This window comes from Podarcis gaigeae, assembly GCF_964106915.1.
Source record: "Podarcis gaigeae genome assembly, chromosome: 7".
In the NCBI taxonomy this organism is placed as follows: Eukaryota; Metazoa; Chordata; class Lepidosauria; order Squamata; family Lacertidae; genus Podarcis; species Podarcis gaigeae.
The window spans coordinates 3,521,652-3,592,291 of record NC_139683.1 but is presented as its reverse complement, the minus strand read 5'-3'; the positions used below and the strand labels follow the sequence as shown (position 1 = coordinate 3,592,291).

The 70,640-nt window shown below is 46.3% G+C and overlaps 4 protein-coding genes across 4 annotated transcripts in view; 1 reads left to right on the top strand and 3 right to left on the bottom strand.

Annotated features, from left to right (window-relative positions):
• Positions 1 to 9,532, bottom strand: part of LOC310849300 (lymphocyte antigen 6E-like) — an 11,484-nt gene extending 1,952 nt beyond the window's left edge. The window contains exons 1-2 of the mRNA XM_083749505.1: positions 9,361 to 9,532; positions 5,304 to 5,423 (exon numbers count right to left, since the gene is read on the bottom strand). Coding sequence (XP_083605631.1) covers positions 5,304 to 5,423; positions 9,361 to 9,418 — 178 coding nt within the window. The 5' untranslated portion in view covers positions 9,419 to 9,532. The remainder of the gene's footprint in view (positions 1 to 5,303; positions 5,424 to 9,360) is intronic.
• Positions 9,533 to 17,367: 7,835 nt separating this feature from the next.
• On the bottom strand, positions 17,368 to 22,190 carry LOC310849298 (lymphocyte antigen 6E-like). Its single transcript, XM_083749503.1, has 3 exons — positions 21,592 to 22,190; positions 20,375 to 20,494; positions 17,368 to 17,872 (listed from the first exon to the last, which is right to left on the bottom strand). The coding sequence occupies exons 1-3, from the start codon at positions 21,641 to 21,643 to the stop codon at positions 17,679 to 17,681; spliced, it is 366 nt and encodes a 121-aa protein (XP_083605629.1). The 5' UTR covers positions 21,644 to 22,190; the 3' UTR covers positions 17,368 to 17,678.
• Positions 22,191 to 27,501: 5,311 nt separating this feature from the next.
• On the bottom strand, positions 27,502 to 60,732 carry TOP1MT (DNA topoisomerase I mitochondrial). Its single transcript, XM_083749142.1, is given in 19 exon segments — positions 27,502 to 27,691; positions 28,282 to 28,431; positions 30,068 to 30,162; positions 31,008 to 31,135; positions 33,009 to 33,123; positions 34,729 to 34,797; positions 36,606 to 36,791; positions 38,340 to 38,483; positions 38,677 to 38,821; positions 40,562 to 40,749; positions 42,140 to 42,262; positions 44,181 to 44,302; positions 46,787 to 46,902; positions 56,023 to 56,387; positions 56,391 to 56,405; positions 56,407 to 56,565; positions 58,670 to 58,745; positions 59,609 to 59,671; positions 60,610 to 60,732. Coding segments are annotated over 18 exon segments (2,346 nt in total). The 5' UTR covers positions 59,656 to 59,671; positions 60,610 to 60,732; the 3' UTR covers positions 27,502 to 27,588.
• Positions 60,733 to 65,058: 4,326 nt separating this feature from the next.
• Positions 65,059 to 70,640, top strand: part of RHPN1 (rhophilin Rho GTPase binding protein 1) — a 62,775-nt gene continuing 57,193 nt past the window's right edge. The window contains exon 1 of the mRNA XM_083749165.1: positions 65,059 to 65,868. Coding sequence (XP_083605291.1) covers positions 65,770 to 65,868 — 99 coding nt within the window. The 5' untranslated portion in view covers positions 65,059 to 65,769. The remainder of the gene's footprint in view (positions 65,869 to 70,640) is intronic.

The window sequence follows — 70,640 nt, the reverse complement described above, 5'->3', positions numbered from 1 at the left end:
AGGGGAAGAGAAGGGGAAAGTGTTATTCTACTGGCCCCACCTGGGTTGCAAGGAGAAAACAGTTTACAGGTTAATGTGAGGAATAAAAAATGTGCTGCTTTTTTTCCAGGGGCCAAAAAGGAAAGGTTGCTTGCTTGCCTTTTCAAAAGGTCGAACGGTTGCTCCAGTTAGACAATCGCAATCTTGCTTAAAACTTTAGAAGCTTGTGGTTAGAACACCCAAAAAACTGGGCAGCTTACAACTTATCAGTATGTGTGAGCAGATGTAGAACCAGCTCAGAATGGGGCTTTATCGCTTGAGTCAATGTGTAAAACGCATGAAAGCATGAACAATGACCGCTCCCCACGTTAAATGGGGGGTGCCCTTTGCGTGGTCATGCGCAGCCCCCTGGACCCTATGCAGCACCATTAGCACAGGCTTGGCTTCGCCTTCCTGGAGGTCAGATTATCTGAGATCACTGTCTACGCCGTTATTCACTTACTACTTCGGCACCATAAACGCCTAAAAAGTTTTACCGCTTAGCCCACAGGAAAACATCTATTACTTTGTTTCAACTATAGATTTATTATACAGTGGTGCCTCGGGTTACATATGCTTCAGGTTACATACGCTTCGGGTTACACACTCCGCTAACCCAGAAATAGTGCTTCAGGTTAAGAACTTTGCTTCAGGATGAGAACAGAAATTGTGCTCTGGCGGTGCGGCAGCAGCGGGAGGCCCCATTAGCTAAAGTGGTGCTTCAGGTTAAGAACAGTTTCAGGTTAAGTACAGACCTCCGGAATGAATTAAGTACGTAACCCCAGGTACTACTGTACTTCTATGGACTTTCAAAGATTGACAGACGTGTGTTCATTTGATTTCAAACACATTAGAGAATTTACAAGTGTACGCATTTTGTTTTTGTTGTACCGAATTATGTATATTAAGCAATAAGAATTGCAGTGCGATCTAGTAGACTGGTCATCGTGTTGCTTGTGTTGTTTTGTTTTGTTAGTTGCCCAATCCCACCTGGGGAAGTGTTGCCAAGGTGATCAGGCCAGGTGGGGGGAGGGACTACCTGCCCACACAATAGGGGGCGGATCTTACCTGGGAATCGCCAGTTGGCTCCAGAGCTTCTCCCACCCTACCCACCCTCAGTTAAGACTTCTTTTGCAGGTTAACCTTTTCTCCACAGGTACGCGGGCGCTGCTGCACCAAGGTCTCCATTGAAGGGCCGGAAAGGAATTCTCCTGCATTGGCAGGTTTGCCTTTCCCATAGCAAAACGTCACAACTTTGGCGGTACCAGGCCTTGGGTGGAATCCTTTAGCCTATCTTCCCTAAATGGGGGTGAGTGTGTAGCGGTGACCCACACCCCTCTTCTCTTTGCGCGGCGATTCCCCGTTAAAGGGGTTGTTTGAGGGGAGGCGTTGGCCATACACCTAGAGGTCGTCATTGCTCTCCCCTGCGACGACGGCGTAACGGGGGCGGGCTCTCTCTGCTTGACATATGTTCTCCAGAGCCAGCCCAATCCCCACACATTCTGGATAACCCTGATGTCCCCCAGATCCCCGGCGGGGGACTGAGAGGGATAAACGCCCAATGCCTAAGCCAAGATCTACCCAAATCTGAAACATAATAAAGTTGTGGCCAATTTTAATCCCATAGCACGTTGTCTTGAGTCGTTATTCCACACGGGGGCTGCCCAGTGTTTGGGGAACTCTGCCTGTCCACACAAAAATAATCATGAGTGGTGGTCGTGAAATTCAGAGGAATGGGATATGACAACAAAGGCATGGATTTTAGTATTTTAATTACCGTATTTTTCGCTCTATAAGACACACCAGACCATAAGACGCACCTAGTTTTTGGAGGAGGAAAACAAGAAGAAAAAAAAATCTGAATCCCAGAAGCCAGGACAGCAAGAGGCATCTGGCTTCTGGGATAGCCTCTTGCTGTCGTGGCTTACGGGATAGTCGCACAGGCTGCATTCGCTCCATAAGACACACACACATTTCCCCTTACTTTTTAGGAGGGGAAAAGTGTGTCTTATAGAGCGAAAAATACGGTAGGTGGTCGTGATAGGCTGTAAACCCTGCACGTCCCCAGCCAATGGGGAGCAGAGAAGGGAACCTTGTATTCGAGGATCGGTGATATAAGCTTGTGTTTTGCTAGATTTGGATGTGCCTGCTTTCGGGCACCTGTTCTGGCAGGAATGCTGTTGCAATCAATAAATTCTTTGCTGCTTCACCAATTCTGTTCAGACTTTATTTTGAAGGGTCCTGGGACACTGAGACTTGTGACCTGCATCTTATATCTCACAGTTAACTCAAGTGGCTTAGCGCCGGTTGCCCGAAACTGCAGGAGGGGAGAGTTGCTCTTGCACTCAGATTCCTGTTGGGATATCTGGTTGGTCCCTGTAGAAGAGGATGCCGCACTAGATGTGTAAACAGGGAGAAATCTGAGGGCTCCCTTGGACAAAAAACAAGGACACCAGCCAGGAATACCAGAGCAAAACAGCAGCCAGTAGGCTTGGTCTTTATTGAAGACTGTCGCGACAGGACTCCCACCTGCCACAAGGCGGAGCAAGATGGAAGCCCCAAACAAAAGAAGACCCCAACTTTTATTAGCTGCTAATCCCCATGTTAGGTAAAGGTAAAGGGACCCCTGACCATTAGGTCCAGTCGCGGACGACTCTGGGGTTGCGGCGCTCATCTCGCTTTATATGACTAAGCCGCTTCTGGCGAACCAGAGCAGCGCACGAAAGCGCCGTTTACCTTCTCACCGGAGCGGTACCTATTTATCTGCTTGCACTTTGGCATGCTTTCGAACTGCTAGGTTGGCAGGAGCAGGGACCGAGCAACGGGAGCTCACCCCGTCGCGGGAATTCGAACCACCGACCTTCTGATCAGGAAGCCCTAGGCTCTGTGGTTTAACCCACAGCGCCACCCGCATCCCTCAATCCCCATGTTACACCCCCCAACTACATCACTAATACATCATGGTTACATCATGAAAGGGAAGGTCTGGTGGCAGTAATCTGAGCATCCTGGACCCTGCCCCATGGTTCCCCTTGCCCTCCACCAAACACCCATCAAGTGTAACAAAAGAGATAATTACATTTCCCTGTTTCCCAGCCAAGTTAATCACACCCTTTTGTCTTCATCTGGGTTTGTTATTTCTGGCATGGCTACCTGTCTGGCACTCAGGTATCAGGATGCCAGGGATTATCACCCAGGCAGAGGGGCTGCTGAGTAGCTGAGCTCACATGTCTATATGAATTTCTGAAGTTTTCCCAGTGAGCCAGTACACAGGTACATTGATAAGTGAATTCTTACATTTGGTATCATGCAGCAGAGGCCCTTTGAATAGATAGGAAGAAACTGTGATGAAGTGTTTTGTGGGGACAAATCACAAAAGTCACAAAAGTGATTGTGCTGATTTTGGTAGTGGGCTGCATGTGCATGATATCTGCTCGAGGGGCAAACCCCCCCCAAAAAAAACCTATACATAAATTCCTGCATTAGATTGGCCCTGATCCAGCAGGTTCTTCTCATGTTTTTAACGTGCTGGATAAAAACAGGCCTTCCAAAACCACTGCCCTGTTTGCCAGTAGTGGATGCAGGGAAATCAGCAATCTCCTGGGCTGGGCAATTAAAAGCTTTCCAATCGTGGTGGTTGGTGGGACAGTCTCAAATAGAAAAGGAGGGTTTTTCCACAGCCCTGTTACCATGAGCTGGATTTTGGCAAGGATTGACAGTTTCTGCAAAAAGGGCTAGATTTCACCGCAGGAGACCAGAATCTCAGTTACCGGGTGGGTCCCAAATGCCACTCCTCCTGAGAATGTTTGTTTGTTTGTTTGTTTAGGCAAAGTAAATAAATAAAATAAAAATGTGCACCTCACAACCGAGACCATTCCATTGTGGCTATCCAACCTCCCACAATTTTAACACCTCTTGCACTGGTTTGACCCCTTTCCGTTTTAACAGTACAAAATTTACAAACACCTTCCATATTTCCTCAAAATCATTTCTCCTGCGTATTCCCCATCTTACCTTAATGGCACATGTTAATTTATCATTAATAGCTATATCCCACACCTCTTTATACCATTCTTCCATTTTATATTCTGCTTGACCCTTCCACTTCCTAGCTATAATAATTCATGCAGCTGTCAATAAACTTGTGAGCAAGTCCTTCATAGCCTGCAAAGCTTCCACCCCATCGTAAATTGATAATAATGCTACCTCTGGACTTTCGGTCAGCTTTAACCCAGTGATTTCTGTTACCTCCTTAAAAACCTTTTGCGGAAAAAAATATTGTACATATTTACACCCCCACCACATGTGAAGATAATTCCCTGTTTCCTGGCAACAATCCTGGAACATTCTGCCTGAAATGCACATGACCAAATGTTGCTTTGTTGAATCCTAACAAGACAGAAGTACTGTTTTTGGGGGACAGGAGGAAGGCAGGTTTGGGGGACTCCCTGGTCCTAAAGGGGTAACTGTGCCCCTGAAGGACCAGGTGTGTGGCCTGGGAGTCATTTTAGACTCACAGCTGTCCATATAGGCGCAGGTCAATTCTGTGTCCAGGGCAGCTGTTTATCAGCTCCACCTGGTACGCAGGATGAGACCCTACCTGCCTGTGGACTGTCTCGCCAGAGTGGTGCATGCTCTGGTTATCTCCTGCTTGGACTACTGCAATGCACTCAACGTGGGGCTACCTTTGAAGATGACCCGGAAACTACAGCTAATCCAGAATGCGGCAGCTAGACTGGTGACTGGGAGCGGCCGCCGAGACCATATAATACCGGTCTTGAAAGACCTACACTGGCTCCCAGTACGTTTCTGAGCACAATTCAAAGTGTTGGTGCTGAACTTTAAAGCCCTAAACAGCCTCAGTCCAGTATACCTGAAGGAGCATCTCCACCCCCATCATTTTGCCCGGACGCTGAAGTCCAGCTCTGAGGGCCTTCTGGCGGTTCCCTCGCTGCGAGAAGCCAAGTTACAGGGAACCAGGCAGAGGGCCTTCTTGGTAGTGGCACCTGCCCTGTGGAACACCCTCCCACCAGATGTCAAAGAGGAAAACAACTACCAGACTTTTAGAAGACATCTGAAGGCAGCCCTGTTTAGGGAAGCTTTTAATGTTTAATAAACTATTGTATTTTAATATTCTGTTGAAAGCCGTCCGGAGTGGCTGGGGAAACCCAGCCAGATGGGCAGGGTATAAATAATATATTGTTCTTGTTGTTTTCGCTGCAACATTTAGAGCTTTAAAAATGGGTTAATTGTCCCGCTGAACTGGAAACCTGCTTTCAACTTACCAATCCTGAAAGAGGCGACTGTGGTCATGCAGTGCGTGTCATTCTCTGAGCACCTGGTGGCCTTGAGGCAAGACCAGTTGCTGGACGATGGTTCGCACGTGAAGCACCACAGCGGGTGAACTGGGGAAAGACAGTGCAAAGAATTATTGAATTAAACCAAAAGCATGTGATGATGCATAGGGAGAAAGATGTGGGACATAATACAGCGGTACCTCAGGTTACATACTCTTCAGGTTACAGACTCCACTAACCCAGAAATAGTGCTTCAGGTTAAGATCTTTGCTTCAGGATGAGAACAGAAATCGTGCTCTGACGGCGCAACAGCAGCAGGAGGCCCCATTAGCTAAAGTGGTGCTTCAGGTTAAGAACGGTTTCAGGTTAAGAACGGACCTCCAGAAGGAATTAAGTACTTAACCTGAGGCACCACTGTACAGTGGTACCTCTGGTTGCAAACGGATCCATTCTGGAGGTCCGGCCGTATCCCAAAGTTTTCTCAACCAGAGGACCACTTCTGTGTATGTGTGAGCGGCGAAACACTTCTGGGTTTGCTGCTTTCGCAACCCAAAGTTTACGTTACCCAAGGGTGACGTGACCCAAGGTTCCACTGTATGCAAATGGCAGGCTGGGAGAGGCTATGGAAAGCAGGTCTGAAATTTATGGCATGTTCTTTACTGGCAGAAAAAATTACGAAAATGATGTACCGGTGGTATTTGACCCTGGTAAAGTTAGCAAAAATGTATAGAACAAGCACCAATATATGCTGGGAATGTAAAGAAAAAGAAGGTACTTTTTGTCACATGTGGTGGACGTGTAAAGTACCGTATTTTTCGCTTTATAAGACGCAGCGGACCACAAGACACACCTAGTTTTTGGAGGAGGAAAACAAGAAAAAAAATATTCTGAATCTCAGAAGCCAGAACAGCAAGAGGGATTGCTGTTCAGTGAAAGCAGCGATCCCTCTTGCTGTTCTGGCTTCTGGGATAGCTGCACAGCCTGCATTCGCCCCATAAGACGCACACACATTTCCCCCTACATTTTAGGAGGGAAAAAGTGAGTCTTATAGAGCAAAAAATACGGTAACTAAAAACATTTGGGAAATGATATATAATGAAATGGGGGGGGAATGTTCAAAATAACTTTTGTTGGGGAAAAAAACAGAAGCTTTCGTATCAGGAATTATAGATCCCGAGGGATCTATAATTATAGATCCCGAGATCCCAAAGGGTCAGAGGGAACTGTTCATGTATGCCACAATGGCCGCTCGGATTCTACTAGCCCAGAGAAGAAAGGAAGAGACAGCCCCGACCAGAGAAAAATGGAAATATCAAGTTTATGGACTATGCCAAAATGGCAAAACTAAGTGGGAAGCTCAGGAATCAAGAAGACAAGAATGGAGAATATTTAAGGATTATATAAGATCATATTGTACCAATCACACCATATTAGCAGAACTTGAGCGATACTTGTAAAGACAACAAATACCGTTTGTGGAGTAGACGGGAACAATATTAAAGAATATAAAACTGTGCGGGGAAAACGATGACAATATAAACAGTACAATGAGAATGACTGGAAGACTTGTTTTGTCAGAAGTCTTTTTTATTTAAGTGTTTAAGTATTAATTGGGAAGATTTATGAACGTAAGTTTGCTTTTTCTTCTTTTTCTTTTCTATATTTTTTCTTTTCTTTTTTCTTAAGTGTTTTTTCTTTAATTTTCTTTTTGTAGTATGAGATTGTAAATTCTTTGTATGTGTGAAATTTAAATTAATAAAGAACATTTTATAAAAAAGAAGACAATAAATTTACAAAAGAATGGAAAATGTACTGGAATATAGTGCAGTGTGTTTTTTTCTGGTGGGACACAGGGGGACGAAAACCCCTAAACATTTTGTGAATCTTTGTACTTTTGCCCATTTACTGTATTTATTTTTCCTAATTTGAACTATAAAATGGTGATTTTCCCAGTCAAAATGAGAGTACCCCCTGAACATTTTTTAAAGGGGGAAAAAAGCACAGTTATAATGTACCTTATATGCAAAATCATTGTAAACAGGTCAAAACATTAGCAGGATTGTAAACACACTTGTAATGTAACAGAATGTCTAGATAATTTAGGAAGATGAAAAACTGGAGAAGTGTTGATATGCAGTTGAAAATAGAATCAATAGGACCTGTGGAAAGGACGGCGGGAAGTCAGGAGATTCAGAGTAATCTTGATAATTAGATTGGGAATTGTTTTTGTTGCATGTTTATATTTTGGAAAATCAAATAAAAAGTTATTTCAAAAAAAAGAATTAAAGAAAAAGCATTTAAGGATGAGTTACAGCCGCTCTGTGTTTCTTCACCAGCCCAATAGAATAGACTTGCATTTCCCACCCATCCTTCCTGGTGGTCCAACAATCTCTCGTCATAGACTAGCCACTAGGACCTTTCCTCCCAGACCTCAACACCAATATTGTTATAGATGCAAGTAAACCCTAAAGGTAAAGGTACCCCTGACCCTTAGGTCCTGTCATGGCCGACTCTGGGGTTGCGGCACTCATCTCACTCTATAGGCCAAGAGAGCTGGCGTTTGTCTGCAGACAGCTTCTGGGTCATGTGGCCAGCATGACTAAGCCGCTTCTGGCGAACCAGAGCAGCGCACAGAAACGCCGTTTGCCTTCCCGCCGGAGTGGTACCTATTTATCTACTTGCACTTTGACGTGCTTTAGAACTGCTAGGTTGGCAGGAGCTGGGACCGAGCAACAGGAGCCCACCCCGTCGTGGGGATTCGAACCGCCAACCTTCCGATCGGCAAGCCCTGGGCTCTGTGGTTTAACCCACAGCGCTACCCGCATCCCTAAACCCTAGAAATTAATAAATGCTAGGATTTTGATTATTTGTGTTACAAAATAATTGAGCTCTGGGATAGTGGGAGTTGTAGTCCAACAACATCTGGGGACCCACAGGTTGAGAAAGGCTGGCTTTGTGGGATGAGGCTCCCAGTTCCAGGACAAAGGGGTCATTTGTTCCTTTTCTCGGAGACTGTACCACGAGTCCTTGTGTTGCTGTTTTGCTGCACAAAATCCTATTTGAGACGGAGACTTGAAGAAGGGTTGTTGACTTGTAGGGATGGTAAAGGTAAAGGGACCCCAGACCATTAGATCCAGTCGTGACCGACTCTGGGGTTGCGGCACTCATCTCCCTTTATTGGCTGAGGGAGCCGGCGTACAGCTTCCGGGTCATGTGGCAAGCATGACTAAGCCGCTTCTGGCGAAGCAGAGCAGCGCACAGAAACCGCTGTTTACCTTCCCGCCAGAGTGATACCTATTTATCTACTTGCACTTTTGATGTGCTTTCTTTTTTTTTAATTTTTTATTTATAAAATTTTCAAATTTAACAATAAAGGAAAAACATTCCATTTGAATTATACATCCAATTCTAATTTTTCCACTTTCAGACTTCCTTCAGTCTTTCTGGAAATTTCATGTTTTCACAATTATTCACATTTCTTGCATCTGTATTGTTTTGGGTTTTTTTTAACCAAATTAATCTTAACAATTATTATAAAACAATATTTCTTTCCATTATTATCACAGAGCTTCTTGAAAACCTACAAACGTTAATTGACCTTCACATATATTCTTAATATACTCTGTAAACACTTTTGATGTGCTTTCGAACTGCTAGGTTGGCAGGAGCAGGGACCAAGCAACGGGAGCTCACCCCATCGCAGGGATTTGAACCGCCGACCTTCTGATCGGCAAGTCCTAGGCTCTGTGGTCATCCGATCCCCTGCAATATAGGTTCGCTGACAGGTGGCCTAACAGATCACACACACCCTCCCCTCTTTCTACAGTATCCAGAGACTTATCGTAGTAATCTGGGTTTACAACATCTTTGCTAGGAAAGCTAGCAATTTCCTGCCGTCCACGAGAACGCAGGCAGGTGAGCTAGAAACGATTATCCCCATCCGTGCCTGAGGCTGGTCTGTGTTTCCTGAAAAACAGCCAAATTCCACCGTTCTTGGAAACAAGAGGGACTATCAGCTTGTGCTGTCGAAGTTGAGGAGGCTTACCTTCGTTTATGCAGAGGAGGAGAAGCATGCAGAGAGGGACAAAGAAGCAGGTCTTCATCTTCAAGGGATCCCCTTTGCCTTGAACTGGATCCTCCGGGGCTGATCATAAACGTTTGAGGTGTGCCGGGGCGATGGGTTGAGCATCTGTACTCCTTCCCAGCTGGAAGGGAACGTCTGAGAACAATGGAATGTGGGAGGGTGACTCACGGGTGCCGTGCCTTCGGGAACAGCCCATCGCCAGGGGCAAGTGTTGCTTCCAGAAATCATTTGTTGCCTCGGCCCAGTAGACCTGAAGGAGCGTCTCCATCCCCATCGTTCTGCCCGGACACTGAGGTCCAGCTCCAAGGGCCTTCTGGCGGTTCTCTCACTGCAAGAAGCAAAGTTACAGGGAACCAGGCAGAGAGCCTTCTCGGTGGTGGCACCTGACCTGTGGAACGCCCTCCCACCAGATGTCAAAGAGAACAACAACTACCAGACTTTTAGAAGACATCTGAAGGCAGCCCTCTTTAGGGAAGCTTTTAATGTTCGAGCCATTACTGTATTTTAATGTCGTGTTGGAAGCTGCCCAGAGTGGCTGGGGAAACCCAGCCAGAGGGGCGGGGTATAAATAAAATAAAATTACAACAACAATAATTTCTTATTTATACCCTGCCCATCTGGCTGGGTTTCCTCAGCCACTCTGGGCGGCTTCCAACAAAAGACTAAAATACAATAACCTATTAAACATTAAAAGATTCCCTAAACAGGGCTGCCTTCAGATGTCTTCTAAAAGTCTGGTAGTTGTTTTTCTCTTTGACATCTGGTGGGAGGGCGTTCCACAGGGAGGGCGCCACCACCGAGAAGGCCCTATGCCTGGTTCCCTATAACCTGACTTCTCACAGCGAGGGATTATTATTATTATTATTATTATTCCTCAATGGACATTTAGACGCAATGTAAATATCTTATTTTATTCTAGGTCTACACATTCTTCGTGAGCACTGCTATAGAAAAAGGAAGCTTCTATAATTCTTTGGAATTGCACCTGAAAGAGAGTCTGCACCCCCATCGGTCTGCCCGGACACTGAGGTCCAGCTCCGAGGGCCTTCTGGCAGTTCCCTCACTGCAAGAAGCCAAGTTACAGGGAACCAGGCAGAGGGCCTTCTCGGTGGTGGCACCCGCCTTGTGGAATGCCCTCCCATCAGATGTCAAGGAAGTAAACTTTTAGAACACATCTGAAGGCAGCCCTGTTTAGGGAAGTTTTTAATGCCTGATGTTTTATTGTGCTTTTAATTCTGTTGGGAGCCTCCCAGAGTTGCTGGGGAAACCCAGCCAGATGGGTGGGGTATTTGTGTCCCACTTTTCCTCGGTAGAGGGCCCTCGTATTTACGGGACCACCTCTCCTGGTCTGTCCCACAGAGGACCTTAAGGTCCATGAATAACCATAGTTTAGAGGTCCCCGGCCCTAAAAAAAATCAGATTATCCTCCACCAGGGCCAGGGCCTTCTCAGTGATGGCTCCGACCTGGTGGAATGCTCTGTCCCATGAGACCTGGGCCCTGCAGGATTTAACCTCCTTCCGCAGGTCCTGTAAGACAGAGCTATTCCACCTGGCCTTTAATTTGAATTCAGCCTGATCTTTTATTCCCCTTCCTTCCCTCCCCCTCCCCTTTTTATGAAGATCACCCGCTCTGGGATCCCACAGCTAATTCTCCCCTGGTCTCCACACTGGCCCAAATAGGAATAACGTAGCCAGCTAGTGATCATCTAATGTTTATTGGATGGATTTCCCACCTAAATTGATTTTTGAATTCTGAATTTATTGTTATTCACGTTTTATATTTTATTTTATTTTATGCTGGTTTTTTTGTTGTTGCATTAATTAAGTGTTTTAAATTTGTTGTTAGCCACCTCTGAGCCCGGTTTTCTGAACTGGGAAGGGCAGGGTGTAAATAAAAATTTATTATTATTATTATTAGGCATCAAAGTGTTTGAGATGGCTTCCACAGCATTTGGTCTAATTCCACTGTAGAGTTGGAAGGGGTTCCATGTGTCATCTAGTCCAGTCCTCTGCAATGCAGGAGTCACGGCTAAAACATCCTTATTGTGTTACAAACACGGTGACTCGGGACTGTCAGTTTCCCGTGATGAAGGACTGAGGATTGCAGAGGTCGTTTTGTGGTATGATGGCAGAGGACGAAGCTTTTGAACAAATGTCTTTTTAATTAAATATAGAAGTGTCAGCTCCCACAGGCCAAACAAATGTCTTAATTCAGTATAGTTCAAGGCTGCTTACAAATCTCGTTTTTGAAATGTACAAAAAAAATATGTAATTGCTTTGATTACATTGTAATCAACCCCCTTGTAATTATAAAACGCACATGCTTTGGTTATGTTTCATGATTGACTCAGTAAATATGCTATCCTTATTCAGTGGCAAGTGTGACATCTGATTAAAAAAGCAAATTTTTATTTCGTTTTTTCTGGTTGTTGTTGGTTTTTTGTTGGTTTGTTTGTTTGTTGTTTTGTTTTGTTTTGTTTTTTGCTGTACCTGCCTGTCGTTATTAAAACTCAACAAAGATAAAAAATAATAATAGTAATAAATTGTCCAGTAGCACCTTAAAGACCAACTAAAAAAAGCTTATACAAAAGCTTATACCAGAACAAACTTAGTTGGTCAATAAGGTGCTACTAGTAGAGACATCACCTTGCCAACAAAGGTCCGTATAGTTCAAGCTATGGTTTTCCCAGTAGTGATGTATGGAAGTGAGAGCTGGACCATAAAGAAGGCTGATCGCCGAAGAATTGATGCTTTTGAATTCTGGGGCTGGAGGAGACTCTTGAGAGTCCCATGGACTGCAAGAAGATCAAACCGATCCATTCTGAAGGAAATCAGCCCTGAGTGCACCCTGGAAGGACAGATCCTGAAGCTGAAGCTCCAAGACTTTGGCCACCTCATGAGAAGAGAAGACTCCCTAGAAAAGACCCTGATGTTGGGAAAGATGGAGGGCACAAGGAGAAGGGGACGACAGAGGACAAGATGGCTGGACAGTGTTCTTGAAGCTACCAGCATGAGTTGGACCAAACTGCGGGAGGCAGTGGAAGACAGGAGTGCCTGGCGTGCTCTGCTCCATGGGGTCACGAAGAGTTGGACCAACACAGCTATCTACCTGAAAATAAAAAAATAAAGAATTTGAAGGGAAGGAACTCTGGGTAGCAAACAAGTGATAAAACATTTCATCGTAGCTGTGACTCAGAGCCTCAGTGGAACCTCCATGTTTAGGAACAGTGTATCTCTGAATGTCACTCCCTGGAGGTGGCGAACAGGCAGAGAATCCTCTTGCCTTGATTCCCTGCTTGCCGCTGTTGGGCAGCAGAAGCTGGGCAGGAGGATCTTTGGCCTGATCCTGCACAGTTCTTCTTATGACTCCTGAGATGACCCAAAACCACAGGGCTTTGCATAACTGCACCCTGTTGGAAAGGTCAGCAGGCGTATCGTGATGCTGCAGAGACCTTGCACACCTCTGAGGTGCAACTACTGGAAAAACCACTCCTGCAGCTTCCACAGGGCAGGGCAGGCACCTCAAACCAGACATTGCACTTCATTTTTTTTAATAATTTTTTTTATTAAAGGTTTTCTCAATACAACAAAAAAGCGAACAAAATAACATATAATTTTTTCAATATCCACATTTTCTTCACTTCTTTGGACTTCCTCACATCTCTCGTTCCTGCGTTCTAAGTTTTTCGAACTTTACCCAGCAATTTATCACCTTGTTTCAATTCTTATATTATAATTTCCAATATTGTGTCCCTAATTTTAGATAGTTTTACCCAAACCCTAAAAGCTTAATTTTAGCATAATATTTATCCAAAATTTGTCTTTTCTTATATTTTCATTTATCTTCATACTCCTTTTAACTATCTTAATGGTGCCATATTATTAATAATCTTACATCTTTCTTAACACTCATACAATTTACAGTATTTTTGTAAATAGTCCTTAAATTTCTTCCAGTCCTCCTCCACAGCCTCTTCTCCCAGGTCTCTGATTCTGCCAGTCATCTCTGCCAGTTCCATATAGTCTATCAGTTGCATCTGCCATTCTTCCAGTGTGGGCAAATCTTGGGTTTTCCAGTGCTTGGCGATAAGTATCCTTGCTGCTGTTGTTGCATACATAAAAAATGTCCGATCCTTCTTTAACACCCTCTGGCCGACAATGCCCAAAAGGAAGGCCTCTGGTTTCTTAGGGAAGGTATACTTAAATACCTTTTTCAACTCATTATATATCATTTCCCAGAAAGCCTTAACTCTAGGGCAGGTCCACCAGAGGTGAAAGAACGTTCCTTCAGTTTCTTTACATTTCCAACATTTATTATCAGACAAATGGTATATTTTTGCAAGCTTGACTGGGGTCATGTACCACCTATATATTATTTTCATAATATTTTCTTTCAAGGCATTACATGCCGTGAATTTCAACCCGGTGGTCCATAACCTTTCCCAGTCAGCAAACATGATATTGTACCCAATGTCCTGTGCCCATTTTATCATAGCCGATTTAACCGTTTCATCTTGTGTATTCCATTTTAGCAGCAAATTATACATTCTTGAAAGTACCTTAGTCTTAGGTTCTAACAATTCCGTTTCCAACTTTGATTTTTCCACCTGGAATCCTATCTTTTTATCCATCTTAAAAACCTCTTTGATCTGAGCATAATGTAACCAATCTCGCACTTTATCTTTTAGTTTCTCCAAACTCTGCAACCTCCAATTATCTCCATCTTTTTCTATTATTTCCCAATATTTCAGCCATTTGGCCTCCATATTGAGTCTTTTCCGGGCCTTAGCCTCCATTGGTGAAAACCACCTTGGGGTCAGACATTGCACTTCAGTCAATCACAATATCCCAGGACTAGAAGTCAAAGTTGGTGGTGTGATCATTGTGGGTGAATAAAGCAACCACTCAGGGTATTTTGAAATTTTCAAATGCCAACTCCCCTCTGGAAAGAACAAACCGGAGGCTTCAGATTTCAATCTGCTTTAACATTTTAACTTTTGCACATCGGCTGTAATTTTTATTTTATCTTTTGGTAAGAAGCTTTTTGGGACGCGGGTGGCACTGTGGGTTAAACCACAGAGCCTAGGACTTGCCGATCAGAAGGTCGGCAGTTCAAATCCCTGCGACGGGGTGAGCTCCCGTTGCTCGGTCCCTGCTCCAGCCAACCTAGCAGTTCGAAAGCACGTCAAAGTGCAAGTAGATAAATAGGTACCGCTCTGGCGGGAAGGTAAATGGCGTTTCCGTGCTCTGCTCTGGTTCGCCAGAAGTGGCTTAGTCATGCTGGCCTCATGACCCGGAAGCTGGACGCCAGCTCCCTTGGCCAATAAAGTGAGATGAGTGCCGCAACCCCAGAGTTGGCCACGACTGGACCTAATGGTCAGGGGTCCCTTTACCTTTACCTTTTAAGAAGCTTTTGAGGCTGCTGGGTTTTTCTAGCATTTTTACAATCGAGCAGCCACAGCCCCAGTGAAGAGATCGCCTCCTTTCAGACCAGGACGAAAGGAGAGATCCCATGAGGTCATTTCAGGCCATTCCATGAAACTGACAGGGTGTGGATTCAGGAGAAATTGAAGAAAGGATCCCTTTGCTCAGCTTCGTAACTTGCAGAGAGTTTTGTTCATAGGAACATAGGAAGCTGCCTTATAGTGAATCAGACTATCCATAGGTACATAAGAAGAGCGTGGATGGGGTATAAATCATCATCATCATCACCATCTCCTGGGTGATGTGGATGTAATTAGGTAGTTGAATGTGCATGCGTACTCTGCCCATTTCCCATCCACTCTGTGCAGCCCCGGGCACTGGCAACCCATGTTATGCCACTGAAGCCATGCAAGTTTGAGACCACCACTGCCCTCCTGCAGGAGTGAGTTCTGCAGGTTACCTACACACTGCGTGAAGAAGGGCTTTCTTAGGAGAAAGGAGTGGGAAGCGAGGATGCTGGCACAGATCGCAGTGCATGGATTGCACTCCTTCCTTGCATGTGTCTTTTGGCACCCAACAACCATTTATTTCCTGGCAAACACAGGCTCGAAGGAACATGTAACAGGCACGTGGCAGTTTCTCGCTCCCAGCAGTTGCATCTGGTTTCACCTCAACAGGTAACATTGCACAAGCGAAATGTGAATAGCTAAATCAAATCAACACCAAATGTCTCTTTCTTCTTTCATTTATTTCCCCCTCCTTTGGAAGAATATCTAAGCACGACATGATTCTGCTTTTCTTCTGTCCCGGTGCTCATAGGATGCTCACCAGCATCTTGCATAATACAATGATTTACTTTTACTTTGAACTTTTGTGTTAAGATCGACTTTTGCGTTACGATTCTTCTGGGATGACTGTGTTAGTTAAGAGTTATCAGCAGGGCTGAATCTGAAGAAGGAGCATCAGGATTGCACCCCAAAGTGAGCAATGATCCGCATGAAGCAGCATGTAGAACCCTAGGACTGGATCATCTGGCCCAACCCTCTGCAATGCAGGGATCTTTTCGTCCAATGACCCTGAGATTCAAACCCAGGACCCTGAAATTAAGAGTCGCGTCTTGTATAACACTATGGTTATACAACAGAGAAGGAACTTCTAGTGGGTGGACCAGTGTGGGGGTGAAAACGATTTCTGTACCAAGAGGATACCTGCTCATTTCTGGAACAATTAAGAACCCCCGCAATTATGAATTCAATGGTTTTGTGAGTTAATTAAGATTTAAGAATCTTTACAACAACCACCTAATTTATGTTCTGGAAGCTAGAGCAAGCTTTCTTCGGAAGAGTGCTTGTTGCAGCCCGAGCTCTTGAATGTGATAAAAATAAATAGTAAATGGGAATGTGATACCATTCCTGTTATACGCTATCATTCCTGCACTGCAGGGGGTTGGACTAGATGGCCCTTGGTGCCCCGTCCGACTGCAATTCTGTGATTCTATGATCAAACCAAATTCTCATGGGTAAGATTTCAGGCAAGATTTCACAGCGAATGCTTGATTTGGGGAGAATAGGGAGGTAACTACAGACCACAACTGGGTTAACCTGGAAACATTCCTAGTTAAGGTCTGCAGAAAACATAAAAACTCACGGCCTAGGACCCTCATACCTATGGGACCACCTCATCCGGTATGCCCCATGGAGGCCCTTAAGGTCCATAAACAGCAACACCCTAGAGGTCCCAGGCCCCAAGGAAGTCAGATTAGCTTCAACCAGAGCAAGGGCCTTTTCAACACTGGCCCCAGCCTGGTGGAACGCTCTGTCTCATGAGACCAGGGCCCTGCAGGATCTGATTTCTTTCCGCAGGGCCCGTAAGACAGAGTTGTTCCGCCTGGCCTTTGGCTTGGAATCAACTTTCCCCTCTTTCCTTTCTCCTTCTGTGATGGAACTCCTATTTGGGGACTTCCCTGGCTTTTTTCTGGCCCACGTAGGACCAGTCTGGATAGTTGGCCTTGGTGAAGACTTGACGTTTCCATCCCCAAAGAAGTTTTTGATTTGAGTTTCTACTGAAATGAGGCTGCATTTTAATGTTGTACTTAATCTTGTTTTTAAATTGTATTTTAATCAATGGTTTTTATACCTGGTGTTAGCTGCCCTGAGCCCGGTTTTGGGTGGGGAGGGCAGGGTATAAAATTATTATTATTATTATTATTATTATTATTATTATTATTATTATTATTATTATTATTTGTTAGCCAAGGTTACAATCTGCCTTTCGGCCGCTCATGTGCATAAAAATGCATATATTCATGAAAATGACATCCAAAAGAATCTTTATATGGGGGGAAATTGCTTGCAAAAAATGAGTGCGCGTGAGGAAATATGTGATAAAATGCCGATAAAAGTTTTGAGAAGGCTTTTTAAAAATCACAGGCGAATGCAGCAATGCGGAGAACTAAATTTAAGGATGGGAAAGCGAGGAAACAAGATCAACAGGCTCATGGATCCCTCTCCAAAAGAGGCCCCAAAGATTGTCAAGCTTACATCCACTTCCCATCGCTGGACCCCTGTGTTTTATTGATGAAAACACACTTTTCACACACAGATTATAACCGATCGAGGCTGGGAATTAAAACAAGACTAGGGAATGCTGAGGAGGCTCACTCAAATTTAGTTCTATCAAATCCACAGGACTTTAACTTCAGAGAAAATGCACTTAGGGCAGGAACGTTCCTTTGAAATGCACTTAGAATTCAATTTTCCAGCCCCCGGTGCCCCCCAGTGAATGTGATCTATAGTTTTATGCCCCCACAAATAGAAAAGGAGAACCATCTGGGTGAAAGTTCTTTGCCCGAAGCTTCAAGGTCCAACCCAGAGAATTGCGCTGGCGAGAGGAACCACAATGGCCAGCTCCACGTTGCCAAGCCACGTTCTGGCTGCTCCGTTCCGGTTGCAAAAGTCTCTCTGGCAGCAGGATGTGGAAACGCCGTGGTGGTTGGTTTCGGTGCATTCCGCTGCGCATGTCTTGGAGACATGTGCCGTGCTTGAGGAGCCTTGATCAACAAAGAAATAGCAAGAGAGAGGGAGGGGAGTTAAGGAGAAGGCTCACCCATACCTGGTATGCTGTTCTGGCTCCTCACATCCTAATCTATAATCAATAGGCAACCTTGCAGCTTGTGACCTCGTCTGAGAAAGAAGGGATGTTGGCACATGTTGTTGCTAGGAAACCCAACCCTACCCAGAAGACTTAATCCTACCGAGAAGTTCCAGAGAAATGTGATCATGCGTTCCAGCTGTCCCCATTGACAAGGATATTCCCTGTTTCCTGATACAGTGGTACCTCGGGTTAAGAACTTAATTCGTTCCGGAGGTCTGTTCTTAACCTGAAACTGTTCTTAACCTGAAGCACCACTTTAGCTAATGGGGCCTCCCGCTGCTGCTAAGCCGCCGGAGCACAATTTCTGTTCTCATCCTGAAGCAAATTTCTTAACCTGAGGTACTATTTCTGGGTTAGCGGAGTCTGTAACCTGAAGCATATGTAACCCGAGGTACCACTGTACAGTCATACCCCATGTTACGTTTGCTTCAGGTTGTGCGTTTTCAGGTTGTGTCCTGCGGCGACCCAGAAGTAGCAGAAAGGGTTACTTCCGGGTTTTGCCGCTCGTGCACATACAGCTGTGCAAAATGACGTCACGCGCATGCACAGAAGTGGCAAATCGTGACCCACACATGCGCAGACGTGCAGATGTGGGTTGCGTTCCTTTCAGGTTGCGAACGGGGCTCCGGAACAGATCCCGTTCGCAACCAGAGGTACCACTGTAACTCTCCCTGATGAACCACTGACTCTACTAACAAGAGTGGGTTCTGCTGTAGCAGGCCAAGAGCCAGCAAGGGAATTTGACTCTGAGCTTTCAGGGAGTTTTTAAAGTAAGTTTCTAGCCCTTGTAGAAGGAAAGTTAGGAAGCAAAAGGTGTAGGCACTATTGGCAACACCTGCCTACTGAGAAGTGAGCTTGCTCTTCACCCCCTTGTAGTGGGACATAGGAAGTTGCGGTCTTCTGAGTCAGACCATTGGTCCATCTGGCTCAATATTGTCTACACTGACTGGCAGCTACCAGGAGATGCTGGCAAAGTTTGAACCCAGGACCCTTTGCTTGCAAAACAGATCCTCTACCAGCAAGCTATGGCCCTTGCCCAGTGTTTTTAGCCCAGGAATGGACTCAGTGTGCTCACTGGCAAGTGCGATAGAGAATTCTAAGGAGTCGTACACACATTCCAAGGAAGATGTGAGCAGCTTCCAAATGACCCAAGACGCCCCTGTTGCAGACCATGAAGAAGGGACCTCCTGGTTCATTGGTAGTTGCTGTTTTTTCATCTTCCCTCATAGAGAAGTAGTTGTGGTACAGGCAAAATAGCTGAGGAACCCAGAATTTTAGTCCAAAATTCCAAAACTTAGCACCAAAGAAAAGAGTTCATGTTCATGCAAAAAAAGTTGTTGTTGTTGTTGTTGTTGTAAATTGTAAATTGTAAAGGGACCCCTGACCGTTAGGTCCAGTCGCGGACGACTCTGGGGTTGCGGCGCTCATCTCGCTCTATGGGCCAAGGGAGCCAGTGTACAGCTTCCGGGTCATGTGGCCAGCATGACTAAGCCACTTCTGGCAAACCAGCGCAGCACACAGAAACGACATTTAGCTTCCCGCCGGAGCGGTACCTATTTATCTACTTGCACTTTTGATGTGCTTTCGAACTGCTAGGTTGGCAGGAGCTGGGACCGAGCAACGGGAGCTCACCCCATTGCAGGGATTCAAATCGCCGACCTTCTGATCAGCAAGTCCTAGGCTCTGTGGTTTAGCCCACATAGCCATCCACACTGTTGTTACTACATAAATAAATTTGTACAGTGCTTTTTTTCTTTAAAAAATGTTTAGGGGTACTCTCATTTTGACTCAAGAAAACCACCATTTTATAGTTTCACTTGGGAAAAGTAAATACAGTAAATGGACAAAAGTACAAAGATTTAGGGGTATTTTTTCTTTAAAAAATGTTTAGGAGTACTCTCATTTTGACTCAAGAAAACCACCATTTTATAGTTTCAATTGGGAAAAGTAAATACAGTAAATGGACAAAAGTACAAAGATTTAGGGGTATGCGTACCCCTGCATCCCCCCCAGGAAAAAAAGCACTGAATTTGTATCCCATTTTTTTCTATCCGTAGAACTCAGGGCAGTTCACAACATACAATTACAATATAAAAAACACAAAATGCGTAATAAAAACAAGAACAAAAGGAAACTAATTACTCTGCTAATCCTAATGCAAATAGATCCCATCCATACTGCAAGGACGGAAATGCGAAGGCAGAGAGTGAGAGCGATGCTAGCCTTGCACTTGCGAAATGTTTAAAAGATTTTTATGGCGACGCTGGGCTGGTTCAGTTTCAGGTGCCTTGGCCGCTTGCCCCTCTTCCTTACCGCTCATTTCGCACGCTGATATTAGATGCAAACCAGCTGCCGGGAGGGAGCGTGGCTGCTTTTCCGAAGGCGTGACTCGACTTACCCGTCTCCGATGGCCCAACCGTGGTCTTGCAGTACTTGTCAAGCTTTGAGCACACTGTGGGGATCATGCAGTGGGAGCTGTTGGAATGCATGCTGCAAGAGTAGCATTTCAGCGAGAGAGCTGGAGAAGGAAGACGAGGAGAATTAATGCAAAAGCCCCCCATCGCTCGCAGTAAAATATATTGTTGTCCGCTGTAATGGTTCTAGGGGTTGCTTGTGCGTAAGCCGGTGCCAATCTCCCCGGCTGGGTGCAAACACCTGGCTGGGTTGCCAAAGTGAACCTTTTCTGTCTGGACAGCCACTCACCCGTGGCTGTCTCAATCGCTGGCAGAATCCGTCAGTGGGCGTTTCTTAAACTTCTTCCAGCAAAGAAGCTCTTTGACGCCTAGTCTCCTCCTACTCTCCCTGCGCGGAAGCCTTCTGCGCAAGAAGGGCGTAGGCAGCGGAGGACCCTTACTCTCCCCGCTGGTCCCAGGCAAGGAGTCATGGGACCGCCTCGCCGCTTCCCCCATCTGCCCCCCTTCTCAACTGGTGCTACGCTGATTCCCTTCCCCAGAAGATGGGCTGCCTCTTCCCATCCCGGGATGCTCTCTGGAATCCCTCTGGCTTTTGCTCTCTTCCTCCGGCACTGATGGCAGTTCCCTGACATCCGCTAAAGATGTACCTCCACTGACAGGGGGGGTCTACCCCTATGAGAACAGGATAATGGACTAGGAGGCCTGATCCAACAGCTCTTCTTACACCACTTGGACTGGGGCTATTATCCTTGTCCTACCTGCTTACAAACGTTGAATTCTGACTGCCAGGCTCAACCCACTTCTCAATCACCAGATTTCTCCCCGGCAAGAACTCTATCCATAAGTTATCACATTCTTCCCTGCCTCCAGATTAATTAGATTCCAGTTTTGCTCCGTCTCTCGAACTGCCAGAATCTTCCCCAACTCACTGCCTTTGAAAAGCTGCGTGTCGGGCAGAAATTCAACAGGTGAGTCTTTCTCCCACCACACCATCAGGGTTTCTTCAGCTGTGATTTCTGCAGTGCATAGAGTTGGACTGGATGACCGCATGGGGTCCCTTCTCAGCCCTACAATTCTACGATTCTGTGATCCACCCTGGGAATCATTTTACTTTTGTCTCCCTGCCGTGCAGTTCTTAAAAGCGAGGCGAGGGATCCTTGCGGCGGTGTGTATGGACAAAGAAAACAGTCTCCATTCTCACCTTTGCCTGACCAAAGGACGGCAGCCAAAACCGTAACCAAAAGGATCCTCATCTTCTTCTGATGGCAAGAGGAAGCTCCTTCGCAGAATATATACAGGCACGCCCTAAATTCAGCTTCGGTCACCGTAAAGTCTGGCGTTCACAGGAATGGGATCTAAATCAGGATTGCACCACTCACAATAGCCTCAGCGTTGCTTTTAAATAGTTTTCGGGTGTCGCGGTCTTCTACAGTCAGCACCTAATTCCTGCGTCAAGAAATGCTGGGCTCAAGCCTCTCCGGCTATTGCTTGCAAGCCCTTCTCGCTGGTATAATAAAGTCCTTGGAGTCTGTAATTTTTGTTGTTGTCATCACCATCATTATCCTCATTCTTTCATCGCTTTTTACGGTGCCTCGTGCAGGGTAAAAATAGAAACAGGATGCAGAGAGCCTAATATAAAAATATAGCAATAAAACAAGACCCAAAGTGCTCATCCCAAAATAAAAAAAATGAGAAAATTATGCATCCTCTCTGGAGAGGAATGGCAAACCAAGCTGTTAAGTCTACTCCGAAATGGCAAAACTGACTGGAAAGCTCAAGGACCAAGAATTCAAAAACTTCAAGAAAGAATGGGGGGGGGGTGAATTGTAATTTATTTAGGAGAGCACTGTAAGCAGAGGAAAACATTAGCAGGATTTTAATCTCGCTTCTAATGTAACAAATACTATGGACGATATGGAGAGATAGAAAATATAGATTATGAAACACAGGTGCAAAAGTTGACAATAGGACCCATGGAGGGGAATGGGAAGTCTCGAGATTCAGAGTAATCTCTTTATTTATATGTATTTGGTTTTGTTATAAATTTATATTTGTAAAATCGAATAAAAACAATTTCCAAAAAAAAAAGGAAAAGAATGAGGAGCCCGGATAGAGGCTGAGGGCATAACTGGTTCACCTCCAAATCAAAGAGCGAAGGCCTGTGGGTTTTGTCTGCTGCCTCACAACTGACAATGAGGGAACCGGCATGCTGCCCTGGGGAGGGCATGCACAAGTGCGGGGCCACCACTGAAAAGGCCCCTTCTCAGGTTGCCTCTCTGTGCGCTTCCCTCAAAGGCAACATCGTGGAGAAGGGAACTGCTCAGGACTTTGTGTTGACCATAATGACCAGGTCTCAAGGAGAATCAGGCCCCACTCAGGCTACAGGGCACATTTCTGCTCTTTGCAATGTGTTTGTGTGTGTCTATGAACTGGGACGCGGATACTGTGGGTTAAACTACAGAGCCTAGGACTTGATGATCAGAAGGTCGGCGGTTCGAATCCCCACAACGGGGTGAGCTCCCGTTGCTCGGTCCCTGCTCCTGCCCACCTAGCAGTTTGAAAGCACACCAAAGTGCAAGTAGATAAATAGGTACCACTTCGTGGGAAGGTAAACGGCGTTTCCATGCGCTGCTCTGATTCGCCAGAAGCGGCTTAGTTATGCTGGCCACATGAGCTGAAAGCTGTACGCCGGCTCCCTCGGCCAATAAAGCGAGATGAGTGCCGCAACCCCAATCGGTCATGACTGGACCTAATGGTCAGGGATCCCTTTACCTTTACCTTATGAATTAATATAGCTACATGTATTTATTGCATTAATATCTCACCTTTGGCCCTCCAAGTAACTCAACATGGCACTCACGGTTCTGTTGACATTTCCATTCCATGTCCGTTTACATTTCAGCACAGTATGCTGGGAACTTCCGTTGTGTGTATTGCTTTTGCTTTTCCCGTTCTCTCTGAGACGACACGAGAGACCTGTTTTTTTGGTCCTGATTTATGATTAATAAATCTGTAGTATGCTTCCACAAGCCTCACGCCTATTCTGTGCACGCAGCTCCCTCTGCTGATAGCGTGCCCTGGCTTTGAAGCCCTGGTCGCCGATTTACGTGAGAGCACAGGCCAATGGATGGAGACGGCACAACTGGGGCTTTCCAGCTGGCCTCCTGGCCCTCTGCATGCTGACAGCTTCTTCTCCTCCCTATTCAGTCCCCACAACAACCTCCCTGCAAGGTAGGATAGGCTGAGAGCGAGTGACTGTCCCAAGGTCAGCCAGTGAGCTTCACAGCCGCAGAATTTACACAGAAGTAGACTTACAACGGAGTTCTCCTGGTTTGTTGCCATCTGGCACAGTAGTAAACAGCGCTCCCAAATTCCAGCCAATTTTTGGTTCTGTAAATAAAGATCACCTGGTACAAAAAATAAATTCCTCGAAATCTATTGCTTTTTGTCACTGCACTGTTCTTTTTTTCTTCATTCCAGTCAATGTCAACATGTTAGGGTTACTAAAAAAAATGCCTGTGTGTTTTTTCCATTATTAATTATTATTATTATTATTCCATTATTATTATTATTATTATTATTATTATTATTATTATTACCTGACTTGCTGGGTTTTTAAATTTAATTTTTACACATAGAACAAGCTTCCTGCTTTTAATTTTCATGCACAACCCCATGAAGGGCTCTAAACTGGGGAGTTTACTGACCCTCAAGGAGACCCGACACCCAAATAAGGCATAAAGCATTGATGGAAACCAAAGAAATGTAAGATTTTGGAGCAAGTTGCTCCCACCTTTTTTTCAGCACACACATTCGAAAAACCTGAAGTCCGACATAGACAAAAATACTCATATTTTAATGAACAGCTTTCCAGGCAACTTAACATCAAACAAGCCGTAAACAATCCATCACCCAAGAACCTGAGTTCCTTGAATGTGACTTTAGAAAATTACTAGACCCCCAGAGGACTTCTGAGAAGCCAGAATTGCGTTACAGGCGTGTTTGGTTCATGTGTGGCAAAAAGCACCAGTTACCATTTTGTATGGAAACAAAAATCCATTTGTAACACCACACCACCCTCAATTTGTAGGGAGACAAGCAAACTAGAAGCAATTATTATCAGGACTGTAGCATAGTAGTATCATTCTTCCAGTAGAAATCTTTGAACCACCCACTGCAATAACTTTGAAATATTATTTAAGAGTTCTTTTCAAGGATAAACTTCCACTCCAGACAGCGCAAACCTTTAAAATCACCCTGTTCCCCCTCAAACCCCAATTTCACGGCTAATGTTGTGCCTGCAAACATGAATTTGCTGAACATGGGTGCCTTCTTAAATCAAACCACAATGATTACACTGAAATTGAACCAAGTGCTGTAGGTTTGTCAGTACATAGTGTAAACCAAAGGGTGTGATTTCAAGTGACAGCCACCAAATGCTCTGGCAGGTAATAGTGGCGTCTTTCCAACTTTTTCATAAACATAACTTCGCCTGCCTTCTGGCACAGTAGGTGGCAATTTGGGCATTTCTTCCTGTGGGTTTTGGAGGAAATTTGTTGTTTCGAAGGACTCACCTGTCTGCTCTCCATCTTTGCTCAAACGCCTAGACTCTTTTGACTACAGATACAGTTGCTTGCTTCAACGTATTCCCTAACACATGGGTAGGCAAACTAAGGTCCGGGGGCCAGATCTGGCCCAATCGCCTTCCCGCGGATGGTCCGGGAATCAGTGTGTTTTTACATGGGTAGAATATGCCCTTTTATTTAAAATGCATCTCTGGGTTATTTGTGGGGCCTGCCTGGTGTTTTTACATGAGTAGAATGTGTGCTTTTATTTAAAATGTATCTCTGGGTTATTTGTGGGGCACAGGAATTCGTTCATTTTTTTTTTCCCAAAATGTAGTCTGGCCCCCCACTAGGTCTGAGGGACAGTGGACCAGCCCCCTGCTGAAAAAGTTTGCTGACCCCTGCCCTAACAGGACCCAGGAGCTTTCAAAACACAGCCAGAGATTCCCAAACTTGCAAAATTCGTGAAGCAAGGCATGGGATGAAGAGCGTGATATACAGAGGACACAGACTGGATTAGGAAAACCTAACCAAAGTTTTCGCCAGAATCTTCTTTCAGAAAACAGTCCCTGCACTATTTCTGGCCAGCTTTAGCGTTCCTTCATTTTTAAAAAAGGGGGGGTAGGCTATGCACCCTTTAAAAAGGTCGGAGATGTGAGGCTGCTTGTGACTCCCACATTCAGAACCCCCCCCCCCAAAAAAAAAAAAATATTGCAACACCCACAACCACAGTCTAAGCAAAATGGTAAAAGCACACTTTTACTCTGGGCTCTTGCAATGACCTGACCATGTCATAAAGTCAAGCAAAATACAAGTGAAACTTGAAAAATTAGAATATTGTGGAAAAGTTCATTTATTTCAGTAATTCAACTTAAAAGGTGAAACTAATATATGAGATAGACTCATGACATGCAAAGCGAGATATGTCAAGCCTTTATTTGTTATAATCGTGATGACTGAGAGACCATTTAAAGGCTCAGGAACCCATTGCAGGTGTTATGGGTTGAATAGCTACTGCACCTTTTCACAATATTCTAATTTTCTGAGATTGTTAATTTGGGTTTTTCATCAGCTGTATGCCATAATCATCACAATTATAACAAAGGCTTGACATATCTTCCTTTGCATGTCATGAGTCTCTCTCATATATTAGTTTCACCTTTTAAGATGAATTACTGAAATAAATGAACTTTTCCACGATATTCAAATTTTTCGAGTTTCATCTGTACAATGGCTAGCGATACCTCTACTGTATCAAAGCATGAATTGGCTTAAATCATAATGGCTTCCCTCAAATAACCCTGGGATTATTATTATTATTTTCCATGTTTACAGACACACCTCGTCCCCACTGCAGAACTGTACAGTCAAACCTCGGATCCTGAACGCCTCTGTTTCAGAATGTTTTGGCTCCCAAACGCCAACAACCCGAAAGTAAATGCTCCGGTTTTCGAACGTTTTTCAGAAGCCAAACATCCAACATGGCTTCGGCTGAGTGCAGGAAGCTCCTGAAACCAATTGGAAGCCAAGCCTCAGTTGTCGAACATTTCGGAAGCCGAATGAGCTTCCAGAGTGGATTATGTTTGACAACCGAGGTTCGACTGGATCTGCTAAGGTCTTTTGAGGAGCAGAGGGAGCCACGAGTGGGGGAAATCAGTTTAAATCTGTGCTGCAGAAAGGACCAAAGACCCCCTTGTTGCAGCCACAGAGCCCCCAAGAAGAGACTGGTAATTTGGCTCCCCATCAGTGGCGTAGCGTGGGTTATCAGCACCCGGGGCAAGGCAAGTAATTTGCGCCCCCTAACCCGGGGTAAGGCAAGTACAGTAATTTACTCTCCCAAGCAGCAGCAGCGAGGCTTCTCTTTCCCCCGCGCTGTGCCGGAGCTGCCTCTTTTCTTTCCTTTTTTCCCTTTCTCCAAGGCTTTTCGCTTTCTCTCCTTAATTGATTCCCCCTCCACACCGCGGCGTTTCCTTGCTGCTTCACCCCCCTTCCCCTCTCTCTCCTCCTCGCTCTGCTTGCCTTGCCCTGCCCTGCCTGAGGGCGCCCTGAGGAGACTCCGCTCTCCCTTTTGACCAGGCGAGGTGGAAAAAAGGGGGGAAAGTCTCTTCCCGCCCCCTCGCCAGACTCCCAGCTCCGCTCGGCTCGGCTCACTACCCAGGCGGCCAGTGGAGAGAGAGCAGCAATTACCATAAAGTTCCTCTCCCTCCGCTTCGCCAAGCTGTCAAAGCCCGGCAGCAGCGGCAACGGCAGCAGCAGGCGCAGCCAGACCCCCGCCAGCCAGCCAGCCAGCCCGCCCGCCCGCCCGGCTTCCTCTCCTTTTTTTGCCCGCGGCAGAAGGCTTTGCTCTCCCCCTTCTGCGACCTCCTCACCAAGCCGAGCGAGCGCGGGCTCCCTAACCCGTGGATTTTAGTAGGGGCAGAGAGCTGCTAGTGCGAGTGTGCCCCCCGCCCAAGTTGCGCCCGGTGCGGCCGGCACCCCTGGCACCCCCCACGCTATGCCACTGTCCCCATCTTAGACCTTTTTGCACAAAACACAGGCACCACGCCTTCCTTTAGAGATGTATTTTTTGCTTGCAAAAGAAAAGAAAAACGGGGTCACAATGAAGGCACGAAAATGAGGTAGCCGGGATCTCCTCAGAATACAAAATCTTCGTCTGCCATATCTATCGCCCACGCAAACTTTTCCCTCTGGGTCTTGTTAAAAATCTTCTCAATGGGAACACAGAACCTTTTACACCTGTGGGCAAAAAAAGCATGTCAGGGCACCTTTTTGGTATCAAAGCCGGGCTTCTTGGGCTTTGGGTTCAGGTCTCACGCAACCCCCTGCTTTGAAAACAGCTGCAGTGGTTGGAAGTTAATTTCCGGGCCCAATTCAAGATGCTTGTATGGGTGTTTGAAGCACCAAATAACTCAGGTCCCGAATAACGGAAGGGCCACCTCCTTCCCTACAGACCCTCTCAGGTGCCGAGATTGGGAGAGGGGGCCCTCTTGGTAGTTCCTCCACCCTCAGAGACTCAGAGGGTGGTGGCCCAGGGGGACAGGGCCTTCTCTGTGGTGGCCCCTAAGCTGTGCAACTCCCTCCCCACAGCTTCTGGAGGATGATGAAGATGCACCTCTTTGCCCTGGCCTTTGGAATGTATGTTTTCAGGACCCTGTGTCCGTAAGCTGTTCCAAACAGTTTTTAATACTGCATTTTAATTGTTGCAACCTGAACCCTGGGACTTTAGGGCGGAGGGCAGGCAAATCCTAGCAATCATGACCAGGCTTCCGCTTTTGCACGAAACACACAGCAGGCCCGTCCGTCCTTCCCCAGGAACGTCAACCCACCAGGCCACACTGATGCGCGGGTCCAGGTAATTCAGCTTGGAGGTGCCCAGAGCGATCTGCTTGTTCTCCTCTTTGTCCGTGGCTTGCAGGACCAGCTTCTCCAGCTGCTCTTCCAACTTCTCCACGTGCTTCTGCTTCTTTTCTAAAGCGCTGGTTCGGAAGAAGAGGCACCGCTTCACGTGAGAACGCAACAGCGACTGACAAAGCAAGCCGCTAGTCCTCATGCTTCGCTACCAGAATAGCTTGGCAGGTTTCCTTATTAACATTCTGACTGTGCCCTCTGTCCCTGTAGTCCAGGCATAGGCAAATTCGGCCCTCCAGCTGTTTGGGGACTACAGTTCCCATCATCCCTGACCACTGGTCCTGTTAGCTAGGGGTGATGGGAGTTGTAGTCCCAAAACAGCTGGAGGGCCGAGTTTGCCTATGCCTGCTATAGTCCAAGATTTCAGGCTGCTTGTCTGTTTATTTATTTAACAAAACTTAAATGTAAAGGGACCCCTGACCATTAGGTCCAGTCGTGGCCGACTCTTGGATTGCGGCACTCATCTTGCTTTATTGGCCGAGGGAGCCGGCGTACAGCTTCCGGGTCATGTGGCCAGCATGACTAAGCCGCTTCTGGCGAAGCAGAGCAGCGCATGGAAACGCCGTTTACCTTCCTGCCGGAGTGGTACCTATTTATCTACTTGCACTTTGAGGTCCTTTCAAACAGGAGCTCACCCCATCGTGGGGATTTGAACCGCTGACCTTCTGATCAGCAAGCCCTGGGCTCTGTGGTTTAACCCACAGCGCCACCCACGTCCCACTAACAAAACTTATATACAGCTTAATTGTAAAAACAAACCGCCACCGCCACCGCAAATTAATTTACGAAAATAAAATACCTTTCTAATTTTAAAAGGCCTGTGAAATTAGGACATGGCACGAGGTTCGTAACATTTTGCACAGCAAGCTTGGCTGGCAGCCAATTTAGGATAGATGAAAAGGAGTGGGGTGGTATTCATAAAACACAGGCTTAATTTCTGGAATTCAATCTGCTGAGTTGTGGCGATGAGCGCTGGCTTAGACGAAGGAGGAAAGGTCCACTAACAACCATGAAGGCCATAAAAAACCTCCAGCGTCAGGGGCAGTATACCTACTGGGAAGCAACAGAAGGGGAGAGGGCGGTGGCTGCCTTCATAACCTGCTTGCTGGTTTCCTGGAGGCATTTGGTTGGCAGGGCACTGGACCAAAAGAGGCCATTGGTCTGATCCAGAATCCTGGCTCTCCTTTTGTTTTGTTTTTCTTTTGTTTTGTTTTTCGTTCAGCCCGGACACGGAGGTCCAGCGCCGAGGGCCTTCTGGCGGTTCCCTCGCTGTGAGAAGCCAAGTTACAGGGAACCCAGCAGAGGGCCTTCTCGGTGGTGGCACCTGCCCTGTGGAACGCCCTCCCACCAGATGTCAAAGAGAAAAATAACTACCAAACTTTTAGAAGCCATCTGAAGGCAGCCCTGTTTAAGGAAGCGTTTAATGTTTAATAGGTTATTGTATTTTAGTGTGGCTGGAGAAACCCAGCCAGATGGGTGGGGTATAAATAATAAATTATTATTATTATTATTAGGGGAGAGACAACTCTAGCATATAATGTTTATCGCATAAGTGTCCGCTTTGCCAAGGTTACCCTGCGAGCACCTGCATATGGGAAAAACCACCATCCTGAATTAGTTCCCCGCATGCCAGTTCTATGACAAACCTCCTAATAGTTAATTGAAAGGATAACCCAGGACGCAAAAGGAACTGGCTTCACTCACGCTTTAGATTTCACATCCCTTTTAGTTCTGCAATCTGCCTTCGCCTTCTTGAGCTCCAGCTTTGCATCGCACAACTGGTCCCTTTTGACGTTGATCTGGAACGGCAAAAAGCACGGTGGGTCCAGGTCTTGTCTTCCTAGGCAAGCGTGGGTGGGCTACAAGTTCTCTGCATTCCTGTCTTGCATCCAGCTTAACTGTCTCGCCAGAGTGGTGCATGCTCTGGTTATCTCCTGCTTTGATTACTGCAATATGCTCGACGTGGGGCCTGCCTTTGAGGGTGACCCGGAAACTACAACTAATCCAGAATGTGGCAGCTAGACTGGTGACTGGGAGCAGCTGCCAAGACCACATAACACCGGTCTTGAAAGACCTACACTGGCTCCCAGTACGTTTCCAAGAACAATTCACAGTGTTGGTGCTGACCTTGAAAGCCCTAAATGGCCTCGGTCCTGTATACCTGAAGGAGCGTCTCCACCCCCATCGTTCAGCCCGAACACTGAGGTCCAGCTCCGAGGGCCTTCTGGCGGTTCCCTCCCTGCAAGAAGTGAGATTACAGGGAACCAGGCAGAGGGCCTTCTCGGTGGTGGCGCCCACCCTGTGGAATGCCCTCCCATCGGATATCAAGGAAATAAACAACTATCCAACTTTTAGAAGCCATCTGAAGGCAGCCCTGTTTACGGAAGTTTTTAATGTTTGATGTTTTTAATTTTATCGTGTTTTTAATATTCTACTGGGAGCTGCCCAGAGTGGCCAGATGGATGGGGTATAAATAAATTATTGTTGTTATTATTATTATTATTATTAGCCACCCAGCTGTTCAGCCCCAACAGCGCACCAGGAAAGCTTTGTGCAAGAAAATCAGGAGGAGGGCTGGATCAGCAAGACAGATGGAGATAAGCCCTTGGATTGTCTCAGCACCCCCCCCCCCCCGCTGCGTTACCTTAGCCTGGAGGTTTTGCATGGACTTCTCAAAGGTTTTTGGAGTTGCCCGCTGGTGGTTGCAAAGGATGGCGACTGCGCGGTTGGCTCGGTTGTAGGAGAGGAGCTTGGCAGACACATTGTCGTCCTCTGTCAGGAACCAAAAGGCAAGTCTGAGGTCGGCATTTGTGTAGGTGTATCTGTGTTTCTGTAGGGACTCGGGTGGCGCTGTGGGTTAAACCACAGAGCCTAGGACTTGCCGATCAGAAGGTCGCAGTTCGCATCCCCGCAACGGGGTGAGCTCCCGTTGCTGTCCCTGCTCCTGCCAACCTAGCAGTTCGAAAGCACGTCAGAGTGCAAGTAGATAAATAGGTACCACTCCGGCAGGAAGGTAAACGGCATTTCCGTGCGCTGCTCTGGTTCGCCAGAAGCGGCTTAGTCCTGCTGGCCACATGACCTGGAAGCTGTACGCCAGCTCCCTCGGGCAATAAAGCAAGATGAGCGCTGCAACCCCAGAGTTGTCCGTGACTGGACCTAATGGTCAGGGGTCCCTTTACCTTTATCTGTGTTTCTGACATAGGGGCTATCAGAAGCCAGCACTATTGCACCAGGCACCAGCCTCGTTGCAAATGCAAGAATTCATAGGAACACAGGATTTTTTCTGATAAGACCGGTAGCCCCTTCAATGCCAACACTGACTTGCAGCTACAAGGGTCGAGGGTGCAACCTTCCCCATCTATGCCGGGGAGTCTCCCAGTTTCTGACAACAGACCCCACCCTCTTGCGCCTCTGAATACCAGTTGCTTGTAGGGCTGGGCAATATATGGACATTTTGTCCCAAACTGGTTTGAAGTCCATATTGCGATAACGTTTTCTAAACATCTGACCTGGCAATATATTGCAAATCGTGATGTGTGTGTGTGTGCTGTGCAAAAATCGCAATGTAGGAAAAACCATGAAGCCAGCCAATACCTCAACATGGCTCCATCCTTATTTCAGACATTGTATCACAATGTTTAGCTGGTGATATATCGTGATGTTGAAAACCAGGTATCACCCAGCCCTAGTCACTAGGGATAGTAAGATCTCTCATCTTGTGGCCTTCACAGAGGATAAAGTTCTCAAGGTCTCCTAGTCACAACAGCTACATTCTGCCTTGACTGTTGGAGCAGGAATGTTCCTGAAGGCTAGATCCTGGAAACACAAGTGGGGGGGGAGTGATCTTGTGCTCAAACCCTGCTTGGGGGCTTCCCAGACACATCTGCTTGGCCACGGTGAGGACAGGAGAATGGATCCGATAGGACCTTGGCCTGATCCTGCAGCCAGACCCTTCTTACATTCTCCTAAACTTGAACACCACCAAAATTCAAGAGTGATTTGATGTTGCATTCCCCATTTGAAACAGGAGCACATCTCCCTCCCCTCGGGTTATGAACTTAATTTGTTCCGTAGGTCCGTTCTTAACCCGAAACCGTTCTTAACCCGAGGTGCACTTTCGCTAATGGGGCCGGCCACCGCGCGATTTCCGTTCGCATCCTGGGGCAAAGTTCTCAACCTGAGGTACTACTTCCGGGTTAGCGGAGTTAGTAATCCAAAGCGTTTGTAACCCGAAGCGTTTGAAACCCGAGGTACCGCTGTATTAGTATTTACAGTCATACCTTGGGTTACAGCCGCTTCAGGTTGTGTTTTCTCTGGTTATGGACCGCCGAAACCCGGAAGTACCGGAACGGGTTACTTCAAGGATTTGGCGGTCGCGCATGTGCAGAAGTGCTAAATCACGCTTTGCAGATGTGCAGAAGCACCGAATTGCAACCCGCACGTGCGCAGACGCAGGTTGCGAACGTGCATTCCGCACAGATCACATTCGCAACCCGAGCGTGCACTGTATTCTGGACGACCCAGCCAGACGGGTGAGGTATTATTATTACCGTTACTAACTACTGCTATTCTAGAGACCCTGCAGAGACTTGCTGGAATTAAATGCAGCGTGTGCAGCGGAAAAGTTTGCCCTGAGCCTGTTTACCATTTGTCAGGGCATCCAGCTGCTCCTGCAGGGTGATGGAGGCATTGTAGGTCCTGAAGACCTTGGCTGTCAAACCTTCCATCAGGTCCTGGAGATGTTTGTTCAGGGTTGAGGTCTGGAAAGGAAAGGAAGTTAGTTAGTTAGTTGGTTGGTTGGTTGGTTGGTTGGTTGGTTGATTGATTGATTGACAAAGTAATAATCATAAATAAATAAGAATAAAAACGTGCTGGCCAAAAGTCCAGAGGTAGCATTATTATCAATTTACGATGGGTGTGGAAGGTTTGCAGGCTATGAAGGTCTCGCTCCCAAATTTATTGACAGCCACACGAATTATTATAATCCAGGAAGTGGAAGGGGCAACAAGAATATAAGAACGGAAGAATGGTACAAAGAGGTTTGGGATATAGCTATTAACGATAAATTAACATGTGCCATTAAGGTAAGATGGGCAATACGCAGGAGAAATTATTTTGAGGAGATAATGGAGGGTGTCTGTAGAATTTGTACTGTTGAAAACAGAAAGGGTTAAACCATCGCAAGGGGTGTTGAAATTTTGGGAGGTTGGATGATTAGAACGGAATGGTCTCGGTGGTGAGGTGCACATTTTTTATTCAGGATTTGACGTTTAGGGGGGAAAGGCAGGGGAACTCCACTTAAGGAACTCACGGCAGTGGAAATGGGGTTGTTCCTAAGTCAGGCATCCCCAAACTCGGCCCTCCAGCTGTTTTGGGACTACAATTCCCATCATCCCTGACCACTGGTCCTGTTAGCTAGGGATCACAGGAGCTGTAATCCGAAAACTGCTGGAGGGCCGAGTTTGGGGGTGCCTGTCCTAAGTGATGACTCATTTATGTGCTGACCAGACCCAGGCTTACTTAGCTTAATAATAATAGAATTGTAGAGTTTGAAGGGGTCCTGAGCATCATCCAGTCCAACCCACTGCAATGCAGGAATCTCATCAAAAGCATCCCTGACAGTTGGCCCTCCAACCTCTGCTTAAAAACCTCCAAGGAAGGAGAGCCTGCCATCTCTCGTAGGAGTCCATTCCACCGTCGAACAGTTCTTACTGTCAGAAATACTATTATAATAATTTATCACTTGTAGACAGCATCTTAAAAAGCAGAGACATCACCTTGCCAACAAAGGTCCGTATAGTTCAAGCTATGGTTTTCCCAGTAGTGATGTATGGAAGTGAGAGCTGCACCATAAAGAAGGCTGATCGCCAAAGAATTGATGCTTCTGAATTATGGGTGCTGGAGGAGACTCTTGAGAGTCCCGTGGACTGCAAGAAGATCAAGCCGAACCATTCTGAAGGAAATCAGCCCTGAGTGCTCACTGGAAGGACAGATCCTGAAGCTGAGACTCCAAGACTTTGACCACCTCATGAGAAGATCCTGAAGCTGAGGCCAGAGCATGCCAGGCACTCCTGTCTTCTACTGCCTCCCGCTGTTTGGTCAAACTCATGCTGGTTGCTTCGAGAACACTGTCCCACCATCTCGTCCTCTGTCGTCCCCTTCTCCTGGTGCCCTCCATCTTTCCCAACATCAGGGTCTTTTCCAGGGAGTCTTCTCTTCTCATGAGGTGACCAAAGTCTTGGAGCCTCAGCTTCAGGATCTGTCTAGGTTTGTCATTGCTTTTCTCCCTCTGCTATTGCCTGGAGAATTTGGGCATTCAAAAATACCCAGGATCGAAACATCCGTGAAGGTGAGCTCAAACTTACAGACAGCCTGTCGAAAAGATCGTCCCCAGGTCCTTTGTTCTCCATGAACAGCTGCAAATTCTTGAACACCTGCAATGATCAAGAAGGAAATTCTGGAGCAAGGTCAGCTCAGGAGAACGGCAGGAGTGAGTAAAGTGACTCACAAGTAAAGGCTGTCAAGAAGGTTAAAAGCCAAACATACCTTTGCGGGAGATCACTGGAGCTTTACCTCATTTACAAATTATCCAGAAGCCCAAAGGCCAGTTCCAAAGGTTGATACTAACTTGTGGATTATTTAATAAGGGCATTCTTTATAGATGTAAACTGATTTTTTAAAAAAAGGTTTTATTCAGAATTTTCTTTTGTTACAAAACGAGCAAATAAACAAGAAAAAGCACATATAGCATCTCTCTTATAAGTTATGGGGTATGTAGAGGAATAAGGGACGTGGTGGCGCTGTGGGTTAAACCACAGAGCCTAGGACTTGCCGATCAGAAGGTCGGTGGTTCGAATCCCCCCAACGGGGTGAGCTCCCATTGCTCGATCCCTGCTCCTGCCAACCTAGCAGTTCGAAAGCACATCAAAGAGCAAGTAAAAAAATAGGTACCACTGTGGTGGGAAGGTAAACGGCGTTTCCGTGTGCTGCTCTGGTCATGCTATGGTAAGAAGCGGCTTAGTCCTGCTGGCCACATGATCCGGAAGCTGTGCACTGGCTCCCTCGGCCAATAAAGCAAGATGAGCACCACAACTCCAGAGTCGGCCACGACTGGACCTAATGGTCAGGGGTCCCTTTACCTTTTCTATGTAGAGGAATACAGGTTTTTTTGTGTCCTCCAGGGAAATTTAAAGAACAAAAATAAGATTATTATTATTTTTTTTTTTTAAAAGAGGACGGGCTTTCTGGGAACACTGTTGTAGAAACAGCTCCAAACGCCTCAAAGGAAAGTCAAATTCACAATCCCCCAACATGAGCAAGACAACTCTCTGTCATTTTCACTGCTGGGAAGCTGCAAAGAGCTGGGCTTTTAAGGAGATAACTTTCAGCATCTGTATTACAGGCGGTTTTAGATGTTGTAACTGCTTTACAGTGGTGCCTCGCAAGACGAAATTAATCCGTTCCGCGAGTCTCTTCGTCTTGCGGTTTTTTGTCTTGCGAAGCAAGCCCATTAGCGGCTTAGCGGATTAGTGCTATTAGCGGCTTAGCGGATCAGCTGTTAAGCGGCTTAGTGGCTTAGAAAAGGGGGGGGAGGGGGAAAAACCCGCAGGAACTCGCAAGACATTTTTGTCTTGCGAAGCAAGCCCATAGGAAATTCGTTTTGCAAAGCACCTCCAAAACGGAAAACCTTTCGTCTAGCGGGTTTTCCGTCTTGCGAGGCGTTCATCTTGCGGGGCACCACTGTATCTATTTTATCACCAGGCTATCTCTCAGTATGCTTTTTATTATTATTTTTTGTCATTGACGTTCTGTAGTGTGCTTTTAATGTTATAAACTGCCCTGGGATCTACTGATAAAGCGTGGTATATAAATTCACATCCAAATTCTTATCTATCGCCTGTGTGTTTGCTGCCCTGGGTCCCCTTCAGGAGGAAGGCTGGGTTATAAACTTAATTAATACTAATCGCACCAACCACCATCTATTTTTGGTTCAGCAAGCTGTTAATTCCCTGTTCAGGGAAGTTTTTAATGTGTGACATTTTAATGTATTTTTAATCTTTGTTGGAAGCTGCCCAGAGTGGCCAGATGGACGGGGTACAAGTAATAAATTATTATTATTATTATTATTATTATTATTATTATTATTATTATTATTTGGTTCTGTTGCAGGGGGAGAGTGGTGCCCACCGACCCAAGGAACTGCCTGCACCCCTCTTCTCCAGCGATGCTGCCTCTCTCTCACCTGCTTCTCCACAGGCACCAGATTGTAGTAGCGAATGCAGTCCTTGCCCAGGAAGTCAAACTCCACCACGTTCTCCTTCCCGTCCAACCGAGGGTGAAGCCTCAGGTGCTCAACGCGGAGGGAGCAGCAGCCCACTGTATCCGCCGTCTCCCCTTCCTCCTTTTCATTCCCCGCTCTCAGGGCCAGCTGGGGAGGGACACAATAATAATTTATTATTTATTATTTATACCCTGCCCAACTACCTGAGTTTCCCCAGCTACTCTGGGCGGCTCCCAATCGAGTGTTAAAAACAATGCAGCATTAAATGTTAAAAGCTTCCCTAAACAGGGCCGCCTTCAGTTGTCTTTTAAAAGTAAAATAGTTGTTTATTTCCTTGACATCTGATGGGAGGGCATTCCACAGGGCGGGCGCCACCACCAAGAAGGCCCTCTGCCTGGTTCCCTGTAACCTCGCTTCTCGCAGGGAGGGAACTGCCAGAAGGCCCTCGGCGTTGGATCTCAGAGCCATGGGGGGAGCGGAGGCAGTCAGACGCAGGCTCTCTCCAAAACACTGCTTCTATCTTGCATTGCAGGGGGAGGGGGCAGATGGGTGACCCCCTAAGGAACCCCTTCCAACGCCACCGTTGCAGCTGAGAGACCAGAAACCTTTGGTGCTTCCCCTCCTCACTCCTTTGGACCCCATGTCAGGGACTGGACTGAGGAGGAATCGTGGGGACCGCCCCCTTTCTTCCTGCACCTTTCCGAGAAGAGGACACTGTAGATTCAAAACAAAGCAGCAGTTTGCTGAAAGTCATAGTCAGAGGCTACAGAAAGGAGAAGCTGGGAAGCGGAGATAGCCGACACTCAGTGTCTCCAGAAAACATTCCTGACCCCGCCCCTCTCCCAAAACCACGTGTGCAAAACCAGGCGTGCAAACCCAAAACCAGGTAGTGGGGCTGCCCTTGAGACTGACCCAGAAACTCTGCCCGCTGCCTCCCCCCCCCCCAGCTATAGGGCGGCTGAGTGGGATGAGGCAGGCAGACTCCGGAGGCCACGCCCCTGCAGGCAGCTGGCCCCGCCCCCGGGCGCAGGACACATGCGCCGCCCCATGCGTCCAATCGGCTTGCTCCGCCACTGGGTGATGCTAATGCTCTTGAAACAGGCGGGTGCTAACAGCAGCAGGCAACAGTGCATGGCTGCCTCTCGGCAGAATCTGTGCTCTCTAGGCGGCGACTGTCCGAAACGGACAGCGAGATAGGAGAAGCAGAGGCAGGTTCCTACCGTAGCAGGGCCACAGCTCAGTTAGGGCCCTGAGCTCCACTGCATGTGTTCTGCATGCAGAAGGTCATGCAGAAGGACCAATCCCAAGAAGCTATTCCAGGCAAGGCTTGGAGGGACACCCTGTCAGAAATCCTAGAAATCTGGCTCCGAGGGCCTTCTGGAGGTTCCCTAACTGCGAGAAGCGAGGTTACAGGAAACCAGGCAGAGGGCCTTCTTGGTGGTGGCTTCTGCCCTGTGGAATACCCTCCCATCAGATGTCAAGGAAATAAATAACTACCTGACTTTTACAAGACATCTGAAGGCAGTCCTGTTTAGGGAAGCTTTGAATGTTTGAAGTTTTATCGTGTTTTTATTATTATTATTGTTATTGTTATTATTATTATTATTATTATTACTACTACTACTACTACTAGAAAGGAATATTCGCAACCGGCTTTAAGAGTGATATTCCCCTGCCCCGGAAAGCAGCCCTTACCTTGTCGATGAAATAAAGGGCCACGGACCTCTGCCGCTTCTTCATCTCCTTCGATTTCCAGTCCGCCCGGTACTGAGCACGAATCTTGCCCACTACCCCTTTCAAGCAGCGAGCAATTTCGTATTTCTGCCAGTCCTTCTCCCCCTGGGAAGAGAAGCAGAACCGGATACAAGTCTATACTTCCGGGTTTTGCATCATGCGAATGCGCAGAGGTGCGTAAAAGCGGCGCCTCCAGTTAAGGACTTTCCAGGTTAGGTACGGACCCCCGGAACGAATTTAATTTGTATTCGGAGGGTCCACTGTACTCCTGAAGAGACCGCCTGCCTCCATCCCTCACCTTCAGCTTGGAACTGGGGTTCAACATAATGTACTTTATGGCCCCATTAATGTTCTCCGTCCACGACGCCAGCCAGGTCACACTGTTGTCACACCGAACTTCCTTCCATTTGTGCCCAGGAGGGGGTTTCGGGATCTTGGAACCCCTGGCCAAAAAAGGGGGGGAAGAGGAGGGGGGAAGGTTAAGTTATCAGAAAGCAGAACAGGAAACCTCACAATCTGGATGGTGAAAATATGCGTTTTGTTCGTATAAGCGACCAAACAACTGAGTTCCCTGGACTGCTTTTACAGGGAATCGGAAATCAGGGTGGATAAAAATCGAAGGTTCTTTTTTTAAAAAAATCAGATTATTATTTTTTAAATCAGGGGTTTTTTTAAATTTAAATTGGATTTTGAAAATAAAATGCTTTCGGAGGAAAAACCTTTCTAAATATAGCTTTCTATTTAAGTTACATTGTAGTCCAAAGACTATTCATCAGCAAATGAGGATTTGTTTTAAGTTTTTCATGTGTGCTTAAAACTCAGTCTAAGTTGTTGTTTTTTTATTAAAAAAATATGTTTAACCACATCAGTTAACAGACATGGATACATATGCTATAATGTTATTGTTTTAGTTAAATAAATTGTTTAAATTGTTATTAAGGGAATTGTTATTTTTCTCCTTCTGATAAAGGAGGGGGGAAGCCAAAGTTGTCAACCGTTTCTTTTGGGGGGGGGGGGGAAATCACTCACCTGTAAAAATGACGCAGAGGAAAAGGGAATATTTGACGCTGCAGAGTAATAGAGCAATGGAATCATAGAATCATAGAATCATAGAGTTGGAAGAGACCACAAGGGCCATCGAGTCCAACCCCCTGCCACGCAGGAAACACCATCAGAGCACTCCTGACATATGGTTGTCAAGCCTCTGCTTAAAGACCTCCAAAGAAGGAGACTCCACCACACTCCTTGGCAGCAAATTCCACTGTCAAACAGCTCTTACTGTCAGGAAGTTCTTCCTAATGTTTAGGTGGAATCTTCTTTCTTGTAGTTTGGATCCATTGCTCCGTGTCCGCTTCTCTGGAGCAGCAGAAAACAACCTTTCTCCCTCCTCTATGTGACATCCTTTTATATATTTGAACATGGCTATCATATCACCCCTTAACCTCCTCTTCTCCAGGCTAAACATGCCCAGCTCCCTTAGCCGTTCCTCATAAGGCATCGTTTTCAGGCCTTTGACCATTTTGGTTGCCCTCCTCTGGACACGTTCCAGTTTGTCAGTGTCCTTCTTGAACTGTGGTGCCCAGAACTGGACACAGCACTCCAGGTGAGGTCTGACCAGAGCAGAATACAGTGGCACTATTACTTCCCTTGATCTAGATGCTATACTCCTATTTATGCAGCCCAGAATTGCATTGGCTTTTTTAGCTGCCGCGTCACACTGTTGGCTCATGTCAAGTTTGTGGTCAACCAAGACTCCTAGATCCTTTTCACATGTATTGCTGGAGGGGGGGAGGGGGGGAACTTTCGCTCCATTGCTTTTCACTGCTGCCAATCGAGGGGTATGTCCCCCCCCCCCCGAATTTGGCTCCCGGGTGCCTCGCAGGTAAAGATGGCCCTGGTTCCACAGGACGGGTGCCACTACTGAGAAGGCCCTTATAAAAACAGATGAAACCACTGAGAGTGGGACACAGGGGGTTGGACTGTGTCTATGGGTCTAAGTCTCCTTAGGTATTCCCTTTATTTTCCGTAATTTCTTTCCTGACTTTCGCCAGGGCAGGTTCCAGCAATAAATTTAAAAACGCAATATTGAAAGAAGTTTGAAACAGACCTCTATCTTTGCTCCTCAAGAGATGAACCCCCCTTTGAGCCCAACAGAGTCGCCCTTCTATGACCCAGGTACTCACTTGCTACAGTTTATGATGACATCTTCGGGCATTATCCTCTTCTTGACCCTCCCCATCTTCGGGTGGTCCCCACGGCCTCGGAAAAGACCCGGCGGCTCCGTCTTGAAGTTGCCAATCTTCTCCCGGTGCCCGTCAATCGTGCAGTAACCGTATTCCTCTTGTATTCTTTCTGCTTCCTTTTTCAATTTCTGGGTTTTAAAAAAAGGGCAAAAGGAATAAGAATGAGAGGTAAATTAATGTGCGGAACCATGTGTTATTCCGATAGTTTTAAGTCAGGCTTTGATAATAGTAGAGGAAGATGGGGGTGTATGAATAATAAAATTATTTATTATTATTATTATTATTATTATTATTATTATTATTATTATTACAGCCTGTCCCCACCTTCTGGGGGTAGACTAACTGTACAGCCTTCAAGTGTTTGCTAAGGCTAGCCCATGTTGAACGTATGTGCAATAGCCTAACCTTCAAGATTATTCATTTTGATTTCAATTAGTTAGAAAGAGTTAATAAACAGCTTTATCGCAGAGGTATCTAAGCAGTGCACATGATCAAACTGCAGACAACACAGAGGCATTAAAAGCATGTACAGTGGTACCTTGGTTCTCAAACGCCTTGGTACTCAAACTTGGAACCCAAACACTGCAAACCCAGAAGTAAGTGTTCTGGTTTGCGAACTTTTTTCAGAAGCCAAACTGCTCCATTTTGAAGGTTATGCTTCCGTTGTGAGTGTAACGCTGAGGTCTGTCAGTTTTTGCTATTTATTTTGCGTTTTGTTGTTTTTGCGGCTCTTTTTCTTTGTGGCTGTGTGGAAGCCAGTCCAGCTACTGATAGATTGATTGTGTGACTGCAGTACATTGTTTATTGCAGCCTTTCTCAACCTGTGGGTCCCCAGATGTTGTAGAACTACAACTCCCATCACCCCTAGCTAGCAAGGCCAGAGCTCAGGGATGATGGGAGTTGTAGTCCAAAAACATATGGGGACCCACAGGTCGAGAACTGCTGGTTTATTGCTTTCATTTTATGGATCAATGGTCTTGTCAGATAGTAAAATTCATGTTAAATTGCTGTTTTAGGGGTTGTTTTTAAAAGTCTGGAATGGATTAATCCATTTAGCATTACTTTCTATGGGAAAGCACGCCTTGGTTTTGGAACGCTTTGGTTTTGGAACGGATTAAGTTTGAGAACCAAGGTACCACTGTACGCATAAAATAAATTATGGTTTAAACGCAGATCGAAGTTTCAAAACAACTATAAGTAACTAAATTATATATTTGAGAAGGCTTCCTGAAATACAAAATCCATACAGGCAGCCTGCCCAATGTCAAGAGGCAGGGAGTTCCAAATGCTGCCACAGTAAAAGATCAACTCCTGAAAACGGACATTTTGAGGCACTTGCAAAAGTTCCACTGATCAAAGTGGTTGAATAATAATAATAATTATAATTATAAAGTGGTTGAATAGGTGCATCTGGGGCAAACTGTTCCCTTAAGTTAGGTGGAAATCACAAATCTAGGATTGCAGTTCAGTGGCCAAAGAGGCCTTGGGTTTTATCAGCTAGCAGGGGTGTGTCTGAACCTGTTTTTCCTCCTTTGGCAGAGCTTTCTGAGCCTCCTGTCTCTCCACAAAATATTCGTGAATCTCCCTGAAGTCGCATTTGTCCAGCTGCTTGATTTTCTTCCTCTCCTCCGACGTCATCTGCTACAGGAAAGCAAGGAGGCAGAGGTTTGAGTTATAAAGCTGCCTGTCACACCAAGAAATAAGGCTTACGAGCCATGAGATTATCGTCAATAACGCCTGCCTTCACCCAACAGAGAACCCCAATTAGTTGCGTCCCGCAGATTCATGTGTCTTAGGGACACGGGTGGTGCTGTGCTCTAAACCACGGAGCCTCTTGGGCTTGCTGATCAGAAAGTTGGCGGTTCGAGTCTCCACGATGGAGTGAGCTCCCGTTGCTCTGTCCCAGCTCCTGCCAACCTAGCAGTTCGAAAGCACATCAGTGCAAGTAGATAAATAGGTACTGCTGTGGTGGGAAGGTAAATGGCGTTTCCATGCGCTCTGGCACCCGTCACAGTGTTCCGTTGCGCCAGAAGCGGTTTAGTCCTCCTGGCCACATGACTGTCTGTGGACAAACGCCAGCTCCCTCGGCCTGAAAGCGAGATGTGCACTGCAACCCCATAGTTAACTGGACTTAACTGTCCAGGGGTCCTTTACCTTTTTTAACCTTTACCTAGCCCAGGAACACCCAAAATGGCTGGTAGTGGCTCTTCAGTGGAGCCTCCATGTTGGAGGTAGTCTACCTCCAAGTACCAGTTGAGGGGGATGAACCACAAGGCCCTGCTCACTACCCTCATGCCCTTGTCTGCCTGATTCCCAGAGGGACTGAACCGACTACTGCCAGAAACACTGTACTTTGCTCTAATCCATCAAGACTGCAATTATTTTCTTGTGCATCTGAGGAGGCACCTTAGGGACGTCTCAAGGCTGACAGAAAATTAGCCTGATACAACGACAACAAAAAAAAAATGTGTCTAGAATGTCAGTAAAATGCAAGTACGGTCATACCTTGGGTTAAAGATGCTTCGGGTTAAATCTTTTCAGGTTGCGTCCCGCAGCGACCCAGAAGTAATGGAATGGGTTACTTCCGGGTTTCGCCGCTCGGGCATGCGCAGACGCTCAAAATGACGTAACGTGCATACACAGAAGCGGAGAATCGCAACCCCCAGACACAGGTTGCGTTCCTCTCAGGTTGCGAACAGGGCTCCAGAACAGATCCTGTTCGCAACCAGAGGTACCACTGTACAGTCATACTTCATGTTACATTTGCTTCTTGTTACGTTTTTTCAGGTTGTGTCCTACGGCGACCCGGAAGTACTGGAAAGGGTTCTTTCCGGGTTTCGCTGCTCGCGCATGTGCAGTAGCGCTAAATTGCACTTCGCGCATGCACACAAGCACCAAATCACGCTGCGCACCTGCGCAGATATGGCACTTCAGGTTGCGGGCTTTTCATGTTGCAAACGGGCCTCCGGAACGGGTCCTGTTTGCAACCAGAGGTACCACTGTATATGGTCCCAGGACTTTCCAAGATCCTGGGACCTTCCTGTCTTGTGCTCATTTCTGATTGTTGCTGTTACTTATTTAATGTTTGATTTTACATAGTCGTAGAATGCAATGCAGGAAGAGCAGCTAAATCTATTTGATTCCAGCTATGAATTACTTCATGTAAAGCATCTTAAAGCAATTTAGCAATAAAAACGATTCAACAAATGATTACAAGCAATTCCACAGATACAAAGGATTAAAAGTGATTACAAAGGTAAAACAGATTTCAAATCCAATATAGATAGACTGAGATAAAGATCTCCACTTAAAAGGCTTGTTGAGCCCTCTTGGACATTTTTGGGTCATAACTGACCTACTGTGGGGCAGTTGCCAGGAGCACAAAAGGCTGCCCACTGGCCCATTGAGCCTAGTTCTGTCTACACTAACTGGCAGCATCTTCCCAGGGTTCCAGCTGCCAGCCTCACTTGGACTGATCCTGGGTCTTTCTGCACACAAGGGAGATGTTCGGCCACTGAGCCACGCCCTCCCCCCTCCCCAGGAAGCCACAGGCAAATACCTCTGTCCAGTCACAGAAAAAATTCTTCTTGAAAATTGCCTTTCTCGTGTAGTCGTGATCGAGCATCTTCGCATAGAACGTGGCTATCTCCTCCGTCGCCGGGCTGAGTTTCATAGGCTTGCCTGGGAAGAACAACAGTGGCCCGGCAGGAAGAAACAAAACTGTTTTAGCCATTTTGCGTTCCGCTTTTGAGTTGTAAAAAGGTCGATTACTTTTTTTTGTCCTAGAGACAAAAACGATCTCTAAGCAAAGTAGATAAGTAATGCATTCTAAGTAATGCACAGATAAAAACCAGCAAATTTTCAAAGCAAATGCGGACAACTAAATAACATGTTTGGGAAGGTTTGCTAAAATAATTTTTAAAAAAAGGTTTCCCGTAGGTGCTTGAAATAGTGACGCAAGGGTAGCCTGCCTAACATCACTCTAGCCCAATGGCTGCCATTAATTTAATTTTGAATTGATTTTAAAATGAATTGATTTTAGAATGCTGTGCTACTTTTATTGTTGTTAGCCGCTCTGAACCCAGCTTCGGCTGGGGAGGGCGGGATACAAATAAAAGTTTATTAATATTATCAAGAGGCAGGGAGTTCCAAAGGACAGGTGTTGCCATGCTAAAAGAGGCTTCTGAAGAGCATCTGTTTGCACCAGATCTGCTTTTGGACTAATCCGGCAGACTCTTCTTATGTTTCTATGACCCCCTGCAGATGTGGTTAACTGTTCAGACTGAAAAACCTTTACCAAAAACTAAGTTTGTTTTAGTTGACCTTTGCCCAAGACTGTTAAGTTGTGGGCGAACATATCAGACGACACAGCGATTCTTCAAACGGCTCTTGTTTATTCAGAGGCCAGAACAGAACTGAACTGAAGAGCTCAGTCAGCCTGCTTATATAGAGCTCCAGAACAATGTAACTGTTGCCATTTTCTAAAACTATCCAATCACTGAACATCACTTTTCGATCCTTCATTTGCATAACTATCTACAGTATCCCCCTGCTGGCCCAGGGTGAGAACTTCAGTACATAACAAAGACGTTGCCATCCAACCATTGCCTGTTTCCTTCACCAACCTGTCCAGCACAGAGGGTTGGCTATGCCAGTAAATAAAGGCCCTTTCAGTCTAGGGTGGGGGTTTTTTGGGGATGGTTGGGGCACTGCAGGTACAGTCTGAAACATACTATTGATGAAATCATTCTTGGTGGATTTATACTGGACTGTCCACACATCATTCTGCTTTGCTCTGCAACGATTCCACCATATTACTGCATTATTGCCGCCTGGTGGGGGGCATCTTGCGCTATGACACAACCAAAGCGCGACAAAAATACCCTGACCCGGAACATTTATTGGAACCAAAAGTTGCAGGATTTCAGCAGGGAACTCTAGGTTGTGCACTGATTGAAAAGGAAGCAGTATCCCGAAACTCTTGCAGGAGGTAACAGCATCGATTGCATATAACCGCCCCATTATCATCATGAGCACAAACCGTCACGATTGCACAATAAAAGGGACATCTAGGTAAAGGTAAAGAGACCCCTGACCATTAGGTCCATTCGTGACCAACTCTGGGGCTGCAACGCTCATCTCGCTTTATTGGCCGAGGGAGCCGGCGTACAGCTTCCGGGTCATGTGGCCAGCATGTCTAAGCCGCTTCTGGCAAACCAGAGCAGTGCACGGAAACACCGTTTACCTTCCCGCCGGAGCGCTACCTATTTATCTACTTGCACTTTGACATGCTTTCGAACTGCTAGGTGGGCAGGAGCAGGGACCGAGCAACGGGAGCTCACCCCGTCATGGGGATTCAAACCGCCGACCTTCTGATCGGCAAGCCCAAGAGGCTCTGTGGTTTAACCCACAGTGACACCCACGTCTCTAAATTCCAGAGATTAAGGGTTGCTTAGCGCAGACGGTCAGGGAACAAATATATCCAACTTGGTTAACTTGGAGAGGGTCAAAGGGTGAGCATCTGATCGCTGGCAGGTTTTCTCTTACTCGCTTCCTCTTCAAGCCACAGGCTACAGCCTGTCAGGAGTTCAGCCTACACTCGACTAGGACCCTGGCAGAGACACATGCCTGAGACTGGCATGTTCCTGCCTCCTGGTCGTTCATTCGGGAGTTTCAAAAGCTTCCTTCTGCCCGAACATCACAGCGACCGATGCAAACCGACACTGGCACACTTAGGGATCCGCAGAGTTTGTGCATCATGCGTGACAGACGTCAGCAACTCAGCATTTTGGCTAATCTACTTTATTTACGTATAAACACACACGGAGCACTGCAACATGGCTCCCTCTCTCTCTAGCATCAGTCAGCAAAGAGAAAATGAACAAAGGACAACAGTCCCACTTCACGGAACACTGTGACACAAACATCCTGTCTCCGTCACTTCCCACTCTGTGGAGTCAAAACATACACCGTCATGTGATAGACAGCAATCCCATGACTGCAATCACGGAGCAGGAATTCTAACACAGCCACGCGGTCGCACCAATCCTGGTTGTTCTCCCATCTCTTTCTCTCATCCCAGCCCCCTGCCACTCAGGGTGACTTCAGGGAAGGCACGGACCTTGCAGCCCATTCCACACAAACTGAAGGAAAGACTATACCCACCGTTGTAATAGAAGCTGACTCCCCGCGGCAGCCGCTCGTAGGGAGGCGCAAAGTACGGTCCCCTGTGCTCCAGCTGCTGCCACTTCACGCCATTCGCATGCTGCTCCTCTTCCCACCTGGCGAGAGCAAAAGAGGACAAAGAACCAAGGATGACATTTCCCTTTTCTGCTCAAAGTTAACTTGGACGGCTTTGTTTCTTGTATTTGAAAATCCGGTTTTATTATTATTATTATTATTATTATTATTATTATTATTAATTTTATTTTAGGGAAAGACGCAAGAGTTAAGCTCAGCACATACGTTCAGCGAGAAGCTAAGCTACAGGGAACCAAGCAGAGGGCCTTCTTGGTAGTGGCACCCGCCTTGTGGAATGCCCTTCCATCAGATGTCAAGGAAAGAAACAACTACCTGACATTCAGAAGACATCTGAAGGTTTTAATGTGTGACATTTTAATGCATTTTTAATCTTTGTTGGAAGCCGCCCAGAGTGGCTAGGGTTACTGTCAGGACTGCCGCTAGGTCCCAGCTCACAGAGGACCCACGCCCAGTAGATGTTATATACAAAAGTCTTTATTAAAGTTTAGTTTCCATTTCCAAGCTCTGGGCGCGCAGACCCACGTCTTGACGCTAGACCGGCTAAGTCCCCTCTGACTCACTGCTCCACCCACACCAGTTTAAGATTCTAGCCACCTCTTGCGCTGCTCTTTCCTGCGCTGGGTCCTTCTGCCCTCTGGGGTTCCCTCCTTCCTGGACTCCTCTGACGCTGAGCCTCCTGAGTCTTGCCCCTCCCTCCGGCGGGCTTTAGGACCTGGCTCCCTTCCCGGGCTCCCCGCTGTGCCGCGCTCCTGTACATTTGAACTTGGCGCGCGCGCCCAGCCGGTGACTTTCCTTCTGACCGTTTCCCCGCTTCCTGATGTGGGTGTTGCCAAACCTGACTCCTCTCCTCCCTCCGGTGGTGAGGACACTGGTCCCGACTCCTGGGACTCCCCCTCCCCACTGCGCTCTGGTGGAGACGCTGGTCCTGATCTCCAGCTGCTGCTCAGGGACTCCCCGCTGGCCCCTTCCTCCTGGGGCTTCCCCCCTGGACCCCCCACCGGCGCTCCCTTCTGTGAGTCCTCCGATTCGCTAGAGAGGCTTGTGGAATAACTCTGGCCACTGTCACTGCCTGCGCCCCCCTCGTACTCCTCCTCCTCACTCTCCATTTGCTCCCCCTCCTGTGTCTCTCCTTCTGAACCCCTGACAGTTACAAATAATAAATAATAATAATTATTTTCTCCAAATAAAACAATGGACCCATTATCTTATTTTATTTTCCAAATCTACCACCAAATGTTATTTATTTCCAAGTGCTAACGGATGGACCCATTATTTTATTTATCTTTATTTCATTTACACGGATGAAGCCATCATTTTATTTACTCATGCAATAGAGACCTTGTTTGCAAAATGTGAAATTTACAAAGTTTGCAATGGCTGCCGTTACCCATAGCAGGGCCTTCTTTAAGGTGGCTCCCTTTTTCTGGAATGCCCTTGCGGGGGACGAGCACTTGTCTATCCTCATCATTAACACTGAAGAGGAATTTTAAAACTCTCCTGGCCACCCAGGAATCTAAGGGCTGAGAGACAATGTCCCTGGTAACCTGGAAGCAATCAACTGTTTATGTCTCTATTTCTCACTGTTTTCAGATGTACTTTACAGCTTTATTTAACAGGTTTTATTTTTAATCGTACTGTTTTGCAGCTGCACAGCTTGTTGCCTTGGACTCCTTTGAGAGGATGCAAAATGAAATTACACCTGGTTGGCCACTGTGAGAATAGGACTGGATGGTCAAGTAAGAAAAATAAAAGTCAATTATAGAAGCTCCCAAAAATCAGTGACAAGTTCCAGAGAGGTAATGAATATTAATATTAATATTAATAATTTGTTGTACCCCGTCCATCTGACTGGGTTACCCCAGCTTCCATCAAATATAAAAGAACAAAACAAAGCATTGCAAAGCTCGTATGAGTTATATTTTCATGAATTTGTAGAGTTTGAAGGGGATCCTGAGTCATCCAGTCTGACTCCCAGAAATGCAGGAATTTGATCCAGTCTATTCTGTGGTGCTTTTAGCTTTCTGTTAAATTATGTTGTACGTTTTTACTGTGTTATCCTTTTGCAACCTGCTTTGAGAGTCCCCACAACACAACACAACATAGCACACACAACCAAGCCATAGATAAATTTCATGAGATGAAAAAAATATATGTTATAAAATGATTTTTTTTATTTAAAAAAATGCCTCCCCCCGAACAAAGTTTCCTAGGAAACTTCCTCACCCACCTCCACCCTAAAGGCACGAGGCTATTCTTTTTTAAATGAAGGATTATTTATTACAACAGCAGTCATAAAGAAGAAACATGAAACACACAGGAAAAAAATGAGATATACAGGTTAAATTCCTGTGTTGGCACTTCGCGATAAATAAGTGGGTTGGGTTGCAGTATTATTATTATTATTATTATTGCAAAACATACAACACAAACATACAAAAACAATGCCACAATGACAACTAAACATTAATTGACTACACATCATCTTACACCACACATATCTTTGACTTCCGAATCACCTCATTGTGCTTTCTAAATATATGTGCTCTATTCCTATACACACTTCCTATTATATCTATTACATACCGGGAACAATTTTTACGTTTTCGATTCCCTTTAACGTTCAAGATTCAGTCTACACCTGCCAGGAGATTTGCATTTTTCATGGTACTGTTTTAAATATTCTTTAGATATTGTCCTTTCTTTGCTCACTTTCTGAGTGCTGAGTTTCCTCTTATTCTCCGAGGCCATTATTGCAGTTTATTATTATTATTATTATTATTATTATTATTATTATTGCTGCTGCTGCTGCAAATCTCTCATACCTGATCCTCGAGGTCTTCGCATTCCTGCACGCTGCATGAAACCGCATGGCATTAAATGTCAGGACGCGTTGGAGGGATGCTGGAGGGATCTGGGCATGAAATGGCCATGATGCCCATGCAGCCAGTGAAAGCACATGCTTAAGCATTCCAGGATGCCGGGCATGTCAGTCTGCAAAAGCCTGATCCTGCTATGCCTCCTTGCCTGCTAAGAAGTTATTGCATCGCATCCCGCAGCCCAGCCACATGGCAAAAGCTGTGTGTCACCCCTGCACGACCTTCCACCTGGAACTGCTTTGATCTCCCCCCCCCCCAGCCCTCTTAAAACAAGGCTTACAAAAGCAGCAAAAATTAAATGCATGTGTTTCCATGCATGCCTTCCAAAATAATCATCATAATCATGAAGGACAACGATGCACTATTTTTAAAATAATAAAAAAGCAGGCATGTTTTGATCAGCAGTCCTGGCTACCCACAATGCCAGAGCGCTGAGGGATGATGGGAAATGTAGTTCAGGGCGCTCAGCATCTGCCTCGCTCGCCACGGGACGCAAGCAAAGCGGTTGCTAGGCAGCCTTTCCGTCCGGGCCAGATTCATTTAAAGAGACAGGAGCAACATTAGGGGGTTGCTTGCTAGTTTGGGAGGTTTTTTTGGTGGAGAAGTTTGGTGATCCAGCCTTCTCCAAGAAGATGCTCTGGCAGATGTTTTTGGACTCCCATCGCTCCCCTCCAGTATTTTAATATGTGGCAAATGACAGTTTCGTTTCTTACTCTTTCTAAAAAATATATATATTTTTGGAAAAAGTTTTCAATTAAGTTGGTTTGTATGTTGTCAAAGACAATTGTGGCAATTGTCTTTGTAGTTTGTTTGTTTGTTTGTTTGTTTGTTTGTTTGTTTGTTTTTGCACAGTACAGAAGGAAACATTTGAGAAATCTTGCATTAATACTATTTAAATAAGTGACCTGATCGCAATAAAAGTGGGGTCTTAGCTAGGGTTTTTTTAACCCAAAAATAGTGTCTTTAAGCTTTTTGAGCTGCTTCTGCTGCTTTTTACACCGCGTTGTCGTGAATTTTCCTAACATACGGCAAGCCTAAAGAATACTCCTGGCCCAGAAATGGAAGCAGCAGGAACTTCCTACATTGAGGGAATGGCAGATAAAGATGGTAAAATATGTGCAGATGGCAAAGCTGATGGGGAAGATCTGGAATCGGCGAGACAAACTGTTTCAGAAGGACTGTGGCAAATTTATATTTTATATGAAAGAAAATTGTAAACATTTGAAAACGTCTGTAGGTTTGAATTGAAATGCTTTGTAATGATGGCAGATGAAGGTGATGGATTACATGGAACTGGCGGAAATGACTGGCAGAATTTGAGACCAGGGAGAAGAGTTGGTAGAAGAAGACTGGAAGAAATTTAAAGTCTATCTACAGAAACATTGTAAAATTAAGGAATGTTAGAAGGATGCTGGAATGAAGCTATGTGGTTTTAGCAGTAATGTTATAAAGGATTAAGTAAAAATGGATTGTTAACAGGTCAGAATGTAAAGTTACAATATATTAAGATAAATTAGTAAGATAAAAACAAAGAAGGAAAGGATTTGCTGAAACAACTAATGAACTAGAATACAAAAAAGGGAGGTGTGAGGAGGTCAAGGAAACAAGCAAATGATAGATAAGATATGGAAAGATGGATTTGTTTTTAATTGTTTTTATTTTTTTCTGTATTTTGTATTTTCTGTTTTTCTTTTTCTTTTTATTCTTGTAACTTTTTGAAACACCAATAAATATTATATTAAAAAAAAATGAAATGCTTTGTAATGAGAAAATATGGAACTGATTTAAATATAAGGAGGTGGTTTAAAAAATAAGAAGATATAAGGTAAAAAAGTGGCCATAGAAATGGGAAGAATTTCTTAAAAGATGTTGGGAAGTCAGAAAGAGGGAGGGAGGGAAGTCGATGCTCTTGTTGGAGCAATGCTTTATGTGATAGATCTGTGCAACGAAATGTACCTAAATATGGAAAAATAAAAAATATCTTTTTTAAAAAAAAAAAAGACATATGACAGGCCTAATCTTAGCAAGTACGAGTACAAAGTCAGCAACTGACTTGGTTGGAAGCTTACTCAGAAGTAAGTTCCACTGGGTCCAAAAGGGCTTACTACTCTCAAGTAAATGGCTGTAGGATTTCAGCCCCAGCCTATCAATCAATCCGATCCAAACTTCTAAATCTAAAACTATAAATGTTTGATGATAATAGACTTGGATGGGACCTACAAGGGTCATCTAGTCCAACCCCGCCCCCCGTAATGCAGAAATATTTTGCCCAATATGTGCCTTGGACGCACAACCCTGAAATTAAGATGGAGTAAGCTTGTTTTCTCCTGCTTCAGAGGGCAGGAACCCAAACGGATGGATAAAAAAAACCAAGAAAGGAGATTGTGACTAAACATTAGGAAGAACTGTCTGAATGTAAGAGCTATTTGGCAGTGGAAAGTCGTGGGCTGCTCTTCCTTGGAGGTTTTTAAGCAGAGGCTGGAAGTTACGGAAAAATCTAGGTGCGAGGCTGCTCAGTCCCCCAGCTCGTAGGGCTGAGCCCGCGGGTCCCTGCGGAATAAAAGAAGGAGTCCAGCCACCAACCGGAGAAAATAGCTGTAGACCAAAGTTTATTGCGCAACAGGTTCAAAGAGGATTTTTGAACCCCGAGGATGGGGTGACTTTTAAAACTTCCCCACCATATCCCAGAATACAGTTTGACATGGCAGGGCAAGACCCAGGTATAAGATTAGCAGAGGCAAACACCTCTGAAGTCCCACCACCCAAACTACAATAGACCTTCCTTTGCATGTCTGGACCCCTTGGCAAGTCTGGTGATGGGATTAGGCTTTCATTGGCCAACAATCAGCTCAGCAATTGTCACCTCTGGAAACTTCCTGGAGTCCTTTTTTCAAGGGGAAAATAGCTTTGAAATGGAGAAAACTGGCAAAGGAGTTGATTTTATATCATGTTTAAAGCTATGTAACTTCCCTGAGCTGTCAAGTTGAAAGGATACATTCAGACATAATATTTGTGACATTTAACAACTTTAAAGATGTGCGCCCCCCCCCCCCCCGGTAATTTCCATAACACAGGGATTCTCTAGGATTCCTGCATCGCTAGAGAACCTGGGGGGGGGGGGGCCTTCCAACTCTACAATTTGATGATGATTCAAGATGCTGATTGTAAAACAACTTATGTGCTTCTGTGAAATCTGAGAACATGAAATGAATGCTTTATGCTGACACCTAGTGGGCAAATAGATTTAAGCCACAGTATATAGAACATATCAAGGATGTGGGTGTGGCGCTGTGGGTTAAACCACAGAGCCTAGGACTTGCCGATCAGAAGGTCAGCGGTTAGAATCCCCGCAATGGGGTGAGCTCAAGTTGCTCAGTCCCTGCTCCTGCCAACCTAGCAGTTCGGAAGCACGTCAAAGTGCAAGTAGATAAATAGGTACCACTCCGGTGGGAAGGTAAACGGCGTTTCCGTGTGCTGCTCTGATTTGCCAGAAGCGGCTTAGTCGTGCTGGCCACATGACCTGGAAGCTGTCTGCGGACAAATGCCAGCTCCCTCAGCCTGAAAGCGAGATGAGCTCCGCTACCCCAGAGTCGTCCGCGACTGGACTTAACTGTCAGGGGTCCTTTACCTTTCTATGAACGTGGAAAAGCTTTGTGGATTCTTTGCTCAGAGATGCAGGGCTAACCAAGTCTTGCTGTTGCTCTGAGAGCCCTAAATCAGTGAGCATTATTGATAAAACAGATAAAGGTTTAGTGGGACAGTGATATAGGCTAATGTGGCGGGGGGGGGGGCTGGATGTGAAAAGCTCTAAAATCAAATACAGGCTTTTTAAAGATATCGGCAATGCCAGTTTAGTTTAACAGTGGTTGGGGGAGATATATATACGTGATGGACTGACTCAAAGGTTTGTTGTGCATCTTAACAAGAATTCCAGAAAAATACTACAGTGGTACCTCTGGTTGTGAACAGGATCCGTTCTGGAGGCCCGTTCGCAACCTGAAAAGAATGCAACCTGCATCTGTGCATGCGGAGGTCACGATTCACCACTTCTGCAAATGCGCATGATGTCATTTTGTGCATCTGCGCATGTGCAAGCGGCGAAGCCCGGAAGTAACCCTTTCCGGTACTTCCGGGTCACCGTGGGACATATCCTGAAAGAACGTAACATGAAGCGGACATAACAAGAGGTATGACTGTACATGCATTCAACAGGAAAGCTAAGAATTCAGTACTTAATGAAACATGGTCCCACTACTAAGATTTGGTTGTGCCTTGAATAATTCTGTAAATAGGGATACATTGCTTCCTCATACCAAGATGAGGATAAAACATAAAATATAGGGGGATATCTCTTTTTGAAAGGTAAAATGAACCATTACGAGGTAGATGGAAGTCTATAACAAGTAAAATACATAAGGAGATTCATTCCATTTGGAAAGGTATTACTTATGAGAAATGCTACTATCGGACTGAATCGTGTCAATTAGTATCTAATAGAAAATACATATGTAAAATTTGTTTTTGTTATTGTCTTAGTCTTGTCTTTATTTTTCTCTTTATTCTTTTCTTTTTGAATATGTCGAGATGTATAGTTTTTAATTTTTTGATAATATTTGATTACCCCCCCAGAAGCTATCAATGGATGTATTAGTTCATTATGTATGTAATTGTATGTTTGAAAATAATAATAAATAAAGAATTCAGTGTGTCCATGCAAATAAGTCTTGATGCACCTATCCAATACGTACATATGCAAACTATAACTCTGCAGCTAAGGAAACTCTGCAACTTCTCTGCAGTGCCAAGAGTTCCTCTGAGCATGTGAGGATTGGAGGGCCAACTTCCTTGTATAAAATGAGAAGGATGACTTTGAGGATATTGAAGGCTAGCAGGCTGCCCTCCAGAAATCTTCCCCACTATCCTTTCTGCTTCCTCACTCATGGGATCTGGCGGAGGAGTCAAGGGTCTCAAACATCAACAATCACACCGGCTTTTCTGACCAAGTTTGAATGAAACTTTTCTAAAGCCTGCCTTTCTGTCCTCCCACAGTCTATCCCATCTCCTCCAGAGCCCAGCAAGCCAGGACTCACTAAACCACCCGCCATCCTGTCCGGCCAAATGTTAGCACCCAAATGCATCCCTGGCTCCCCAAATACCCATCTCTCATAAGAACCTAAGAAGAGATCTACTGGATCTGGCCAATGTCCCATCTAGTCCAGCATCCTGTTCTCACAGGGGCCAACCAGATGGGAAACCTGGAAGCAGGATTCGAACGCAAGAGCATCTCTCCCCTCTTGCTGTGGTGTCCAGCAACTAGGGTGCAGATGCATTGCTGAAGAAGCACTTTCTTCCATCTGTCCTGAATTGTCCAACATTCATTGCATGTCCATGAGTTTGAGAGAGAGAGAAACTCTCTCTGTTCTCTTCATGCCATACAGCCACACCTCAGATTGAGGTTGCTTCAGGTTGAGCGTTTCCGATCGGCAAGCCCAAGATGCTCAGGGGTTTAGACCACAGCGCCACCCGCGTCCCACCATAATAACGCAAATAGAACTCAGTAAGAGTGCAGCAATGACAAACCTAGACAGCATCTTAAAAAGCAGAGACATCACCTTGCCAACAAAGGTCCGTATAGTTCAAGCTATGGTTTTCCCAGTAGTGATGTATGGAAGTGAGAGCTGGACCATCAAGAAGGCTGATTGCCAAAGAATGGATGCTTTGAGAGTCCCATGGACTGCAAGAAGATCCAACCTCTCCATTCTGAAGGAAATCAGCCCTGAGTGCTCACTGGAAGGACAGATCCTGAAGCTGAGGCTCCAAGACTTTGGCCACCTCATGAGAAGAGAAGACTCCCTGGAAAAGACCCTGATGTTGGGAAAGATGGAGGGCACAAGGAGAAGGGGACGACAGAGGACGAGATAGTGGGACAGTGTTCTCGAAGCTACCAGCATGAGTTTGACCAAACTGCGGGAGGCAGTGGAAGACAGGAGTGCCTGGCATGCTCTGGTCCAGGGAGTCACGAAGAGTCGGACACAACTAAACAACTAAACAACAAGAGTGCAGCTGATGACTGAGCGATCGTTTTTGCAAAATGGAAAGTAACCAGAAGTAAATGAGCATCTGCAAATGTAGTTGACATCAGAAAGAAGTCACCTAAACAAAATTGAACCAATTTGGAAATAATCTGCATAATTGGGTTGAAATTTAGAAAATCAATTTCAAAAATAGTAATGGCAAAGGCCCCAACCCGAACGCAGCACGTACCACTTCCACTTGTCCTCTTTCCCGCATTCCTCCTCCTTCTTCCTTTTCTTCCTCGCGCCTCCATCCTCCTCCTTCGCTTTCCTCTTCCTGGAGCCTCCCAAACTCCCAGGTTTGGGGGTGGCTCCTTTTTTCCGGCCTTTATTGGCCTTCTTTCCTCTCATGCCGTCCTCCGAGGCCTCTTCCCCCTGGTCCTTCTTCCTCCTGGCCTCCCCGACACCCTCTTTTTGCACCTCAGTCACTCTATCCGACTCTTGCTCGGTCTTCACGTCGCTCTTCTCCTTTTCTTCTGCGCCCTCTCCTTCCTCCTCGTCCCTCTCCACCTTTTCCTCCACTCCCTTTGCTCCGTTCAAGTTCTCCTGCTCCGTTCAAGTTCTCCTGCTCCAGAGCCCTCGCTTTGCTGCAGCTTCCTGGACTCTCTCCCACCTCCTCCTTCTCCGCTTTCGCACCAGAGACTTCCCTCTTCTTCCTCCTCTTCCTTTCCTCCGCTGAGGTGCTGCCCGTTTCCAAGCAGAGCTGCGTGTTCTGCACCTGCCGCCTTGTGACCTGTCCAAAACGAAAAGTGGGGAAAGAGTTTGTCACAAGAAAAGCTGTGTGGATGTCCTGTGACTGCACAACAACAAGAATCAGGAAGAAAAATTGGCCTCCTTGAGAGTCTAATCTCTTTAAAGTTAAAACACACAAACATGCTTCTCTGGAACTTAGGGCCTCAAAGGTAGGCTTGGAAGCATTCAGGCAAGTTTTAAAAAATGATGCAGTTTGCAGACAGCAGGTAGGGAGATAGTTTGTTCCTTCTCTCCCAAAAACTCAGTGCAATGCAAGGCATATACAGTTGCACCTTCGTTGTCAAACTTAATCCGTTCTGGAAGTCTGTTTGACTCCCGAAATGGTTCAAAAACCAAGGCGCAGCTTCTGATTGGCTGCAGGAGCTTCCTGCGCACAATCAGAAGCTGCGGAGGACGTTTGGCTTCCGAAAAATGTTCACAAAGCCAAAACGTCTGAGTACCAAGGCATTCGACAACCAAGGTATGACTGCTTTAGAAAGTCCTTTTTCACACAATGCATAATTACTTTGCTGGGCGATATCCGGTTTTCAACTTCGTGATGTATATCACCAGCTAAACATCATGATATGCCAATATATCACGATGTCCGAAATAAGGATGGAGCTATACAGAGGTTGTTTTTCCAGCATTGTGATTTTTGAATAGCACACACGCATCATGATTCGCAATATATCACCAGGTCAAAAATTATAAAACCGATATCACGATATGGACTTCAAACCAGTTTTGGACGATATGTTGGTATATCACCCAGCCCTAAAATGTATTATTCACTCCTGCAGATTTACTGTGCTATTTTTGTGATATACAAATGACGTGAGAAGACTTGGCCTATTCATTTGTATCATTTATTATCCCTATGATCCTCATTTAGAAAACCTAATAAAAAAGTTATTCAAAAGAAAAGAAGTCTCCGCTGTCCCGTGGGCTTTTAAAATGCTGGGGGACGGCAGCGAAGGCTTCGCTGCCGCCGCCAGCATTTTAAGATCGCCCGGGAGAGCGGAGAAGTCTCCACTGTCCCGGGAAGGCAGGCGGGGGGGAGCAAAGACTTTCGCCCCCCGCCAGCCTTCAGAAGAGGTCCAGGACCTCTTCTGAAGGTCGGCGGGGGACAAAAGTCTTTGCTCCCGACGGCCAGCATTTTAAAAGCAGTCCGGGATAGCGGGAAAGAGCAGCGCAATTCCCTGCTATCCCGGACTGCTTTTAAAATGCTGGCGGTGGGGAGCAAAGCCTTTCGGCCCCCGCCGGCCTTCCTGGACCTCTTCTGAAAGCCGGTGGGGGGGCGAAAGGCTTTGCTCCCCACCGCCAGCATTTAAAAGAGGTCCCCGGAGATTTCCCTATGGGCTTTCTTCTTGCGAAGCAAGCCCATAGGGAAATTCGTCTTGCGGAACGACTCAAAAACGGAAAACTCTTTCGTCTTGCGAGTTTTTCGTTTTGCGAGGCGTTCGCCTTGCGGGGCACCACTGTACCTCTGAATGCCAGTTGCTGGGGGACAAAAAACGCTGGGTGGTTCCTGCTTTCAAGCCCTGCTGGAATAGACAGACCTTTGGTTTGATCTGCAAGACCCCTGCTACATGTTAGAATTCCTGCTCCGTGATTGCAGTCATGGGATTGTTGTCTTTCACATGACGGTATATGTTTTGACTCCACAGAGTGGGAAGTGACAGAGACAGGGTGTTTGTGTTGCTGTGTTCCATGAAGTGGGACTATTGTCCTTTGTTCTTTCTCTTTGCTGATTGATGCTAGAGAGAGAGAGAGCCATGTTGCAGTGCTCCGTGTGTGTTTATATGTAAATAAAGTAGATTAGCCAAAATGCTGAGTTGCCGAGGTCTGTCACGCATGATGCGCAAACTCTGCGGATCCCTAAGTGTGCCGGTGTCATTTGGCATCGGTCGCTGTGATGTTCGGGCATAAGAAAGCTTTTGAAGCTCCCGAACAATCAACTTGGAGGGAGAGAACATGCCAGTCAGGCATGTGTCTCTGCCAGGGTCCTACTCGAGTGTAGGCTGAACTCCTGACACTACATTCTGGCATAGTGAAGCAGCTTAGGTATGAAATGTTGTTGCAGAAAACCCCATGCTACTCACTGCCTTATTTTCGTCCCTGGATGCGGGCAGTTGTTCCTCTGCTCCCAGCCGAACTTTCTTGGCCAAGGGCTCTTCTCTGAAATGGAAGCAAAGTAGAGGCAATGGTTAAACCAGCCTGCCTTAGCTGAGACTCCTACGCTGCAGCGGGTTGGACTGGATGACCCTCAGAGTCCCTTCCTACTCTGCAATTCTATGATTCTGTGCTTCATCTTCCAGTGAGGGTCTTGCTGGGCAGGCAACCCCTTCAACATACCTGAAAGCTCTTCCACCATGATGTCCCTACCAGAGTGGAGTGGCAGACCAAGTCGATGGACTATGCAGAGATGGCAAAAATGACAGGGGAAATCAGAAATTGGGAAGGTCAAAACTTCAGCAAAGAATGGGTGGGATTTTTATGATATTGGGGAAACCACTGTAAACAATTGAACTCTTTAGGAAGACTTAAATAACGCTTGTAACAAAGGCTTTGGATATAATGGATAATCAAATAAGCAGAAAAGGAAAAGTACGGAACCCATGGAGAGGTGGAGGGAAATTTAATGATTCGAGAGAATCTTGTGTATTTGTTTCATTTGTGATTTTGAACGTAAATATTAATGGAGAAAAACAAAACAACAAAATTAATAACAACAAAAAAAGGAAGCTATCATGATGTAGTAAATAGGGTACAAAAGTTTAAAGCTTTAGGCTCCAATCCCTGCTCTTATTTATTTTCCCTAAGCACAACAGGTCCAAGACAGAGGTCTTTTTAAATCCAAAGCTTATTAAATCTATTAAGTTATTTCCTCCCCAACCGCTTTGCTACATGCGCACAAAGCACTTTTTAAAGAATTGCTGCTCTTTCTAAGGGCGTATATATTTTTCTTGGCGAGCATTGTGGCATCCTCTGTATGCCCCTCTCCCTGAGCTTGCTCCCGAAATCCCTTATCACAACTTTACCTCAGATGAGGAACGCCGTGGCTGTTACCCTCTGTCACAAAGTCCATGGCACTCTCCAGGCCTCTGGAAAAAGAGAAAAACCCAAGGTTGCCCCCATTAGGACACGGCGCTAGGTGCGTTTCAGTAGCATTACAACAGGGGTCAGCAAACTTTTTAGCAGGGGGCCGGTCCACTGTCCCTCAGACCTTGTGGGGGGCCAGACTATATTTTGAAGAAGAGAAAAGAACGAATTCCTATGCCCCACAAATAATCCAGAGATGCGTTTTAAATAAAAGGACACATTCTACTCATGTAAAAACATCAGGCAGGCCCCACAAATAACCCAGAGATGCATTTCAAATAAAAGGACACATTCTACTCATGTAAAAACATGCTGATTTCTGGACCGTCCACGGGCTGGATTGAGAAGGCGGTTGGACCAGATCCGGCCCCTGGGCCTTAGGTTGCCTACCCATGCATAACACAATCTACAATTCAACAGATGAAAGGTTTTGAGACAAAATAATAATAATAATAATAATAATAATAATAATAATAATAATAATAAATTATTTATAACCCGCCCTCCCTAGCCAGAGCTGGGCTCAGGGCGGCTAACACCAGTAAAATTACAATAAAAACATAATGGGGGGGCCAATTTAAAAGACAGGTTAAAATGCAATTTAAAATGCAGCCTCATTTTTAAAGTAGCCCATAGATCAAGACCATAAGGGGAGGGAAACATAAGGGTCAGACTGAGTCCAGACCAAAGGCCAGGCGGAACAGCTCTGTCTTGCAGGGCCTGCGGAAAGATGTCAACCCTCCAAAAGATTTCATACCAGGCCAGGGGGGCAGCCTTGGCCAACCTTGTGCCCTCCAGAGGTTTCGGACTACAACTGTGGGAGTTGTAGTACGAAAGGCCTGGAGATTGCCAGGCTGGCCAAGGCAGCACTAGGGCAATTTTGCCACCAGCAAGTCTGGCCCTCGGGATGAGGGAGCGCCAGCCAGGCGATACTTGCCACCAGGGAAGCACAAAGCCGGACTGACTCCATTTTCTAACAAGGAGCCCTCGCTGGCGGAGTCAGAGCCAGAGTGATGGTGGGAGAAAGGAGAGCACAGTAGTTGCCTAGCAACCGCAGCATCCCTGCCCTTTGGTCCAAGCCGACTTCCAGTCCGCTTCGTTCTGTCCATCCCTCCGTGGAATGGCTGACGCAGGGGCCTTGCGGTCACTTGGAAGGGACACCTCTGGACCCAGGAAGCAGCCCTGTAGGTCAGCCCACAGTTCTGACCCCCTGTCCAGCTTTCCAGGCGGAATTCCACACATTTTAAACACATTTCCAGCAGCATCTTGCTGCATCGCTCCGTCGGTTTGAGCGGATGACGTCAATATAGATTGCAGCTATAACAAAGGCAGCATTTTTCCATCTCCGCCAAGCTAAGCAGTTGGCTCCTTACCTCTCTCGCCCTGACCTAGCCACTGTGATCCACGCGATGGTCACCTCCAGACTGGATTATTGTAACTCGCTCTACATGGGGCTGCCCGTGTGAGACTGACCCAGAAACTCCAGCGGGTGCAGAATGCCGTGGTGAGACTCCTTACAGGGTCCTTGCTGCGGGATCACATTCACCCGGTGCTGTACCAGCTGCACTGGCTCCCAGTGGAGTACAGGGTCAGGTTTAAGGTGCTGGTTTTGACCTTTAAAGCCCTATATGGCCTAGGACCCTCGTACCTATGGAACCGCCTCTCCTGGTATGTCCCATGGAGGACCTTAAGGTCCACAAATGACAACATTTTGGAGGTCCCAGGTCACAAGGTGGTTAGGTTGTCTCAACTAGGGCCAGGGCCTTTTCAGCACTGGCCCCGACTTGGTGGAACGCTCTGTCACAAGAGATTAGGGCCCTGCGGGACTTGACATCTTTCCGCAGGGCCTGCAAGACGAAGCTGTTCCACCAAACCTTTGGCCAAGGCACAGTCTGACCCCCTCCTTCAGTAACCCTCATAGAAAAATGGTTCCTCATAGAACCCAATGGTTGCCTTTAATTTGACTCGGAATTGATTTTAGAATGAATTGATTTTAGAATGTATTTCAATTAATAGATGGTGATTTTATGTAAACTGTGTTACTTTTACTGTTGTTAGCCACTCTGAGCCTGGCTTTGGCTGGGGAGGGAGGGATATAAATAAATAAAATAATAATAATAATAATAATTATTATTATTATTATTATTATTAGGTGCTCGAAGCAGGCTGCTAGTTTTGCCAGCACATAAAAGACACACAGAATAAGTCACCTTGCTGAGGCTCTTTAAAAAATGGGTCATCAAATACAGGCCTGGCTCTGGAAACTAGAAAAGAGGCTTTCAAAACTGATGGAACCATTTAATTAAAAACTGAAGTTGGATTAATCTGCAATAAATCCCAGGCCTTGGGTCTGTTGTCCACCGGACCCCCACCGCTGCCCCATAACCTCACAGCTGGATTTCAAGCGGAATTAAATGCGTTTGGCTTCCTACCCTATAAAGAGCATTATTGAGAATTGAAGTCCTGCAGAAACCACCGAGGAAGGTAATAATAGAATTCAAATCAGAAACAATTAATTGCACTCCCCCCCAAAAAAAATCCAATTACAAATATGTAGTTTAATTAATTCAACAAGAACTGATGGGCTTGATCCAGTGATAGCAGCTTTTCCACCCTGTGGAATGCCCTCGCAGCAGATGTCAAGGAAATAAACAACTATCCGACTTTTAGAAGACATCTGAAGGCAGCCCTGTTTAGAGAAGTTTTTAATGTTTGATGTTTTATTCTGTTTTTAATGTTCTGTTGAAAGGCGCCCACAGTGATGATTTACAAAAATACGTCATTTTATTTGTATTCTGCCTTTCCATAGTCAAAACTATGCTCAAGGCGACTTCCAACATGAAAAAATGCATAATTACAAATCTGACAACAATGGTCAAACAGCACACAAAAGTACACAACCAAACTGAGCGATTTCCACATTGAATCATAGTAAGATCTAAAAACAGAGACAACAACTCCACCTGCCCCTAACAATCCCACATTAAACAGTTCCTCAACCCAATATTACTATTCTTACATGTGAGTATGTGGCCTTTTTAAATATATACTGAATTTTGTTACATTGTGCCCTGATAGTTTTTGTCAACTGATAATTTTGGGGCTTTATAATGTTATTTAATACTATTTTTCTCACGCATATTAGCAGCCTCGTTAGAACACAGATGCTCGGGTTGATGTATTTTGTAAAAGGTGGTGCACAAGCAACAATAAGCAAACCCAGCTCCCATGTGGCATTTATATCCTTTTAATGGTTGTGATTGCCAATTTGCCAGGCAGAAATCCAACAGGTGCAGAAATTCCTGGCTGGACACTACCTGTTGAACTACCGCCTCTTTCGCGCCCTGGTTTTTGCACTTTCCAACGAACGCCAGGGCACTATGCTGCAAGTAGCTCGCGCCCCATCCAGACTTGATCCTAGGCAGTAGGCACTTCTTATTCAGAAGTGCGATCCGTTGAGGTCTTTTGTTGTTGTTGTTGTTGTTGTTTAGTCGTTTAGTCGTGTCTGACTCTTCATGACCCCGTGGACCAGAGCACGCCAGGCACTCCTGAGAGCACTCAGGGCTGATTTCCTTCAGAATGGAGAGGTTTGAACTTCTTGCAGTCCATGGGACTCTCAGGAGTCTCCTCCAGCACCAGAATTCAAAAGCATTTATTCCTCGGCGATCAGCCTTCTTTATGGTCCAGCTCTCACTTCCATACATCACTACTGGGAAAACCAGAGCTTTAACTATACGGACCTTTGTTGGCAAGATGATGTCTCTGCTTTTTAAAATGCTGTCTAGGTTTGTCATTACTTTTCTCCCAAGAAGCAGGCGTCTTTTAATTTTGTGACTGCTGTCACCATCTGCAGTGATCATGGAGCCCAAGAAAGTAAAATCTCTCACTGCCTCCATTTCTTCCCCTGCTATTTGTCAGGAGGTGATGGGCCCAGTGGCCATGATCTTCGTTTTTTTGATGTTGAGCTTCAGACCATATTTTGCGCTCTCCTCTTTCGCCCTCATTAAGAGGTTCTTTAATTCCTCCTCACTTTCTGTCGTCAAGGTTGTGTCATCTGCATATCTGAGGTTGTTGATATTTCTTCCGGCAACCTTAATTCTGGTTTGGGATTCATCCAGTCCAGCCTTTCACATGATGAATTTTGCATATAAGTTAAATAAGCAGGGAGACAAGATACAGCCTTATCGTACTCCTTTCCCAATTTTGAACCAATCAGTTGTTCCATATCCCGTTCTAACTGTAGCTTCTTGTGCCACATAGAGATTTCTCAGGAGACAGATGAGGTGATCAGGCACTCCCATTTCTTTAAGAACTTGCCATAGTTTGTAGGGCGATCCAAAGTGAATCTGATCAGGTTTTTTTGAAGATCGCTGAGGTTTACTCTCGAGCAAACTAGGCATGCGGTTGCTGCTGATCCTCAATAGAGGAGCTTTTCAACTGTAGCCACAACTGTTGCTTAAAGAAAGGCGCAGGGAAGCACAGCAGGGGATACGCTCTTGATAGTTTTAGCCTCAATCTGGTATGGATTAAGTTTTGCAAGAGGTCATTGCATTCTGGATTAAGTTTGCAAGAGATTATTTACATTAAAAAAGAGAGAACTCTCCCGTTCTGTATTTGAAAGCTTCACGCGCGTAAAATTGCAAGAGATTTATTTAAAAAGATCTCTCCAATATAGGATTTAAAAGCTCCACGCGTGTAAATGCAGAAGCGATTGTTTGCACTAAGAAATAAAAAAAAGACCTCCAATTCCGGATTTTAAAACTCCACGCATGTAAATTTGCAAGTGATTATTTGAAGAAGAATGTTCTTAGAGGGCTCTTCATTCTCGCGTTTAAAAATCTCATTCGACTAGATTTGCAAGAGATTTTTTTTTAGTGTGTGTATATACACACACACATATATATTTAAAAATAATTTTTTTAAGTCTTCAATCTGGGATTAAAAAAATTCCCTTGTGCAAATTTGCAAGAGGTTATTTACTTTTTTTAAAAAAAATGGAATTTGAAAACTTGCGAGCGGGGGCCACGCAGGGTTCCCCGGAACCACACCCCCCCCCCCTTCGCCTTGCAGATGGAGATAAGTTTTTGCAAAACTCCTTTTTTTTCCCTCCCCCGCGGGGCACCGCCTCCCCCGTGACGTCACCCGCGTTCTAATTCCCACGGTTGCCACGGGCGACCGCCTCGCTGGGCTCCTCCCCGCCTTTCCCTTCAATCATTCAGAAAAGGAGGAAAAAAAGAAAAGTGTAGAGGTGGGTGGGCGGTGCCGGAAGGAAATCCCCGCCCACTTTCCCAGGACTCTTACTTCCTAGTGGCTAAGCGCTCTGCCCTTCCAGGACCCGGCGCTTCCCTATTGGCTGGGAGCTCCACCCTTTCTCTCCACCGCTGATCTGAGTTGCAAAAGCCTGAATGTGATTATTGTCTTTGGGGATCCCAAAGTGGCGGCGGCGGCGGCGGCAGGAGCAGCGGACTCACCCTTCCCTCTGCTTCGTATTTTTATTTTTCCCAGAACAGCAAAGAGGTTTGGGGGCTAAGGAAAGGGGGACCAGGGACACGTCTCCCCCCATCTTCTTAGGGGGAGCATCTGGGTGCAAGACGGAGGGAAGGGTAGATAGGGACCCCCCGAAAAAAACACCCCCAGCCTCCTTTTAAGAGATTTGGACCCGCCAGGTGGAGATCCGGAAACAAGTGCTCAGGATTTTGGAGATTTCCAGGCTGTACAGGTGGTGGATCAAAGTGCCAGACTAGAGAAGACACCCCCTTTCAGACAGGCGTTGAGGACCCGTGCAAGATCCCGCAGGTAAATCTTGCACAGAAAGCAGCTCAAGGTAGATCTCTGCTCCCACCAGCCCCTAGATTCTGAGGAAGAATTTGGATCCGACAGGTGGGCACTGCTGAAAAGGCAAGCAGGTGCTTAGAAGCACCTGAACGAAGCTGGTGTGTGTGTCTCCTAGCGATGAGCCCTCAGGATCTGGCCCTGCGGGGAGATGTCCACGGCTGCAGAAGACCTCGCAGCATCCTGAGCCGGTGAGCTTTGCCAGGATCACAACCCAGAGCTGTGGCACACCTGCGACTGCCCAACAGATGCCCACCGGCCAGCCGTTATGATCCCAGAAGAAGAGAGCCCCCCCGGAGGGGAAGCGGACGCCGACGGAGGGCTCCCCCTCCTGCTGCTGCCCTGCGACGGGGGCAGCGTGCGGAAGGTGAGACGTGGGGTGAGGGGACGGGTGCGACAGGCTGACATTGCCACCAATCTGCCTGCGAGTGGGTGGCAGAGCCGGGTATTCTCGTTGCCCACTGTGTGGTTGTATTGGGTACCTTTGTTTATCTGATGTGCCGCTTGAGATCCACCGTCACTTCTCACATAATGTTGCCGGTGCTTCCTATGAAATGCCAGGGCTTTGCACAAATGCGGTCCTTTTCTATGCGCCTTAGCTGAGGGTGGTGCGGAACGTGCGAACGGGGCCTTTTCGGTGGTGGCTACCTGCTTCTGGAATGCTCTCCCTAGGGAGGCATGCCTGGTATCGTCCCTGGCTACTTTTGGGCAACTGTCAAAAGCATTTCTTTTCAGCCTCTTGGCCTTTTAACTGGAAGAGTTTTAGATATTGTGGCCTGTTTTAGTAGGTGGGTTTTATCAGACTTCCTTCTGTGTTTCCGAATGTTTTTAGCTTCTGTCCAGCTTTAGTTTTATATTGATTTTAATTTTTATATTATATCGTAAGTTGTGTTTGCTTTTTGGTTAGGTAAGTGGTTAAAAATTGTAATACAAAAATTATACCTGGGATAGAATAATAATAATTTTATTTTTTATATGCTGCCCATCTGACTGCGTTGCCCCAGCCACTCTGGGCGGCTCCCAACAAAACATTAAAAAGTATCTGAAGAAGTGTTCATGCACACGAAAGCTCATACCAAGAACTGACTTAGTTGGTCTTTAAGGTGCTACTGGAAGGAATTTTTTTTTTTTTTTTTGACTATGGCAGACCAACACGGCTACCTATCTGTAATTAAAAACACAGTGTAACGTCAGCCTTTAAAAACTTCCCTGAACGGGGCTTCCTTCAGATGTCTTCTAAAAGCCAAACAGTTGTTTAACGCAGACTGGATGTTGACCTTGCTCAATGCGTTTTGCAACCTTCTTTGCAGTGGATAAAGCACAGGATGTGGGGAGATGACTTGGATAGAAATGGGACTGGGAGCCAGGAGGTTCAAGTCCCCAGGAGGTGAGAAAAGAGGGGGAGTAAGCTCTGAAAAACCCACCTTGCTGAAATAATTATAACAATAATAATAATTTTTTATTTATACCCCGCCCTTCCCAGTTCAAAAACCGGGCTCACAACAAATTTAAAACACTTTAAAACACTTAATTATCAAAGCAGTATAAAAACATGAATAACAATAAAATTCAAAAATCAATTAGATAATCCTCAAGGCTAGCTGGCTGAATTGGTCCTGCTTGGGCCAGCGAGGAGGCCATGGGAGAATTAGCTGTGGGGTCTCAGAGTGGGTAATCTTCATAAAAGGGGAGGAAAGGGAAGGGGAATAAAAGATCAGGCTGAATTCAAATTAAAGGCCAGGCGGAATAGCTCTGTCTTACAGGCCCTGCGGAAGAAGGTTAAATCCTGCAGGGCCCTGGTCTCATAGCAAGAGCATTCCACCAGGTCGGAGCCATCACTGAAAAGCCCCTGGCCCTGGTGGAGGATAGTCTGACTTCCTTAGGGCCCGGGACCTCTAAACAATTATTCATGGACCTTAAGGTCCTCTGCGGGGCAGACCAGGAGAGACGGTCCCATAGATACAAGGGTACTAAGCCACAAAGGGCTTTAAAGGTCAAGACCAGCACCTTGAACCTGACCCTATACTCCACCGGGAGCCAGTGCAACTGGTAAAGCACTGGGTGAATATGCTCCCATGGCAGGGACCCCGTGAGGAGCCTCGCTGCAGCGGTAAAACTAGATGTGGCAAATGAAGATATGACCCAAGCGCACTTGTACAGGAAAGGTATAGCTCAGTGGCAATGCCTCTGCTAAGCCTTCAGACTCTCTCAGGTCAGTTCTCTGGCATCTCCAGTGAGATTTGGGAATGCCACCTGCCTGGAACCCTATTCAGCTGTCCATCAGTGTAGACAACACTGAACTCAATGGACCCCAGGTGTGACTTGCTGGAAGGTAAAAGTAAAGGGACCCCTGACCAGGTTCAGTCATGACTGACTCTGGGGTCGCGGTGCTCATCTCGCTTTATTGGCCGAGGGAGCCGGCGTACAGCCTCCAGGTCATCTGGCCAGCATGACTAAGCCGCTTCTGGCGAACCAGAGCAGCGCACGGAAACGCCGTTTACCTTCCCGCCGGAGTGGTACCTATTTATCTACTTGCACTTTGATGTGCTTTCAAACTGCCAGGTTGGCAGGAGCAGGGACCGAGCAATGGGAGCTCACCCCGTCGCGGGGATTCAAACCACCAACCTTCTGATCGGCAAGTCCTAGGCTCTGTGGTTTAACCCACAGTGCCACCCACGTCCCCGCAGCTCCAAATTGTTGTTGTTGTTTAGTCGTGTCCAACTCTTCGTGACCCCCTGGACCAGAGCACGCCAGGCACTCCTGTCTTCCACTGCCTCCTGCAATTTGGTCAAACTCATGCTGGTAGCTTCGAGAACACTGTCCAACCATCTCATCCTCTGTCGTCCCCTTGGGCCCTCCATCTTTCCCAACATCAGGGTCTTTTCCAGGGAGTCTTCTCTTCTCATGAGATGGCCAGAGTCTTGGAGCCTCAGCTTCAGGATCTGTCCTTCCAGTGAGCAGCTCCAAATTAGCTGTGCTTTAAAGTGAAACCCACAGTCCTTTTCCTCCTCTCTCTCTCTTTCTGTCTCTCTGCCGCCCTCTGATCCCTCTCCAACCGGCTTAGGCTAATGTTTTGTGCTAGAGTTTCTTTCCTCAGGCTGGGTGACGGCTGTGTTTTGGCAGTGATTCGTGTCTGTTAATAAACGAGTCCCGGCCAAAAAAAAAGAGAGCGAGGTGCACATGGCTGGTCTGTGGCCGGGCTCTCCAAGAGGAAGTTTCTGGTTTGGCGAAGCAAATGCCTTCAGAACTGCAACCCAGCTACCCGTGAGGCCCTTGTGGTCTGAAGCCTGGTGGGAAATGCCAGAGAGGCCGTCCTCTTCCTCTCATTCCATGGTTCCGCTTGTAAACACGTTGCTTAATGCTTGGCTTCCGAACAGCTTTTGGAAATTCCGAGGGTGCCTATTTTGCTTTCTCTACCTGGTTATTGGCATGCATACTTCTTCTTTGCATTTGCTGACATACATGCACGGGAAAAATCGCTTTCCGCGGCCATGTTTGCAAGACCGCTGCGTCAGATTCATTTCCGAGGCCTGTATTCTTTCCTTCCTAACTTCTGCCACCTTCCTTTCCCTGCAGTTATGCCTCCCTCCCCTTCCCTGTACGGCTGTACCTCTCTGTAATAATAATAATAATAATATTAATAATAATAATAATTTATTTATACCCCGCCCATCTGGCTGGGCCTCCCCAGCCACTCTGGGCGGCTTCCATAGAAACCAAAAATACAGTAAAATATCACACGTTAAAAACTTCCCTTAAGATGTCTTCGGAATGTCAGGTAGTTGTTTATCGCTTTGACATCTGCTGGAAGGGCGTTCCACAGGGCAGGCGCCACTACCGAGAAGGCCCTCTGCCTGGTTCCCTGTAGCTTTGCTTCTCGCAATGAGGAACCGCCAGAAGGCCCTCGGCGCTGGACCTCAGCGTCCGGGCAGAATGATGGGGGTGGAGACGCTCCTTCAGGTATACTGGACCGAGGCCGTTTGTTTTCATGTCGGGGGGAGGCATTGCGCATGACCCAGAGGCAAGGCTGCATTTGGTGCGCTCGGACAGGGAGCTGCCGTCAACCCTGGTTCCACAATGATCCATTTGCTACATAGGCTGAGACCCTCCCTGCCCGCAGACTGTCTCACCAGAGTGGTGCATGCTCTGGTTATCTCCCGCTTGGACTACTGCAACGCGCTCTACGTGGGGCTACTTTTGAAGGTGACTTGGAAACTGCAATTAATCCAGAATGCAGCAGCTAGACTGGTGACTGGGAGCGCCCGCCGAGACCACATAACACCGGTCTTGAAAGACCTACGCTGGCTCCCAGTACGTTTCCGAGCACAATTCAAAGTGTTGGTGCTGACCTTGAAAGCCCTAAACGGCCTCGGCCCAGTATATCTGAAGGAGCATCTCCACCTCCATAATTGTACCCAGACACTGAGGTCCAGCGCCAAGGGCCTTCTTGGTGGTGGCACCCACCCTGTGGAACTCCCTCCCACCAGATGTCAAAGAGAACAAGTACTACCAAATTTTTAAAAGACATCTGAAGGGATGTCGTACTTCGGAAGTCGAACAGAATCTGTTCTGGAAGTCTGTTCCACTTCCAAAATGTTCAGAAAGCAAGGCACGGCTTCCGATTGGCTTCAGGAAGCTCCTGCAGCCAATCGGAAGCCGCAGAACCCTTGTCAGATGTTCGGGTTCCAACAAACCAGAAAACTCATTTCCGGCTTTGCAACGTCCGAGAGCCGAAACGTTCAACTCACAAGACGTTCGACTTCCGAGGTACGACTGTATTGTGCTAGATGGACCAAAAAAAAGTCAGCTTCCATTACAGTGGTCCCTCAGGTTACATACACTTCAGGTTACAGACTCCGCTAACCCAGAAATAGTGCTTCGGGTTAAGAACTTTGCTTCAGGATGAGAACAGAAATCGTGCTCCAGCAGCGCGGCGGCAGCAGGAGGCCCCGTTAGCTAAAGTGGTGCTTCAGGTTAATCACAGTTTCAGGTTAAGAACAGACCTCTGGAATGAATTAAGTACTTAACCTGAGGTACCACTGTATTCCTGTATCAGCTATATGTTTGTTTACTGTTTATATTGCCAACTTTCTTAACAGCAGGTGGACAAAATCTAAAGGAAATGCTCCAAACGGGAAT

Bases quoted from the DNA above. Each gene is read 5' to 3' on its own strand.
- LOC310849298 (XM_083749503.1), bottom strand. From the start codon at position 21,643: ATGAGGATCCTTTTGGTTACGGTTTTGGCTGCCGTCCTTTGGTCAGGC. The intron at 20,495-21,591 runs GTGAGAATGGAG...TTCCTTCTCCAG, and splicing joins CGTCCTTTGGTCAGGCAAAG to CTCTCTCGCTGAAATGCTAC. The intron at 17,873-20,374 runs GTAAGTCGAGTC...TTGTTGATCAAG, and splicing joins GGTTGGGCCATCGGAGACGG to GCTCCTCAAGCACGGCACAT.